The sequence below is a fragment of the Humulus lupulus genome, chromosome 9 (genome assembly GCF_963169125.1).
Source record: "Humulus lupulus chromosome 9, drHumLupu1.1, whole genome shotgun sequence".
Taxonomy (NCBI): Eukaryota; Viridiplantae; Streptophyta; class Magnoliopsida; order Rosales; family Cannabaceae; genus Humulus; species Humulus lupulus.
In genome coordinates, this window is record NC_084801.1 from 166,626,842 (window position 1) to 166,698,930 (window position 72,089).

The 72,089-nt window shown below is 44.1% G+C and overlaps 3 protein-coding genes across 3 annotated transcripts; all 3 read left to right on the top strand.

The window, feature by feature from the left end:
• Window positions 1–492: 492 nt before the first annotated feature.
• Window positions 493–2,208, top strand: LOC133800970 (2-alkenal reductase (NADP(+)-dependent)-like). Its single transcript, XM_062239091.1, has 5 exons — window positions 493–789; window positions 875–1,052; window positions 1,155–1,321; window positions 1,409–1,491; window positions 1,568–2,208. The coding sequence occupies exons 1-5, from the start codon at window positions 562–564 to the stop codon at window positions 1,944–1,946; spliced, it is 1,035 nt and encodes a 344-aa protein (XP_062095075.1). The 5' UTR covers window positions 493–561; the 3' UTR covers window positions 1,947–2,208.
• Window positions 2,209–21,327: 19,119 nt separating this feature from the next.
• LOC133800971 (uncharacterized) lies at window positions 21,328–22,234 on the top strand. Its single transcript, XM_062239092.1, has 2 exons — window positions 21,328–21,880; window positions 21,996–22,234. Exons 1-2 carry the CDS (start codon window positions 21,328–21,330, stop codon window positions 22,232–22,234), a joined length of 792 nt encoding a protein of 263 aa, XP_062095076.1.
• Window positions 22,235–22,582: 348 nt separating this feature from the next.
• On the top strand, window positions 22,583–23,508 carry LOC133800972 (uncharacterized). Its single transcript, XM_062239093.1, has 2 exons — window positions 22,583–22,708; window positions 22,821–23,508. The coding sequence occupies exons 1-2, from the start codon at window positions 22,583–22,585 to the stop codon at window positions 23,316–23,318; spliced, it is 624 nt and encodes a 207-aa protein (XP_062095077.1). The 3' UTR covers window positions 23,319–23,508.
• Window positions 23,509–72,089: the final 48,581 nt, after the last annotated feature.

Here is a 72,089-nt window from a genome sequence, read left to right on the forward strand (position 1 = left end):
AAATACTACCATGCCAGACAGACCCAGTTCACTTTCTCCTGTTATTTCACTTATAATTATACCATACTATACCTTACACAACCTATAATCTATAATACTTTACAGAATATACTTCCCTGTCAATTAGCAAGCACATTAGTATATATTTATATAATGACTTAAAAAAAAACAGAGATGATATGGTTAAAAATATTTGTATAGAAGAATGTATGTTTGGAAAGGGGAGAGAGAGTAATTCAATATTATAAATAAATAAATAATAAATCTCAAAATGGTATGAATGAATCTATGGCCAGTGGCCAGTTTTAGCTCCGAAGAAGCATGCTCTATCTAATTTCTTTGCATTCACAACGAAATCTCCTGCTGACGCGTGTTCCCACATGACAGTCCTATTTCCACTTCGAAATTTACGTCATTCATTGCGCCATCAACTATCACCATACGTGTCCGCCCATTGCACCCATACTATATATAGAGAGAGACACACATAGAGAGACCATCTTCGCCTTTGTCTTCTGATCAAAGCAAAACCCAAAAGAGAGAAGAAGAAGAAGAAATCTCATGGCGGAAGTTACGAATAAGCAGGTATTACTACGAGACTATGTGTCTGGTTACCCAAAAGAATCAGACATGTATGTAACCACTTCTACTCTGAAGCTCAAGCTTCCGGAAGGCTCCAATGGGGTTCTGCTAAAAAATCTCTACCTGTCCTGCGACCCTTACATGCGAAACCGTATGAGGAAGCACCTCAGCCCCACTTATTATGCAGAGTCTTTCAAGCCCCATTCGGTGAGTTACCCATTCTCTTCCTTATTTTGTTCATTTCTTCATTTGTTTGATATTGGTATTAATATTAAGCCATTTTTGTTTGCAGCCTATCAGTGGGTATGGAGTGGCTGAAGTATTAGAATCTGGGGATTCAAAATTCAAACAAGGTGATTTGGTTTGGGGAATAACTGGGTGGGAGCAATATAGTATTATAAATGCAACACAGTCTCTTTTCAAAATTCAGGACACTGATGTCCCCCTTTCTTACTATGTTGGTATTCTTGGTAAGCTCTCTATGTGTTTGTTATTATTTCAAAGAAAGTGATTTGGTTTGGGGAATAACTCTGTCTCTGTGACACAATTTCATTGTATAATTATGTATGTAGGTATGCCTGGTATGACTGCCTATGCTGGTTTCTATCAGCTTTGCTCTCCTAAGAAGGGAGAATACGTCTTTGTCTCAGCTGCATCGGGTGCAGTGGGTCAGCTTGTTGGGCAGTTTGCAAAGCTGTTGGGTTGCTATGTGGTGGGTAGCGCTGGAAGCAAAGAAAAAGTGAGTATTATTGTATAGTGTAGACTATAGTACTATATAACACAAGTAATTCTATCTAAGGTTTCTCTTTTCTTAAACTATTTGAAGGTTGATTTGTTGAAGAACAAGTTCGGATTTGATGAGGCTTTTAACTATAAAGAAGAGGCTGATTTGGATACAGCTTTAAAAAGGTTCATAAATAATTCAAGTAATACAAATGAATATATTCTTGAAATAAAACTTTAATAATGTCATTAACTGTGGCAGGTACTTTCCGGAAGGAATAGACATTTACTTTGAGAATGTTGGGGGAAAGATGCTTGACGCTGTGCTATTGAATTTGAGAGTCCATGCTCGAATTTCTGTGTGTGGAATGATCTCACAGTACAATCTTGAGCACCCAGAAGGTGTTCATAATTTGATGAACCTCATTATCAAACAAGCCCGGTTAGAAGGATTTGTAGTGACTAGCTACTATCATCTCTACCCCAAGTTTCTTGAGTTTATTCTACCGTCCATCAAACAAGGCAACATCGTTTATGTCGAAGATGTTGCTCAAGGCTTGGACAATGCCCCAGCTGCTCTTGTTGGCCTCTTCCTTGGTCGCAACGTTGGAAAACAAATTGTTGCCATTTCTCATGAATGATCACTGGCCTAGTTAGGTTGCTTCTCTTTTTTCCTTGTTTACCCCAAAAGAGAGAAAAAAAAAAAACCTTCAGGTGCTTCCTCCTTCTGCATTTGCAAATATGTGCAAACATTGGTCTTATAGTCTTTGGTGTATTGTTTTGTGATGTTTCTTTTCTACCTTCCACTTCTTATCACAGCTTGCTTAATAAGACTTTTCTTTCGTTATTTTAGAAAGAAAAGACAAATTATTTAAATAACTCAATTGTAGTAACGCAAGGTTTTTCTTGAGGTAGAAGACCCTATTGTACAAAAAAAAAAAAAAAACTAAAACGACATGAAAACTTGAAGAACGACAACGAATATGAATACGCAACTAGTTGGAAACATCAAATCAGGTAAAGGGTAAACGACAAGAAAATGTTCAAAAGTTTTTATTTTATTTTTTTTGACACGTATGATTAGTTAGTTGTTATAGTTCTTTAGGTAATAACTAATCCGTTAAGTTGTTGTGATTGGTTGTGTATCTTGAGTTAGTTAGTCTTGTTTTGGCTCTCTAATTCCTGCTTTAGTTCATTGTATTTCTGGCTCCATAAATAGCCTTTTGTAATCTCATCTACTTCACTCCTTGAGTTTAATACAATTCATTACAATTTATTTTCTCAAACACTTTGAGTTCTCTACTCTCTCGTTCTTTTCTTTTGTCCTATAACTTTGTCAAGTTGGTATCAGCATATATCGACCATGGTGACTGTAACGCCATACTATCCTAAAATCGTTAACATGTGGTTTTAAAATGTTTATTTGACTTGCTAATTGAGCCGTTAACATGTGGTTTTAAAATGTTTATTTGACTTGCTAATTGAGGTGTTAGACCAAAAAATGTGATTAAATTAAAGACTTATTCAATAAAATTTCTATATAAAGGCTTAAACATTCATTAAGATCATAGAAAAGTTACATTGGGATCCCAAAATGTTGTTTAAGACATATTTATAACTCAAAAGTCACTGTGCAGTCGACCTAGGCAACAAAATCGAACATTTATACTGCGTTCCTCAAAAGTACCCCAACCAAGGCAGCCAGGTAGGCCAAACATGTACGCACAACTCTATGTCCTCCAACTCATGCTTGGTCGGCCTTTCCTTGCCCTTACCTGCACCATAGAGCATCCTTGAGCCAATGCCCAAAAAGAAAACTTTACCAGCATAGCATATAACAATTCATTTCAATAAGTGCATAACTAAACAAACACAATAGACAATCCACATGCATCCATTGCAATTCACAATAGCAACCTAAGCCGGTCAAGGTACTTTACCAGGCACCAAGTTCACGGTCCTAACCGAGCAGGTGAGTACAACACCCTTGGATGGCCCTGCCATGGCGGTCTGCATTCAACATGCTTATTGCTGATCCCAGCCCTTGCCGCTCAGACACAAACACATATATGACATAATAGTTACAAACATTTACACATAACACTAAGCACAAATAGTCGGGCCATGCCCTGCTCTACGTGCACAAACAATTTTCTTACCTTGAGTCCTGAGCTAACAATATAAGGCGATCCCGAGTATGGTACTTAATCCCGAGCCTTAGCGGTATAACCTAGTCACAACACAATAATGGATAACCATCAAAACCTAAGGCAATTAAAAACTTCGTAATAACGTACTAGCCTCCGGGACCTCGAATTCTACTAAACCGAGTAGTAGAATCCCTCTCGAGCCCTAAAGTTTGAGTTCCCGAGCTAAGAAGTCTTATTTGGCCATTTTTGCCTATGCGCGCCTCAAGTTAGAGGCTCCCAGCCCCCTTTGTTCCCAAGGACACGCGCCGCGACTCAGCCCTGAAGGGCTGCGGCGCACCTAGGCAAAAACCGAAAAACCCCAGGCCCTGGGTTCACGCAGGTCACAGCGCGACCCTACGAACCTAGATTTTCCCCAACTTTTCTTGCGTTTTTCCCCGAACCAACGTCACCAAATCTCACCCCAAACATAAACTAAAACCGGAATTGAGTTTAGGACTCTTAAGAACACAGCCTAGGCATCACAATAACCCCATAAACTATTCCATACCCTCACCAAAACTCAAAATCAGAACTAAATTTTAAGCCTCAGAAATTAACACTTAAATTACAACAAAATCCACCAAAACCAAAGAAAAATCCTTACCTCAACTGAGAATTACGATCCCTTGAGCCGTTCCAATTAAATCCTAGCTTCAATCCCCAATTTCCAAGCTTCTTCCTTTCCAAAAATCAAAGCTCACCAAGGTACCAAGAGGATGTTAGGAGTGTGTCCTAAAAGCATGTAAGGACATTTGTTTTTCTGTGAATAAATAAATACAACAGTTTATTATTATTGTTATATTTAGATTGTTAAATTATTGTTTGAATAATTTTGTAAATATTAGAAAAATTCCATATTTATTATTGAGGATGTGATCTTGTATTAGTACGAGAGAATTAAGATCACATGAATGAATAAAAATAGTCAACAACAACAAATTAAAGTTATGGAATTCTTTAATTGGAGTTGTAAGTATGATTTACTGAGTATCATAATGATACAAATAATCTAGATTCAGATTATTGATGTGGAAAGACATCTCGGTAAATGTGCTTTATATAATATGATTATATATGACATGGACTGATATGAATTAAAGTCTTTATCCAAAAACCATTTAACAATAAAGACTTGTAATTCATATCATAACTGATGATCATTTATAGATCAACCTAAATCCTGAGTGTTCATGAACTCCTGTTCATGTTTATTAAATCTTTTGATTCATTCGTTAAGGCCTCTTCAAAGAATGAGGCTAGTGACTTTTGTTTTGGAGATTTAATATCATGGATGGCTGGGAACATGTATCAACAATACAGAATCTAATCTTTCCTAACGGATCGTATATTAGTTCCCTTAAGGGTTAATTCTGGAACCGAATGATTTTGAGCTCAAATCTATAATTATATTATAGATTAATTATTCACAAGTGAATTAATGGTACTTAAGGAATAAGAAGTAAATTAGAAAGTGTACGCCCTGATTTTCCCACAGGCTGTTAGTGAGCTGAGGTACGGCCCAATCATGTCTACCAGGTGGACATCCCCAATACCGGAGCTGCCATCGTAAGATCCTACCTCCTTAGCTCGAGGTAACCTAAGGGTTCGCCAAGATTACTTAAGGACCGAGTTTGGATTCTGAAGGCCACAGGTCGAGGGAAGCATCCAGCTCGTGGTACGAGCTAGAGTTGGAGGCCGTGACCTTTTATAAAGTCAACCACGCAAGGTAAACGTGCACATATCAGACATCACGTGTTTGATATATTCTTGACTTCTCAGACACGCAGCGTGAACGTGCGTATTCAGACACCCACGGCTGGGTTGGGCTGTGCGGCCCATTATCCCCCTTACCTATTGATTAGACCACACTTATGTGTCAGGATTTAGGAATTAATCATGAATGTCACAGAGTTGACATGATAGGTAGGAAGGTCACGAGATGACCTTCTTACCAACTCCCAGGTGCCCTCTCCTATAAATATGGAGACCCTGGGAGTTGCAAAATGTTGGATTCTATTGTGTAAGAAATACCCTGTAAAAGAATACCAAGCATATAGCAATAATATTGACTGGTGGAGTAGAAGGATTTTAACATTTGAACCACCTAAAAATGTATTTGTGTCACCATTCCATTAAAAAGATCATTCATCTATTTCGGTTCATACATAAGCACTAATCCCTTCCTCTTATTTTCTTAATTACCTGTTGGCGAAGAACCGCGTCAACAGATTGGTGCTTTCATTGAGAGCAAGTTAGATTGGTGCTGTCGCAAACATCCAACTATGGTGACCACTCGATCTAGACATGGTAACGAGACGGAACATCATGATGGGCAGGAGGCTCATCATATCGCCATCCCTGGTGAACAAATTCCTGAGGTCCAGCAGCGGCCGGGCAAACAGCCGGTGGGCCAAGATGACACTGGAAGTTCGGCGTCCTGGCCACCTAATCCAAATCCAGGTTTTTATACTGCGGTAGAGATGGAAAATGCTCAGCTGACGAGCCAACTAGCGATAGCTAATCAGCAGATCAAGGATGTGTTGGCCCGACTACCCCCTCTTACAACCGACGCTAACGTCGGAAAGAGGCAAGGCGAGACTCATAAGTCCCGCCGGGGTAATCGGTCTAGGCCCAGCCACTCGGACAGACCTCCGACAGCCAACTCTATTCCCTCATCGCACCGTCGAGAGGCAAACTTCGAAGAAATGCCTAGAGCCGAACAACAACAGTACAGCTGTTCGGTCCGAACTTCAACTCCTAGCTCCCAACCAGCCTCGAGCGCGCCCAGGAGAGCTCGAGGAAATTCCAGAAGGAGATCCGGGGAGGGCTCACAGCATCAGCCCGTCCCCCCCAGCCGTCCTGCGCCTTGTCCAGATCGCTCGGCGCGGGACCCGCAGGTTGGCAGGGCCGAAAGGCCCCCACCTAACTTGATCCGTCCTGACGGAACCAGGATCGCCTCTCCGGTCAGGCATCCTCCATCTCCAATAAGATATCCATCTCCTCCTCGGCCCATCCGAGATATTCCAGCCTACGAAAGCAGCAGGGGAAACTCGCCTTTCGCAAGATTTTCTCGACGTAGCAGGGCGCCGAGAGAAAGCTCGGATCCTCACCCCCAAAGGCAGACTCCGAGCCTCTCTAGCAGGAGCTACTGGACCGACAGTCGTCGGAGTAACCTTTCTGGCGGAGACTTGCGTCAGCGTTTAAGTTCGGCACAAAGTCCTCAAACCACCCAGGGGGGCGACCTGCGAGATCGCCTTAACTCTCATAGAGGGGAACCAGTAGGAGGTGGCAGCCATGCTCGCTCAGGGGGAGCCCTGTCCGAAGTACGTAACGGCAGGAATGCCATAGATAACCTATCTCAAGATAGGAGGGGCAATAACCCACCAAATATGTACAATGGATCCGGAGCTGTTGAACAGCCCCGGAATAACCAAGGAAATCAGGACAAAACCCTCGAGCGCCTGGCTCAGATGGAGGAGCTAATGAGGAAGCTCCTGTCGGAGAAAGAGAAAGATGAATACAACTCGGGGGACGAGATGGAGCTCTTCGCCCCCAACATAGCAGCAACGGCTTACCCACCCGGTTTCCGTATGCCGCACCTGTCCAAATTCAATGGGGACGGAGATCCGTTGGATCATCTGGGGATGTTCAACACCCTGATGATGGCCCACAACATTGGCCCTGAGCTGAGGTGTCTGATCTTTCCTTCCACACTGACTGGACCAGCCAGGCAGTGGTTCAAGCAGAGCAAAAGACAATCAATCAGCTCCTGGAAAACTTTCTCGGCTGACTTCAAAAGAGCATTCCGAGCCTCCCAGGCTGCCCACGTCAAGGTCGACTCTCTGGCTAACGTGAGGCAGCAGCCCGACGAGCCTCTGAAGGCTTACCTGAGCAGGTTCGCGAACGTCGCTGCTCGGGCCAGAGACGCAGATGACAGCTCCAAGCTCATGGCCTTAAGAACTGGAATCCTCATCGGAGGGGAACTCTGGAAAGATATACAAAGGAAGGGAGTTAGCTCAGTGAATGAATTCCTAAATAGGGCCCAGGAATGGGTCCAATTGGAGGAGGCCGAAGCCTCGGCTACAGGGACCAGCCAGGCCCCTGAGCAGCCCGCTGGAGTGGGGACGAAGGTCATGACAGCGACCCAAAACGTCACACAGAATAACCAGCTCGGTGGAGGCAAAAGAAAGGGGAACGGCGAGGGCAGCCAGCACGGCCCAAAGAAGAATAAGTCCGTAGACAAGTTTAAGCCCGTCTATGCGACCTATACAGAGCTCACCCACTCTAGGGAGAACATCTTCCTAGCTAACTCTACTCACCTCCCCTGGAAGAGGCCGGAGCCATTGAAGCACCAAAAGGGGAAGAGAGACACCTCCAAGTTTTGCCGTTTTCACAATGATGTTGGCCACAATACTGATGATTGTAGGCATTTGAAAGATGAGATTGAGACTCTCATCCGAGCCGGCCCCTTGGCTCAGTATGCACGGAACAGGGTTCTAGCAAGTCGACCTGCTCCAGAAGCCTCGGTCAGTCAGCCCGGGTCTCGGGTAGATCAGGACGTCCCTCCTCCCGTGATAGGAGGAGAGATATCCACCATCTTTGGAGGTCCGCATTTAGCCGGCGCGAGCAGGGGTGCCCAGAAGAGGTACGTAAACGAACTCAAGATGCATAATGGAGTAGAGTTCATCCTGGAGCAGCATCTGCCAAAACAGCAGCGATTGGAGAGGCAACCGATCATTTTTATGGAAGAAGATGCGGGCCCTATCCAGTTCCCTCACAACGATCCTTCGGTCGTAGCAGTTTAGCTCGCTAATCGGAGGGTTAGGAGGGTGCTGATCGACAATGGGAGCTCGGTAAACCTCCTATTCTGGTCCACATTGGAGAAGATGGGTTTGACTGTCGCCGAGCTGAAGGCGACCTCCATGATGCTGTATGGTTTTTCGGGAGAAGGATCAGTGGAAATAGGGACGATCGAGCTGGTGATCACCCTAGGAGAAGGACCTCGGACAGTCTCCAAACTCCTCGAGTTCGTGGTCGTCGACTGTGGTCGTCGACTGCTCCGCTGCGTACAACGCAATTTTGGGACGACCCACACTTGTAGCTTTTGAGGCCGTCACTTCCATCCGCCACCTCGCGATGAAATTCCCTACTTCCACGGGTATATGCACTGTTCGTGGCGATCAGTTCGCTGCCAGGGAATGCTACAACATTTCCATGAAGGGAAAATCAAAACCCGGGCAGCTAGCAATGGCCATCCAAGGTGGTGGAGAGGAATCTCAGGAACCCTTAGCTGATCCTGAGATTGAAAAACCTCAGAGCGCCGAAGGGGAAAATGTCGTCTTAGGTGAGGATATTGACCCCCGAATAGGCGAGGACAGGTCCGAGCTCCAGGCTATTAAGGAACTCGAGGAAGCAAACATCGATCCGCAGAATCCTTCATGGATAGTCAAACTCGGGAAAAACCTCTGTAGCAAGAGGAAAGCGGAGCTGATCAGATTTCTGCGGCATAACCTGGATGTGTTTGCGTGGTCACACGAGGACATGGTGGGAATTAGCCTGAGTGTCATCATGCACACCCTTCATCTGGATAAAAATGTTCCTGCAAAGTCCCAAAAGCAAAGGCGCCTCGGAACAACCCGGGCTGAAGCCTTAGAGGAAGAAGTAGCCCGGCTCAAGAAATGTGGCTTTATCCGCGAAGCAAAGTTTCTGATTTGGGTCGCCAACCCCGTGCTGGTCCAATGGGAAGTGGAGGAACTGCATCGACTTCTCCAACCTGAATAAAGCCTGCCCCAAGGATTGTTTTCCCTTGCCAAGGATCGACCAATTGGTGGATGCCACGGCGGGGCACGAGCTTATGTCTTTTATGGACGCATACTCAGGATACAATCAGATTTCCATGAATCCGGTGGACCAGGAGCACACCAGCTTCATGACCCCGACTAACGTCTATTGTTACAAGGTCATGCTGTTCGGGCTGAAGAACGCCGGTGCTACCTACCAGAGGTTAGTAAATAGAATGTTCGCAAACCAGACCGGGAAGAACATGGAAGTGTACGTTGATGACATGCTAGTCAAGTCAAAAACTGTCGATAACCATGTTTTCGACCTGGAAGAATGCTTCAAGATACTACGGGAGTATGGCATGAGGCTTAATCCCAAAAGTGCACTTTTGGAGTCGCATCGGGAAAATTCCTGAGTTTCATCGTCAATACCCGAGGAATTGAGGCAAACCCGGACAAGATCAGATCATTGCTAGAGCTTCCCTCACCCAGGTCGCGCAAAGATGTCCAAGGCCTGACAGGAAGGGTGGCAGCCCTCAATCAGTTTATTTCAAAATCCACCGATAAGTGTTTGCCATTCTACAACCTGCTCCGAGGAAATAAGATGTTCGAATGGACGGAAGAGTGCGAAAGCGCTTTCCTCGACCTGAAGGCACATTTGGCTGAGCCACCCGTATTATCCAAACCAAAAGCAGGAGAGCCTCTTTTTCTCTACCTAGCTGTCACAGAGGATGCAACTAGTGCCGTGTTGGCCGAGAAGAAGACCGGGTTCAGAGACCTGTCTACTACATCAGCAAGAGACTTCTCAGAGCTGAATCCCGATACCCGTTGATGGAGAAATTGGTGTTCTGCCTTATCACGGCCTCACGAAAGCTCAGGCCGTACTTCACGTCCCACTCAATGCACGTCATGACCGATCAGCCTTTAAGGTAGGTTTTGCAAAAACCTGAAGCATCGGGACGCTTGTTAAAATGGGCTATCGAACTCAGTCAGTTCGAGATTTTGTACACCCCATGAACTGCTATAAAAAGTCAGGCCCTGGCCGATTTTGTAGCAGAGTGCACAGGATTCTGGGAGGATCCTGCAGAAGACTCACCCCAGCTCACCTCGGCCGAGGCGTCGTGGAGGATCTTCGTAGATGGTTAGTCCAACGAGAACGGCTCTGGGGCTGGAATCATTTTGATATCCCCTGAGGGACATAGATTCCACTCGGCGTTGAGATTCGGATTCAAGGCCTCCAACAACGAGGCCGAATACGAAGCTTTGCTGGCCGGACTGAGAATAGCCCATGAGTTGAAGGTGAGCTCCGTCCAATGCTTCAGTGATTCCCAGCTCATGGTAAATCAGGTTCTGGGCGAATATCAGGCACGAGGACCCAAGATGGCGGCCTACCTAGCGAAGGTAAAAGTTGAACTGTCCGCGTTTGGGCGAGGCTCAATCAAGCAGATACCTCGGGAACAGAACGTTAATGCAGACGCTCTTGCCAAGCTCGCCACCTCCGGGAAGACGGAGGCTCTGGGGTTAGTTCCGGTAGAGTTCTTGGAAAAACCAAGTATAGAAGAAGTCAGGATGGAGGTCGAGATGATCGATGCCAGGCCGACCTGGATGACCCCCATCCTCGAGTATCTCACTGAAGGGAAGCTACCTAAAGGGCGTAATGATGCGCGGCGAGTGCTGTATCAGGCTCCCCGGTATACGATGGTGGATGGGATACTGTACCGATGTGGGCACTCCCTATCTCTCCTACGATGTGTTCTTCCAGGCAAAGCAAAGGCCATCCTACAGGAAGTGCATGAGGGGTTTTGCGGAGATCACACCTGGGGGCAAAGCTTGGCCCTAAAGGTCTTAAGGCAAGGATATTACTGGCCCACTCTGTCCAAGGATTCGATCTCGTATGTCAAGAAGTGTGACAAGTGCCAGCGATTCGCCACTGTTGCTCGGGCTCCCCCAGTCGAGCTGAAGATGATCTCGTCCCCATGGCCATTTGCAGTTTGGGGGATTGCCTTGGTTGGCGCCCTCCCTACTGGAAAAGGCGGGGTCCATTACACCGTGGTGGCCGTCGACTACTTTACGAAATGGGCTGAGGCAGAACCTTTGGCAATGATAACTTCCAAAAAAGTCCTCGACTTCATGGTTAAGAGCATTATCTGCCGATTCGGGCTGCCCAAGAAAATCGTTTCTGACAATGGGACTCAGTTCGACAGCGACCTCTTCACCGAATTTTGCGAAAGGTAGGGAATTGTGAAAAGTTTCTCCTCCGTGGCCTATCCTTAGGCGAATGGTCAGGTCGAGGTTGTCAACAAGACGTTAAAGGCAAGCCTCAAGAAGAGACTAGATGAGGCGAAGGGGGTCTGGCCAGAACAGCTCCCCCAGGTTCTGTGGGCGTACCGGACCTCGCATCGGACTCCTACGGGTCATACTCCTTTCTCCCTGACCTTTGGGAGCGAGGCAGTCCTCCCTGTGGAGATTAAGGTACTTTCGCATAGGGTCCAGGCATATGACCAGGACCGCAACCATGAGCTACTTTGCACTTCTCTTGACTTGGCTGATGAAAGACGAGAAGATTCGCAGCTTCAGCTCGAGCATTACCAGCAAAAAATCACTCGTTACTTCAACTCAAAAGTCAAAAAGCGCACCTTTAGCATTGGCGACCTGGTCCTCAAGAGAGTTTTCTTAGCCGGTAAGGATCCCAAAGATGGAGTATTGGGACCAAACTGGGAAGGACCATATCAAATCATCGAGGTCATTAAAGAAGGAACTTACAAATTAGCTCGTATTAATGGAGGGGCAGTCCCACGGACTTGGAACGCAATCCATTTGAAGAGATATTATCAATGATTCCCTTGTAAGGCCTAAAAGGCCACTTTTTATGTATTAAGCAATGAGAATTAACTTTCCGTTTATGATTGTACATATTTACAAGTGTAATCTAAAGTAACCATGAAAGACCCTTTCCCAGTTACTTGGGGGGCATATGGTACCTGGATATAACCAGGTGGCCTTAAAGACTTAGAAGTTAATTCAAATCGATTGATCGTTGTCTTTCTTAAAAGACACGAGATATTGATAAAAATTAACGCGAACTAAGTTCTATCCTGGATTTAACCAGGTCATAAAACTTAGAAGTTTATTTAAATATGTTGATCGTTGTTTTTCTTAAAAAGCACGAGATATTGATAAGAATTAACGCGAACTAAGTTTTCAAATTAAGTTCCTGGACATAACCAGGTCATAAAACTTAGAAGTTAATTTAAATCAGTTGATCATTGTTTTTCTTAAAAAGCACGAGATATTGATAAAAATTAATGCGAACTAAGTTTTCAAATTAAGTTCCTGGACATAACCAGGTCATAAAACTTAGAAGTTAATTTAAATCGGTTGATCGTTGTTTTTCTTAAAAAGCACGAGATATTGATAACAATTAACGCGAACTAAGTTTTCAAATTAAGTTCCTGGGCATAACCAGGTCATAAAACTTAGAAGTTAATTTAAATCAGTTGATCATTGTTTTTCTTAAAAAGCACGAGATATTGATAAAAATTAACGCGAACTAAGTTTTCAAATTAAGTTCCTGGGCATAACCAGGTCATAAAACTTAGAAGTTAATTTAAATCGGTTGATCGTTGTTTTTCTTAAAAAGCATGAGATATTGATAAAAATTAACGCGAACTAAGTTTTCAAATTAAGTTCCTGGACATAACCAAGTCATAAAACTTAGAAGTTAATTTAAATTGATTGATAGTTGTTTTTTTTAAAAAGAGCACGAGATATTGATAAAAGTTAACGTGAACTAAGGTTTTTCAAAATAGTAACTAAAATGCGTAAAGGCAAAAGGAAGTAAACCAATTAAAAGTAAAAATTAATTATCTCGAGGTGGAAACACCTCATGCAAAAGTTACACAAACAATTGAGAATATTAAAGGAAAGGTTGCAAAATGGAAAGACCCTAGGCTCCACCAGTCGGCCCCATGGAGGTCGCCGTCTCGCCCTCCTACTCGGCTGTGATGGAGGCTTCCCCAGTCTCAGAAGGTGCTTCTTTCTGGAGGCGAGCTTTAAACCCCTCCAGCAAGGGCTCCCAGACGTCCGCTCCCAAGAAGGAGAAATCACCGTCCGGGTTGTAGACCCAGCAGTGGTAGAGCATGTCCTCCATGGCGGTGCTGGAGGCTGCCTTCTCGGTTTCCAGGGCGGCCTTGGCCTCCTCGGCCCCAGACTTCGCCGTGTCTAGCTCTGTCTGCGCAGCAGTGAGGGCGGCTTTGGTAGCCTCGACCTCTTGAAGCTTGGGATGGGCTTCTTCCAGCTCGGCCTGCGCAGCCGCCAGGGCATCCTTAGCCGTCTACAAGGAAGTCTGGTGGATGGCTACAACCGCCTGATGCTCGCCTCTCATATCCTCGAGCTGGGCCTTGGTCCTGGCTATGCTTCAGTGAAGGGCCAAGGTGCTCAGCAAAAACAAAGAGGCAACTGCCTTAGGAAAAAAAAAGAGAGAGGAAAAACAAGGCATGACAATCAGGAATAAGGGTAAAGTGAACTTACTGTTAGGGCCATGCCCAATGAGGATTCCAGTACGCCCACCGGTCTCCTTGTTTCGATGGCCCTGAGCTCCCTCTCGTTGAATCGGTAGAAGTGGCTGACGGCGTAGTTCGTCGTCTCATACACCGTCCCCCGAAAGACGTTTGGAATCTTCTCCAGGTCCTGGGGGTCCACTGGGATGCGCACCTCAGGAGGCGTAATCGCCGAAGCCCTGGGCTCCGCTCCTATGTCCCGGATGAAGGCCGGAGCTCACGGAGGGGGTGGGGGCATGCTTCCCCCAGCAATAGGAGGTGCAGTTTCCTCGACCTGGGCGGTTGGGGGCTGCTCTTTCTCCTTTGCAAGAGACTTGGTTGGGGTCCCAGCGGCTTTCCTCGCCAACCGGAGCTTTTTCTTTTTGGGCCCAGAAGCCCCAGCGGAGGATTTCCCTCCGGTGAACATAGCTCGCAGATTCTTTCCTCCGGGCTGAGACATATCTTCTGTCGAAACAAAGATATGGTGAGTACACATGTTAGCAGTCATGCAAACAGCAAAAACGAAAGCGAAATTCAAGTATATATTTATACTAAAGGGAATCCTACCCCCTGAGCTAGAAGAGGAATCTATGGTTACGACCATCGGCCCCGGAGCTCCTGCGGGGGAATCTAAGTCAATTACTTCTCGAGCTGGCGCAGGTTCTGAATCCGAGGCCGTCTCAGGACTAGACTCTTCTACGTATTGCCTAAGACCCAGAGCTACGGTGCCCTCCCGGAGTGATGGCCATGACCGAAGGTCGGTCCCGTACTCCTCAAATAGGACCGACCTAAAGGCTAGGGTGTTGTCTACAGCTATGGTACCCCTAGGACGACTACTTTCGTAATCCAACACGAGCTGGTCGACGCAGTGGAGCAGGGTTTCATCTAAGTCTGGGTCACTTCGATGGCGTTGGACGATCTGTTTGGGATTGAACCTAGCTAGCAGGGGGTCGGCAGTGGCCCTATCTAAGTTCCTAAACATGTATGGGTTACCTTGGCCAGAAGGACCTGCGGCTGCTCCGGACCGGATCCTCTCCTCATCTGTTCTTTGGGCGACCTCCAATGCCCGCTTCCTCGTCCTCACGAGGGGCACTTCATCCTCCTCATCTTCATCCCCCGCAATCTCCTCCACGATGATAGGCCTCATATCGCGAGCTGGGGGAAGCACCCGGGGCCTCCTCAGGTTCAGAGTCTGGCCTGGGGAGATCAACTTACAGGCCTGCATCGTCTCGTCTGTCACGAGCTGACGATAGTCCTTTTCACTGGGGGGCAAGCCCGCCAGTGTCTCGTACTGGCTGCCGAGGATCACAGACTTCCCTGTCCTCACAAAGATAGTTGCAGAATTATCCTGTTAGAAATGGATATAGGGGAAGCTAACCAATACTTAACTTACGAGCTAAGGTTGAAAGGCACTTACGAGGACGATTGAAGTAGTGCAGCTCGCAGTTTCAGAACCCCGTCGACATAAAGAATTGATCTTTGAAGTTGTTGGGGTGGCTGGGCAGCTCGATGATCGCAGCCGTGTTGGGGAACTGGGTTAAGTAATAGAACCCGTCACCTCGCCCCCGCTACTCCGGGCTGGCCTTGAGGCAGAAGAAATATAGAATGTCTGCAGGAGTGGGGACCTCCCACTCCTGTTTCAAGAACAAGTATCTTAACCTCGCCAACAAACGGTAAGAGTTGGGGGGGGGGGGGGGAGCTGGAATGGGGCCAACCTCACGTAGTTGAGGAAATCTGCGAAGTACTGGTCCAATGGGAGGAAGGCCCCCGCCTTGAATTGTTCGTCGCTCCAGGCCGAGAATGCCTCATCAAGCGGCGCGCAGCTCTGCTCGCCTTCTAAGGGAGGTCGGGAAATCACGGTTCCTCTCCCCAGCTCGATGTTATGGGAGAGGAATATTTTGTTTACCCTCGCCTGGTCGGTAATCTGTGAGACGATCTTCTCCGCCTCGAAGAACGCGTCGGGGGCCACCTCGAGCTCCCGTTCCACTGCTGGCCCGAAGTTGGGAATCAGGGATTCAGTCATCACCTCCTTTCCCTTGTCTTGTTGGGAGGACGAGCTACCTACGGACTTCTTGGGAGTGTTCTTCTTGGGTCCCATCTGATCGCCTAGCGAACAAAAAGAAGAAATTTTAGAAAAAGGCGACCTAAAAATGGAGAAGAATCTGAATGTGTTTCCTTGACACGAGCTGAGGTAAGCCCAGCCCATGGAGAGTGAGACCACGCGGTTCTATGAACACGCGCCTGTGATCCCAACAGATCCCTGATTACTCGGAATTCGTGTGTCAGGAGAGTCAGGATATAATTTGCCTTGGAAGGAAAGTTTCAGTAGGCAAGAAAGGCAAAACTGCCTGTGAAGCGTGTCCCCTAAGCTACCCGGTTTTGCACCCAAAATACCGAATACTATAAACCAGCATCCCAAAAATCCTACCCAGAAATTTTCCCCAGAAAACGCACCCTATAAACCATGCTCCTAAATGGTTTTCTACTGCAAAGATACCCTAACCTAAAAGGCTTTCACCCTTCATGCCCACAAAAAATCAGCGAAACCTTGCATGCAGCTACAGTAAATATTTACCTAAGCTACAGTGAAAAAAAAAATAATTTCGAAACATGCACAGTCAGGAGACTTACAGAGTGTTTTGGCTGAGAAGAGGATGAAGGGATCGCCTAGGTAGGGGCTTCGTCGGATCAGTTGGTTCCAAGCTTCAAGGGGGCCCTTGCACTTGAACTTCTTGAGCGCTAGGAATGGCGGTCGAAAAGAAGAAGGTTTTTCTTTTTGAAGATGAAGAAGAGAGAAGAAGAAGGAAAGTTTATGAAAAATTTCAAATGAACGGGTGGCCCATGCGTAAGGTGGCCACCCCTTTTATATACATGAAAGGCCGCGTGAGAGGGGCCATTGGATTGCCCTGATGTGGGATCCAAGGCTCCCCACTCAAAAGACAAAACGACGGCTGAGTATAGGCTAGGCCATTTAATGCGGTTCTCGGAAGACGTACCATCACCAACCATGATGTTCCACGTATTCAGCGCCTGCGTAGAATGTGGAGTATGAAGAGTTCATGGGGAAGCCTAAAAGCCCCTACTGTGGCCCTACACGACGTCGTGTACCACGAGCAGGGACTTGGGGGGCAGATGTACGCCCTGATTTTCCCACGAGCTGTTACCGAGCTGAGGTATGGCCCAATCATGTCTACCAGGTGGACATCCCCAATACCGGAGCTGCCATTGTAAGATCCTACCTCCTTAGCTCGAGGTAACCTAAGGGTTCGCCAAGATTACTTAAGGACTGAGTCTGGACTCTGAAGGCCACAAGTCGAGGGAAGCATCCAGCTCGTGGTACGAGCTAGAGTTGGAGGCTGTGACCTTTTATAAAGTCAACCACACAAGGTAAACGTGCATATATCAGACATCACGTGTCTGATATATCCCTGACTTCTCGGACACGCAGCGTGAACGTGCGTATTTAGACACCCATGGCTGGGTTGGGCCGTGCGGCCCATTATCCCCCTTACCTATTGATTAGACCACACTTATGTGTCAGGATTTAGGAATTAATCATGAATGTCACAGAGTTGACATGATAGGTAGGAAGGTCACGGGATGACCTTCTTACCAACTCCCAGGTGCCCTCTCCTATAAATATGGAGACCCTGGGAGTTGCAAAGGGTTGGATTCTATTGTGTAAGAAATACCCTGTAAAAGAATACCAAGCATATAGCAATAATATTGACTGGTGGAGTAGAAGGATTTTAACCTTTGAACCACCTAAAAACGTATTTGTGTCGCCATTCCATTAAAAAGATCATTCATCTATTTCGGTTCATACATAAGCACTAATCCCTTCCTCTTATTTTCTTAATTACTTGTTGGCGAAGAACCGCGTCAATAGAAAGGTTAAATGGTAATTCTTCCATTCTAATTTATGAACTAATTAATTAGAGGGTTGAACTATTGAAAGATGGTTATATCAATGGACGACTTAAGAAAATATTTCTGTAAAAGTATATCTATAACATAAAGAGTGCAATTCTGAATTTATAGTGGAGTAATATCAGAATTAATAAATTAACTATTATAATTAAAGAGTTTAATTATTTAGTTTCAATTTATTGGAGCTTAATGTTATAGGTCCATGGTCCCCGAAATGGCTCAAACAAACACTGACAAAGGTAAATACAAAAAATGGGCAAAAAGGACTTATGTGATAAGTAAAATATTTTTCTATGTATCAAACATAATTATTGCTTAATTATGTGTAATTAATTAATTAAGAATTAATTAATTATTTGATTTAACAAAAATATAATTAATTTTGAATTAATTTATTTTTGGGATTTTTGGTATTTAAATAATAATAAAATTTGGGAAAAATCACATGCCATCACAGGCATGTGGTACACGTGTGGCATAGTGCACATGCATTGTGCTACATGCATAAGAGAGTGTACTCAGTTTCTTGATTCCACAATTTTAGTTATTTAAATATTAAATAAATAATGAGATATTTTAATATGATTAAAATATTATTATTTAAACAAAAATCTGATAACTGATCAGTTATTTTGAATTTGTTTAAAATAACAAATATTTTAATATATAGGATATATTAAATATAGGATATCAGTTTTTCACAGAACGTAATTTTTCAGGGATAGAAAAATATCTAGGAATCTCTCTGAGAGAAAGAGAACAGTGACAAAAACAAAAGTCATTGTTCTTCACAAAACCTAGGTCCAAAACTTTATCAGATCTCATGTGTTGAGAACATCTGATAAATAGTTTATCGCCTATTATTTGTATAGCAAGCCCACACTCGTTCTTTGTGTGCCTGAGAACATTTTAGAAGATCTTGGTGTGAGATCTCGAGGATTTAGCCATATGAAAAGATAGCAGCAAGGAAGGACCTGAGGTAATTTTTCTATTCATGTCCTTGATTCAATATATATATATATATGCATGTGAAGAAGTAGATCTAGAAATCTTATGGGATTAAATCTAACAATTTGATTGTTGTTCCGCTGTGTATAATCTCTGATTTGATCAATAAAAACCAACAAAGGAGAGAGAGAGAGAGAGAGAGAGAGAGAGAGAGAGAGAGAGAGAGAGCAACTGAGTTTGTGATTAAGTGTATCCTTTGTGTTTCTAGTGGGTTCCTAAGTTATCCCTTGGCACCAAAATGATCCACGTAACGACCTGTGTTGACGGTGAGAACTCGTCAACTAAGTTAAGTTGGAAAAAATTATCAAGTCAGGATAGTCAATAAAAAAGCTGTAGAAATGTAAGTAATAACTCAAGAACAATGACAGAATAACAATGGAGAAATCAATTCTTCATTCACTCTCAAGCCTTTGCTACAGTAAATTTCCTAACCCCCTTTCAGGTGGGGTTAGAGTTCATTTTATAGTAGGCTCTAATGGCCCTGGGTACATGGTGGTCCACGAGACCAAGTGGTACATACGTACTATGCCAGGAGAGTGGCTTCAGAGGTTGTGGTCGTACATCCAGTACAGGGGCAGATGTCAGGAGGATGCCTCCACTACTTGTCCGTACCCATGTTTGATGAGTGGTGGCAGGCATAGTGGCGTAGGTGGTAGTGGTGTCGACTCTGACTCCGGGCTGTAGACGTACGGGCCACGCTCCTATTACAGTACTCCCATCCCCCCACTAGTACGGGCGTCCGTATTTCGACGTACAAGGTCTTAAGGGCCGTACCCAGTATGAGATCGTACAGGTACATTCCACTCAACTCGTACCCGAGCCCCTGAGAATCGGGGCCCCCAAGGCATAGGGAACGGGACGCTTGGCGTGCGTAAAGGTGAGGGCGTGAGGTGAGGCTCTCGGGTCCTTGACAGATGGGTGCGTGGTGTGATGACTTCCACGCGAGCCCTTTGGTGGCGAGGCTCCTTTGACGCGTGCCCCTATTCGCGAGGCCACCTGGTGTGCGGGCATGGTTGCGCGAGGCCGAGGGCCTGCTGGGGCGTGAGGCCGCCTGGCGTGCGGGCATGGCTGCGCGAGGCCGAGGGCCTGCTGGGGCGCGAGGCCCCCTGGTGTGCGGGCGTGGCCGAGCGAGGCCACCTGGTGTGCGGGTGTGGCCGAGCGAGGCCCCCTGGTGCGCGGGCATGGCCGAGCGAGGCAACCTGGTGTGCGGGCATGGCCGAGCGAGGCCACCTGGTGTGCGGGCGTGGTCGAGCGAGGGCAATGGTGTCCCCGCCTGACTGGCCGAGCGAGGCCGTTGGCGTCTCGCGTCGGGGTGGCCGAGCGTGGCCGAGCGAGGCCATGGCGTCTCGCGTCTGGGTGGCCGAGCGAGGTGATGGCGTCTTGGCATCTATGTCGTGTAAATGGGGGCTTCATGGCATTGATCTCATATTTTCCCTTTGTGAGATTTTGAGCATCAACACTTGCCCCCCAGTCTAGGAGAGTACCTTTAGGTGCTCTTGTAGACTATTCACCTTGGTTCTTATAAATAGGCCTTCATGCATGGCTTAATATTTCCACCTTACTTCCTTGGCTTAGTGGTTTGGAGAACCCTTCCTTTTTCAAGAGGTAAGGGGTTCAATCCCTCACAACCCCATTTTTGCCATAGTTTCATTTGTTTTATTTTTTCACTTCATTTCATTTTTTTTTTTACATATGAGCTAATTTTTTGGTGTGTCTATTTAGTGACTAACGCATCCTTTTTGCCTATTTTTGCAGACGTGCATTTTCGACCATTTGGTGCTTTTGGCCCTCGTCCTCCTTTTTTTTGGTCTCGACAGCCTCCAATTTCTACATCTTGAGGTATGTTCTCTTTTTCCCTGGTTTTTGTTAGGTTCACATAAGCATTACTCAGAATGGGGTACCTTGGCTTGAGCTTGTAGTGAGTTTGACCATATGCACGCCCCTCCTTTTTTTTTATACCCTGTAGTGGGCCATTTAGGGCGTTTGCATCTAGAGATATTAAGCCTATTCCTTTGTGTTTTGTAGCCTTTCCCTCGTTTATACGTGAACCCCTTTTTGCCGTTGGGACGAGGTCTCATGGCCAGTGACGGCCCGTCCGACATACCCCCAGGGGCTGAGTTTATTGACCTGTCCTCAGACTCAGAGTCCCCTGAGGGCAACCCTCACCAGGACTATGACTCCTTAAGGCAGGCCCGCATCCGCCACCTTGAGTACATGGCTGAACTTAGGCGTAAAATTTGGGTGGTGGAGAGCGAAATTGACTCGGTGTCGAGAGGAGACGGAGGACCTTCCCCCCCAGACCTTAGTGACCACGTAGCGAGCCTTAGGATGACCCTTTTTGAGTTGCAGTGGGAGTTAGAGTTTATGGAGGGACACCTTCCGCCTGAGCCTTCCAGCCCATCCTCGCTTGATGACTGTCAGGGGGCTGCTTCTGCTTCTCCTCAACCCCTAGTCTCAGTTTGTCCTAGCTTAGCACTTCCGTAGTTACTCCCTCGATGGAAGACTCTTGCTAGGAAGAAAACATGGAGGGTCAAGTGTTCTGTCTCTTCCTCACATTTTTCTTTTGATTTTGCAGATATGCCGAAGGCACGCCGACAGGTATCTACCCAAGAGCAGGACGACGCCCCTTTACTAGCGTCCGAGCTGGTGTCGCGCGTGTCCGACAACAAACTGATGGACATCGTGAATCATTATCGCGTCCCTCTAGATTATGCTCTATACGCCCCTTTGGAGGCATGCCGGGCTGACCGTCCTAGGCTCGACTTCGTGGCCCTCAGCGAGCAAATTCTAAAAGCGGATGGTACCATTCCGCTGCACCCGTTCTTTGTTGCAGTCCTCAACTACTTCGATCTTGCCCCGCTTCAGCTGGCACCCAATGGCTGGCTGACTTTGAGCTGCCTTTTCATTGCATATATGAAACTGTTGAAACGCGCCCCTACGGCCACCGAGGTACATTTCCTCTACAACCTCATGCCCCTCCCCAATTCAAAAGGTTTTTACTACTTACAAAAAGCCAACAACGGGGCCTCTTTGATAGAGGGTTCGGTGTCTAACCTGGGGGCTTGGAAGCGGGACTTTTTCTTCGTGGAAGGTCCACTCTCTGTCCATGAGGATTTCTGGACCACTCCCAGTAAGTACTCTGAGCATCACTTTCTCTTTTTTTTTTTTGTATGTTGTTTTTTTTGTTTTTGCAACTTATGGTTTCGTGCCTTATGCTCACACCGACTATGGCTCATATTGTGCAGAGCGATTCGCCGAACCCTCCGTCGTCAGGTTGGAAGCGAAAGACATGAGACAGTTCCTCAACGCTGAAGCTGCCAAGAAAGATGCGGTGCGCCTTTTCACCGTAAAGAATCTGAACCGCCACAAGCTATCTCCCGTCTCTGACCCCAAGTTGCTGTGGACCATCTCTGGGTCCACGAAGATGAAGGAGACCTTGGCTGAGCCTTTCCCGGATGATGATGAGGATGAGGAGGGGCCATAGGAAGCCCCCCTTGACCGCGGGGGATTCCACCAGCTGCCTCCATCTCTTGGGGGGTGCCCTCCACATGCTCCATATGATCCGAACATAGCCCCTCACTCACAAGACTAGCAGGACATTCCGGGGTGTAGTACTTACCTTGACCCTGAGGGCCACGACGCCTTCACTCAGGCTCATCTCAACCCTGAATCACCGGGGGCTGATTACGTCGGCCTTGCGGACCCTCCCTTTGATCTAACAGAGCCTCGGCTTTCTACTTTCATCGCGCCCCCTCCCGCATCGGCAAGCGGGTCGTCTGTCCCCATCCAGCCAGGTGCCCCTGGTACGGATGGGGAGCCCTGGGTGACTCAGATGGCAACGTCGTTCGGACAGCGATACATCCAGCTTGCCTCGAGCCTCCCTGTATCTGACTGGAATGGCCTTGGGAACGTGACCCAGGTGGACCTTGGGTTGAACCTAAGGCGCTCCATGGCTTGGGTGAGTCCTTGCTCCTCGCGTCGGCCCTATTATGTATAGGTGTTTTATGCATATATTATTTTTTTTTGTCATTCATTGCTGTTGTTGCTAACTTTTTTTTTTTATTGTACAGGCCTATACGTTGGCTATGTGGTTTGCTGACTCGTCTAACAACCTCTCCGTGTCTGCTGCTAAGAGGAACTGCCTTACAGCCCGAGTGCAGGAGCTTGAGAAAGAGCTTAATGAAACCAATGCTAAGTTTTCGGAGGTCCAGACCAAATTTTCCAACTTGTCATCGAAGAGGAAGGAAGTAAAGGCCAAGACCAAGAGGCTAGAGGACAAGGTTACTTGCTTGGAGCGTGAACTCCAGGAAGCCAAGGCCATCGCGGTCTCCTCGCAGCAGAGAGTTACTCAGTTGGAGGCCGAAGTCGAGGCCCTCGGGGCCGAAATTCAGTCGGCACAGGAGAGGAATGCTTCCTTGGAGGCGGAGAGGGCTACCACCGAGCGCAGGTCCATAGACCGTGCCCTCTATAATGTGTGGAGGCAGGATCCTAACTTTGACTTCTCTTCTTTTGGTGAACATGCCATTGCTCGAGCGGCCCGGTGGAGCGCCCATGGTAGGAGGCCCTGAAGCAGTCGTGTCCTAACTTTTGTTAGCTAGCATACCATGGGTGTATGCTCTTTTTTTTTTGTACTTCGGGCCTTTGTAATAAGACTGTCATTACTATTTTCCTTTGACAACTCTTGTACTGTTTTCAAGACCTTCTTTTTCATTGTATATATACATGAGTTGCTATTTATCTTTTATTCTACTGCATATGAGGTCCTTTTGAGCCTGTATGATGGGGTTTGGTTGGTCCCCCCTCTTATTTACCAGGCTGGAGGTCCTTTGGAGCCCCTGTGAAAGGGTTCACTGGGACCTCTTTTGGTGCCTCTTGGTTACTGTTATAAGGATATTTTGACCCCTTGGGTCCTAGCTATCCTTTTATATATTCTTGTGCGCGCTTATTATTTCTTTGCGAGAAGCGTCCTTCTCGTCGTTATTCATAGTACTGTTTTTGCAAGTGTCTCTTTTGGGACCCTTTTTGGCTAGGTGGCTTGGTGGCCGCTCTAGACTTATTATTGTCGTTACCATACATTTTAAGTCCCTATGGCCTCCCTTGGTGTTCACAAGGGTAGCTAATCCTTGCGATCCCAAGGGATGCCTTGCAAGGACTTTGTTTGAGGCCCTGGTATAGGGGGTCCCTCTGGGATCCCCCATTAAAGGGTCCTTTTTTAGAGTCACTTCCTCCTGATGGAGAGCTCATTTTAGGATCCTCCTAGTGCATAGGGTCCTTTTCAGGGTCCTCCTGACAGGGGGTCATTTTTAGGGTCCTCTTGGTAGAGGGTCCCTTTTGGGGCCTCCTTTTTAGGAGGGCAAGGGGTCCTCTTGGTAGAGGGTCCCTTTTTAGGGGCCTCCTTTTTAGGAGGGCAAGGGGTCATTTTTAGGATCCTCCGTTAGAGGGCCCTTTTTAGGTTCCCCTTGCTAGCCGCATGCTGTTGCCTCCTATCCTGCCCCCCAAGTGTCTGGTGAAATTTATTTTGGCAGGCACTTTGGCTGACGCCCACGTAGCGAAGGAAAATAACACATGAAGTTGCGAACAGTTTCACCCATAACATGCAATTTCATTTATCACGTTTATAACAAACAGTTTCATGCAAACAGTTGCAACGATACATATGAGATTTTCATAGATCATAAAATAAAAGACTCACACCTACTCAGGAGGTTATCTAAGTAACCCCTTTGATTCTTCTCTATCATACTAAGATAGCGTGCAACACTTGTCCTTCTAACACCGGGCGTGGGCGCCTTACTGGTAGTACTTCCTAAGGTGCTCCGCGTTCCATGCTCGGGGTATGATGGTGTCGTCCATGGACGCCAGCTTATAAGTGTTCGGGGGGTATGCACTGAGCAACCTGGTAGGGCCCCTCCCAGTTCGCCCCCAGCACTCCTGCTCCTGGGTCTCGCGTGTTAGGGAGTACCTTCCTCAGCACCAAGTCGCCAACTTTGAAAGTCCTCTCTCGCACCCTCGAATTGTAGTACCTTGCGGCGCGCTGTTGATATACTGCCACCCTCATTTGTGCTTTTTCTCTCTTTTCTTCAAGCATATCCAAGCTCTCGGCCAGAGCTGCGCGGTTGGCCTCGTCTTCATACGCCTGTACCCTGAGGGACTCAACCTGCATCTCAACCGGGAGTACGACCTCGAACCCATAGGCCAAGGAGAATGGGGACTCCCCAGTAGTCGTGCGTGGGGTGGTTCTGTAAGCCCACAACACATTTGGTAGCTCCTCTACCCAGGCTCCCTTCATCTTTTCTAGCTTTGCCTTCAAGTTCTTCTTAAGGACCCTGTTTATGGCCTCCACCTGTCCATTGGCCTGTGGGTGTACCACCGCGGAGAAACTTCTCCTTATGCCCCTTCCCCTACAATATTCCTCGAAAGCTCCTCCCTCGAACTGGGTACCATTGTCAGATATAATTTTGTAGGGTACTCCATATCTACAAACAATGAATTTGTTGACCAAAGAGGTGATGTGCTTGGCTGTTATCTTCACGAGGGGTTCTGCTTCTACCCACTTAGTGAAGTAGTCCACTGCCACCACCGCGTATTTCGCTCCACCCCTGCCTGCAGGAAGAGCGCCGATCAAGTCTATCCCCCAGATAGCGAAAGGCCAGGGGCTGGTCATGCTGGTCAGTTCACTTGGGGGTTTCCGAGGGTAGTTAGCGTGCCTCTGGCATTTGTCGCATTTCGTGGCAAAGTCATGCGCATATCTTTCCATGGAGGGCCAGTAGTATCCTTGCCTCATGGCCTTCCTAGCTGTGGAGGGTCCGCTCTCGTGGTTGCCACACTCTCCCTCGTGTATCTCGTGCAACACTTTCAATGCCTCCTCCTCGTCTACACACCGCAAGAGTGGCATTGAGAATCCTCTTTTGTAAAGGACCCCATTTACCAGGGTGTATCTTGCGGCCCTGTACACCAACCTCCGGGACTCGTTTTTGTCTGCAGGCAAGGTTCCTCCCTCCAGGTACCTTTTGATCGGCTCATTCCACGACTCCCTTGGGACACTAATCATATGCACGTCCGCACCTTCGATGCTGGGTTTGGGTAAGTACTCCACGGGTATTGACTCCAAGATATCACCGTCCTTGGTGGACGCCAGCTTCGCGAGCGCATCAGCATGGGTATTCCTTTCTCTGGGGATTTGCTCTATGCTATATGCCACTAACCGTCCCAGATAACCCTTCACCCTTTCCAAGTAGGCTGCCATCTTGGGTCCCCTCGCCTGGTACTCCCCCTTTACTTGGTACACCACCAACTGAGAGTCGCTGAAGATACGTAGGCGCGTCACTCTCAGCTCCTGGGCTAAATGCAGGCCAGCCAGGAGCGCCTCGTACTCTGCCTCGTTATTGGAGGCCTCGAACCTGAACCGAATCACACAATACATCTTGTGTCCCTCGGGCCCGGTCATCATGATGCCTGCTCCAGATCCTCCTTCATTAGACGCCCCATCAACATGCAAACTCCATTCCTCTAGATCCCCTCTCTCTTCCTCTATAACAGACTGCTCCATTCGGTTGATGGGTGAACTCTACTATAAAGTCCGTCAGCACCTGTCCGTTGATGGACGTTCTTGGGGTATACACAATGTCAAATTGACTCAACTCGATCGACCATTTCATCAGCCTCCCTGAGGTCTTAGGTTTATGTAAGACCTGCGTCAAAGGACTATCCGTCAGGACTTCAATCGTGTGCGCGTGGAAGTAAGGCCTCAACTTCCTCGAAGCCACAACTAATGCATAAGCCAATTTTTTGATCTTTGGGTATCGGTTCTCCGCGTCCACCAAACGCTTGCTGATATAGTACACAGGTTGTTGCTGCTTCTTCTCCCCTTTAACCAGGGCTGCACTGATGGCTTGCTCAGACACTGCCAAGTACAGGTACAGCTTCTCGCCTTTCTCAGGCTTTGCCAACAGGGGTGGCTTCCCCAAGTGCTCCTTCAGCTTGACAAATGCTTCTTCGCATTTTTCATCCCAAGCGAACTTTTTGCTCCCTTTGAGGATGTCAAAGAAGGGTAGGCACTTATCGACGGACCTTGAGATAAATCTATTTAGGGCCGCCACCCTCCCCGTTAGGCACTGCACTTCCTTCTTGTTCTTTGGCGGGCTCACCTCTATTAGGGCCTTTATCTTATCAGGGTTGGCCTCGATGCCTCTGGAATTGACCATGAAGCCCAAGAATTTTCTTGAGGATACACCGAAGGTGCACTTGACGGGATTCAACTTCATTCGGTATTCCCTAAGTGTGTCGAACATCTCACCAAGGTCCTTGTTGAGCTCTGTGGCATTCTTGGTTATCACTAACATATCATCCACATACACCTCCATGTTCCTCCCTATCTGGTTAGCGAACATCTTATTTACCAACCTCTGATAGGTGGCACCCGCATTCTTCAACCCGAAGGGCATTACCTTGTAGCAGTAGAGCCCTTTGTTTGTAATGAATGACGTGTGCTCTTCATCTACTGGGTTCATTGGGATCTGGTTGTACCCCGAGTAGGCGTCCATGAAACTCAGTAATTCATGTCCTGCCGTTGCATCTACTGGCTGATCTATCCTTGGGAGTGGGAAGCTGTCCTTAGGACAAGCTTTATTTAGGTTCAAAAAATCGACATAGGTCCTTCATTTCCCATTTGGCTTCGGAACGAGTACTGGGTTCGACACCCACACAGGGTAAAAAGACTCACGGATGAACCCGTTGGCCTTCAGCTTGTCAACTTCCTCTTTCAACGCTGCGTACCTTTCTGGGTCTAGCGCCAGCCTCTTCTGCCTGACGGGCCTCGCTTTTGGGGAGATATTCAAATGGTGGCACATCACATCGGGGTCTATACCCACCATATCCTCATGAAATCATGCGAACATGTCCAGATTATCCTTCAAAAATCTTATCAACTCCTCCTTCACGTCACTTTGCAGGCTTTTCCCTATCTTCAATTTCCTTAGCGGTTCCTCCATCACCGTAACCTCCTCTACTTCTTCCACTGGTTCTGTTCTTGACTCATCCATGACCCGAGGGTCCAGCTCCTGCGGACCCCTCGTGGGCATACGTAGCACCTCATGTATCACCATGGCCATTGGTTCCCGCGGTTTCACAGGCGCGCGGAGTGAGGTGTTGTAGCACTCCCTTGCCTCCTTCTGTTCTCCCTTCATACTAACGACTCCTCCTGGTGTTGGGAACTTGACAACCAAGTGATATATTGAAGTTATGGCTTTCAATTCTCTTAGGGATGGTATCCTTAATACCGCATTGAAAGCTGATGTACAATCTACTACGACAAAGTTAGCCATGACTGTAGTTTGTCGGGGTTGTTCCCCCATGGTGAGTGCCAATTCGATCATTCCTAGGGGTTGCACTGAGTCCCCCATGAATCAGATGACGAATGCCCAGTCCCATCATTTCCAAGGCAGGGCGATATAGGATGTCCACCGAGCTCCCGTTGTCTACTAGGACTCGATGCACGCGCATATTTGCCAATTGAACTGTCAACACCAGCGGATCATTGTGGGGAAAGTGTACCCCCCACGCATCCTCCTCAGTGAATGTTATCGAGTTGTTTTCCCCCTTGAAACTTTTCGGGGGTCGCTGTTCTAAACTCATGACGCAGGGGGGCGGACTTCGCCGAGCCTTTCTTGCATATCTATCTCGCCCCTTCCGAGAGTCCCCCCCAAATCCTGGACCTCCAAAAATGGTTCGGACCTCCCCCTGTATTTCTGGGGCTCGCTCTTGTGCCTGGGGTGCCGCAGGCTCGTCCTCTGGCCTTGGCCTTTCTCTCCTGACATAACGGCCCAGGTGTCCCCGACGGATGAGCTCCTCAATTTCTTCCTTCAAATGGATACACTCTGCCGTGGTGTGACCAATGTCCTTGTGGTACTGGTAGTATCTACTGGGGTCCCTTTTGGACCGATCCTTCCTCATTGGTGGGGGCTTTTTGAAGGGAACTCGATCTTCATTGGTGAGGTAAATATGTTCCCTTGTATCTGTGAGGTTCGTAAAGTAAGTATAAGCCGCTTGCCTATGATCATTCCCTCGCTTGGTTTTCCTCTGCTGGTTATCTCTCGACCCATCGTACGCCCTTTTCTTCTTCGTTACATTCGACCCGTCGTTAGCTGGGGGATTCGCGTGGGGCTCCTCCTTCCCCGCCTTTAAGTTCTCATGGCCATCCTCCACACAGATGTATTTCTGCACTCTCTCGTAGAAGTCGTCTAAGTCGGTGACTTCCCTCTTCAACATGTTGTCCCACAACTTGCTTCCTGGGAGCACTTCGGCGGTAATGGCCATTTTTAATTCTCGGCGAGTTAGGCTCCCTACTTTCGCGGCCTCCATATTGAACCGGTGGATGTAGCTCTCCAGGCTTTCATTCTCCCCCTGTTTCACGTTGGCCAGGCTGGTACCTGGCATCGTGTAGTCCTGCACGACATGGTGCTGTTGGAGGAATTCGTCAGAAAACTGCTGCCAGGACCTGATGGACCCCGGCCTTAATCTTTTGAACCATTTGTAGGCGGATCCTTTCAAAGTGACAGCGAAGCAGTGGCATCTGGCACCACTTCCAATCCCTCTCAGTTTCATCAGATCATTAAACGCATCCAGGTGGTATTTTGGATCCGTGCTTCCTTCGTAGGGGGTCATATTGGGCTCCTTAAAGTTGGCAGGGAGCCGGATCGCCTGAATTTCCCTCACAAAGGGCGACTCATGGTCGAATTCTTCCTCAAAGGCCTGGCCACCTGATGCGGTGACGATCTTGCTTTGCAGGCTCCTCATCTCTGTGTCCAGGTCCTGCCTCCTCTTGCTTAGAGTGTCCCTCAAAGCGGATGGGCTAAGATCCGCCTTTCCCTTGCCCTCCCGGGGCGCCATAGGGGGCGTGGTCCCTTTGCCCGCCCTTTTTTTATTAAGCTCCTCCCGTAAATCCGAAGGTGCTCTTTTAGAGGTGACCTCGTCATCATTGCGAGGGGCAGCGTTGGTCCTTGGCACTGGTTTTTGGGCTTGCTTAGGTGGTTCAGGGTGCTCGCGTTGCTTCGCTCGAGGGGTGTTACTGGTAGAGTGTCGGGTTCTCCCATCATCTACTGGTACGGTGGTTTCCACCCCATCCTTGCCTTTCTCCTTCCTCTTAGGCAAGGTCACGCTCGATTTACCCTGAAGCAGGCCATTCAGGACCTCTTGCATGTTCTCCAAGGTGGTTTCCAACCTTTGGTTTTGACGGTGGAGCTCACGTATTTCCTCTTCATAAAATCGAGATTTCGAACTCGAGCTCACGGAATGGACCCGGGGGTGCTTATCATGCCTACGGGTAGAAGGGCCCGGGTCATGCCGGCCGGAGTTCGGTACCTGCGGTGGTTTTGGGAGAGGGAACTCATTAGCATTTCCCGGTGGTGCTCTTGGAGGAATTTCTCCAGGTGGAGCGGCCAGTGACGAGGCCACTCTATCACCTCCATGAACCTTAGGGTCCTTCAGGGGCACCACGTCTCTGGGCGGAGGAGCGTCCTTCATGGAGGCCTTCAGCTGGACTCCGTTTAGGTGAACCTCTACCTCTCGTGGCTCCCTGAGTCGCTTTGAACGTCTTGGCATTTTCTTCTTGCCTGAAACAATGGTGGAACAGTAGCTTGAAACTAACGTTCCCACAGACGGCGCCAAACTGTTGACGGTGAGAACTCGTCAACTAAGTTAAGTTGGAAAAAATTATCAAGTCAGGATAGTCAATAAAAAAGCTGTAGAAATGTAAGTAATAACTCAAGAACAATGACAGAATAACAATGGAGAAATCAATCCTTCATTCACTCTCAAGCCTTTGCTACAGTAAATTTCCCAACCCCCTTTCAGGTGGGGTTAGAGTTCATTTTATAGTAGGCTCTAATGGCCCTGGGTTCATGGTGGTCCACGAGACCAAGTGGTACATACGTACTATGCTAGGAGAGTGGCTTCAGAGGTTGTGGTTGTACATCCAGTACAGGGGCAGATGTCAGGAGGATGCCTCCACTACTTGTCCGTACCCATGTCTGATGAGTGGTGGCAGGCATAGTGGCGCAGGTGGTAGTGGTGTCGACTCTGACTCCGGGCCGTAGACGTACGAGCCACGCTCTTATTACAGTACTCCCATCCCCCCACTAGTATGGGCGTCCGTAGTTCGACGTACAAGGTCTTAAGGGCCGTACCCAGTATGAGATCGTACAGGTACATTCCACTCAACTTGCACCCGGGCCCCTGAGCATCGGGGCCCCCAAGGCATAGGGAACGGGACGCTTGGCGTGCGTAAAGGTGAGGGCGTGAGGTGAGGCTCTCGGGTCCTTGACAGATGGGTGCATGGTGTGATGACTTCCATGCGAGCCCCTTGGTGGCGAGGCTCCTCTGACGCGTGCCCCTATTCGCGAGGCCACCTGGTGTGCGGGCGTGGTTGCGTGAGGCCGAGGGCCTGCTAGGGCGCGAGGCCACCTGGCGTGCGGGCGTGGCTGCGCGAGGCCGAGGGCCTGCTGGGGCGCGAGGCCCCCTGGTGTGCGGGCGTGGCCGAGCGAGGCCATCTGGTGCGCGGGCGTGGCCGAGCGAGGCCACCTGGTGTGTGGGCGTGGCCGAGCGAGGCCACCTGGTGCGCGGGCGTGGCCGAGCGAGGCCACCTGGTGTGTGGGCGTGGCCGAGCGAGGCCACCTGGTGTGCGGGCATGGCTGAGCGAGGCCACCTGGTGTGTAGGCGTGGCCGAGCGAGGCCAATGGTGTCCCCGCCTGACTGGTCGAGCGAGGCCTAGCGAGGCCGTTGGCGTCTCGCGTCAGGGTGGCCAAGCGTGGCCGAGCGAGGCCATGGCGTCTTGGCATCTATGTCGTGCAAATGGGGGCTTCATGGCATTGATCTCATATTTTCCCTTGGTGAGATTTTGAGCATTAACACTTTTGAGCATCAACACCCTGGATAACCAAGATCGTTACATTGTGTGTTTAAAATAGTGCTTAACTTGCTAAGAATGGCGTTTGAACTTAAATGTGTAATTAAAGACTAAGTTAAGGTCAAGTATTAAAAGATTTGGTCAACAAAATGGTTCTTTTTCATTAAAACATCAAGTGTATACATGGGATCCCAAAATCAGTATACAAACTTGTATAAGGCAAATAGAATGCAACTTAGTCGTCCTAAGTGGCAAAACAAGGTTTAACCCTAGTTCCTCCCAAGATATCTCGACCGTGGCAATCGAGCAGGCTACATATGTACACACCGCCCCTGAAGCTCTCCAACTCATGGTTAGTCCCGCTATCTTTTTCCTTTACCTGCACCACGTAGCACCCGTGAGCCAAGGCTCAGCAAGAAAACTTAAAGCAGCATGCACAACTAGGCAACAATATAAAGGCAGTAAACATAAATCATTAGATTCAATTAATAATAGGATATACGCAACAAACTCAATAGAAAATATTCAGCTCAATCAAATGTATAAATCATTCTCATCAACCAATACAAATAGTTAAGGGCGAACCACACTTCTGTTTATTGTATAATGTCCAGGCCCGGCGCCCTTAGGTTGAGTTCACTAGTCTTATAGCTGACCCCGACACCCTTAGACCGGGCTGCATTCCTCACGCTTGCTATCGGCCCCTGACACCCTTAGGCCGACCTGTAAACATGTATAATCACAGATGTACAATGCATAGCAAGTAGTCAATGGTGGCGTATACAAGCATGCCCATCCAGATATTCTTAGCTACAAATATGTTCATATTCATAATATATTCATTAACAGGAGTTTAAGCCCCATTCACAACTCGGGTGCAGTTTTCTTACCTCAAATCCCGAGCAGCTAGAGGGGCAGTCCCTAGCACAATCCCTAATCTTGAGCCCTTGCGGTATAATCTAGTCACAATGCAATAATGGATAACCATTAAAATCCTAAACCAATTAAAAGCTTTGAAATCAAATACTAGCTTCCAGGACCGCGAATTCTACTAAACTGGGTAGTAGAATTCGTCCCGAGCGCTTAAGTCCCCAAGTCTAAAGACCAAACTTGGTTATGGCTGCCTAGGCTGGCCGCGACCTGGCCTTGAGGGTTGCGGTGCGCCTATGAGATAGAAAGCCCCCCAGGCTTTTGGGGCCACGCGGGTCGCGACGCCCATGAACAGGGTCGCGGCACGCCCCTGCAAACCCAGAAAACCCAGCTTCTTTCTGTGTTTTCTCCGAGCTAAACCCTCCAAAATTCATCCTAGACCTAACCTAAAACCAGAATTAAGCCTCTCAAACATTCCCAAACATCCTAAACAACATAACCACACTAATAGCTAAGGCAAAACTCCATCACAACCCAAAATCAAAACCCAAAGTTAGAACTTAAGAACACCAAAACCAAGCTTAGAATTCAATCAAGTGCAGAGAAATTCACTTACCCCTACTGCAGATTATGCCCCTGAGTTAATCCTTCAGTGATCCTAGCTTCAATTCTCCAGTCCCCAAGCTTCAATTCTTCAGCCTTTTCCTCAACAATTCTCCTAAGCCTTCAAGTCACCTAAAGGTGGAAAGAGAGAGACAAGAACGTGAGAGAGAGGGAGAGGGACTTTTGTTACATTCCAACACACTCCAGAGGTTTAATCAATCCATATCCTATACCACAAAGGCCAAAATGCCCCTATAATAAATCAGTCCCTTTTGTTGCCCATAAGGGCAAAGTGGTCATTTGCCCCGTTTCCCGCTAATTCCTTGAGTCATCTTACAAATTCTCAATTAATCTCGTCATGCACAACAAACTACCAGATACTTACCCATTACTCGATAAATCCCAAATATACATTAAACTTCCTAAAATACCCCTAGGCTCACCCCGAGCTAAGTATTAAACCCCGTTGTGACTATTCCGCTAATCCGCTCACTAGGATCGCCTCGAGCCATATACAGCGAATATATCCACATAATAATGTGGTCTAAGTCAATTAACACATATAATAACATTTATGCCCGCAATGGGCCAATATTACAAATATGCCCTTATTATCAAGAATGGACTCACATGCATATTTAATACAGATAAACTTGCATTTAAATCCATATTATCATATAAATTATGTATGCCACATAGTCACACATTTACCCAATTAATCACACATACATCCAATTATGCCCTCCAGGCACTGTAATCCAGACACTTAGCCTTAATAGTAAATTCAGGTCGCTACAACACAAGTGCCCCTAGGTCAACTCTTGCTCTTTAACGCCCACAAGGGAAAAATGGCCATTAGCCACGTTTCCCGAAAATTCCTCAAGTAGTCCTATAAATCCCCAATTAATCCCGACATACCCAAATAATGTCTAAATAACTACCCGTTACCCGATAAATCCCGAATACACACTACGTTCCCAAAATACCCCTAGGCTCGCCCCGAGCCGGGTATTTAACCTCGTTGTGACTTTTTCGCTAATCCGCTCACTAGGATCTCCTCGAGCCAAATATTGTAAATATATCCACATAATAACGTGGTCTCAATTATTTCACACACATAATTATATTTATACCATCAACGAGTCAAAATTACAAATATGCCATTGTTAACAAGAACGAGCCCACATGCATATTTAGTACACATAAACATGCAAATCTATTCATATCACCATATAAATAATGTATACCACATAATTACACATATGTTTAATTAATTTCACATATAGGTCCAATTATGCCTTCTTGGCACATTAATCAAGGCACTAAGCCTTATTAGCAAATTTGGGATGTTACAACGACTGTGACTACTGGCAGCGAATCCTCCAATGAATCTTCTTCTCTTTTGACAACTGTTCCGACCTTGATGCTCTTGCCACCTTTGAAGCTAAATCAAACAAACTATTTTTTTTGGCGATCGCAAGTGCTTCCCACCATTAGAGCTCATGACATGGAAGATATTCTTCTCAGTCGAATTCCAAGACCACTGCCACGAGTTCCTCAAGCAATAGGATCGACCACCATGGTACGTAATCCTGAATTCGCTCGTTGGATGCGCCTTGATCAATTTCTTTTATCTTGGCTCATGTCTACAATTTCTGATTCAATGATTGGCCATGTTGTCAACTGTGAAACTTCGACGAAGATCTGGACTACTTTGGAGTAATTATTCCACACTCATTCAAAGGCCAGAATGATCCATATCATGTCACTTCTGCAAAGCACCAGGAAGGGCTCACTCACCATTGATGAATATATGTTGAATATGAAGAGCTTTGTCGATGGATTACGGGCTGCGGGGAATCCAATCTCTGAAGATTAGTTGATTCTTTACATTCTTGCTGGGGTTGAGAGCGATTATGAATTGGTTGTTGTTAATCTCACCTCCAAAGATAAAGTTACACTTTAAGAAGTTCAGTATATGCTCCGAACCCATGAGATGCATTTGGAGCTGAACCAATATGCTTTTCTCTTGGATCTTAGTGGTTCAGTTGCACACTTTGCTCAAGCCAAGAGATCCTATGCTACCACTCAAAACAACACCAATTGATCTAATCCTTCAAACAATTCCAATCGTGGACGTGGAAGAGGTTCTAATGTTGGTTGAGGTCGAGGTTGCAATGGAGGTAAGTGTGTTGTGTGTCAACTATGTGGCAAAGCTGGACATACGGTTCAGAAATGTTATAGACGATTTGATGTAAGTTATCTTGGACCAGAAGAATCTGTGTCCACTCTGAATGATAACCCCCAGGCATATGTAGCCTTGCCATCCACTATCAATGATGAAGCTTGGTACTTGGACAGTGGTGCCTCACGTCATGTGACTTCAGATCCTGCGAACCTGCAATAGAAAAGCTCCTACAAAGGTAAAGAACAATTCATTGTGGGTAATGGGTCTCAACTCCCAATTCATCATATTGGTTCTAGTGTTCTTACTGCTAACAAATCTTTCAAGTTAAAGAATATTCTTCATGTTCCATCCATTACTAAAAATCTCATCAGCATTTCTAAATTTACCAAAGATAATGATGTGAACATTGAATTCACTTCTCATTTTTGTTTGTCAAGGACAAGAATTCAAACCTTCCACTCCTTCGAGGACCACTTAAAGATGGTCTCTACCATCTAGTCTCCTCCTTGAACACAACCAATTCCTCTTCAGTTCCATCTTCTTTTCAATCCAATTCCAAATTTGCTTTTGTTTCTCATTCTGTAAAAGAACCCAACTCAATTTCTTGTAATAAAAGAGCTGATCTTGTAAAACTATGGTACAATAGACTTGGCCACCCCAATAAAGATGTTTTGAATAAAATTATTCATTCTTTTAATCTTTCAAGTATCGATTTATCTATTTGTCATGCTTGTCAATATGGAAAGTTACATCAGTTCACTTTTCCTTCTTCCTAAAATAGTTCCACTAAACCATTTGAAATTGTTCATACTAATCTTTGGGGCCCATCTCCTTATATTTCAGATGAAGGTTTTAGATATTACATTCATTTTGTTGATGATTTCACCAAGTTTACTTGGATTTCCCCCCTTAAACTCAAATCTAAAACAACCATCACTTTTCTATAGTTTAATGCATTTGTTGAAAGACAATTTGGAACTAAGATCAAAACTTTACAAGTTGACTTGGGGTAGGGAGTATAGACCTCTTAAGTCTTTTCTTGCCAATCTTGGGATTGTATTTAGACATCCTTGTCTTCATACACATCAGCAACAAGGTAGAGCTGAAAGAAAGCATAGACATATCACTGAGATGGGTCTTACCTTGCTTGCTCAAGCTCATTTACCACTCAAATTTTGGTGGAATTCCTTTGTCTCAGCCACCTATCTAATCAATAGATTACCTATTAAAAAACACAAATTTGTATCACCCTTTGAGATGCTTTTTCAAGCACAACAATATTACTCATTTTTAAAAGTCTTTTGCTGTGCTTATTTCCCATTACTCAAACCATATAACTCTCATAAGTTTGATTTTAAAACTTCAACTTGTATCTTTTTGGGTTATAGTCCTTCTCATAAAAGGTATAGGTGTTTGCATCCCCCTGGCAGAATTTACATAGCTCGAAGTGTTAAGTTTGATGAGCTTTGTTTTCCATATTCTCAACTGTTTACCCCTGCTAGTTCTGCATCTTTATCCCCTTCTCCTCCTTACACATGTCACACTTCCTCAGTTTTCCTCAACTCCTCCCACTGCTCAGCACTCAACACTCCAAACTCCAGCTACTCCAATTTCTTCACACTCTGATATATCACCTTCAAATGACACTGAGAGAGTCTAATTATTCATTCTTTTTGAATATCACGTATATCAGATTTATAAAGATATTTAATCTAATTAAATAATTTTTATTTAATTAAAATATAATTCAAATTAAAAATGATTAGATATTTTCATTTAATTATCTATTTAAATCATATTTAAAAAGAATAATTAAATAATTGATTAATTTTTTTTATATGAAATTCAAAATTCAAATCTCAGGGATGAAAATCCCTGATGCTAGGCATCACACACTGTACTGTACAATGTGTGTCACCCAACCCTATTAGGGTTGCCCTATTTTTCTCATTTGTTTATTTAATCAACTTTTAAGACAAGATATTTATTCCAATATAAATATCAGTTATTTCAAAATTAAATTTATCATAAAATATCAGTTTTAAATTAAATAAATATATCATATTATAAATAATATATTTATTATTATCTCTCTTTATATTAATCCAAACAAGATTAATATTAATTTTAATATATAGCTTTTCAAAATAAAAACTATATAGTTAATTAATTAATTAATTCACAATTAATCAATTACCCATAATTATTTCATTGCCCTGGAAAATTAATTCATTTGCAATTTAGTCTTTTATCTTAACAAATCTTTCTTTTGACATCCTTACCCTTGACAGTGTAGGACAGATGTGATCTGGGGACCATGGACCTATAATACGAAGCTCCAATAAACCAGATTATTAATTAAACTCTTTAATCTAATAATCTTATTTATTAATTCCACGATTACTCCACTATAAATATGGAATTGCACTCTAAGTATTTATATAATTATATTTACAGAGTTTTCTCTAGTAGTCCATTGATATAATCAATATATGTAGTTCTGTCCTTCATTATTGGTTCGTTAATTAGAGTTGGTCAAAATTACCGTTTTACCCTTATAATTTCCTCTTGATCCTTAAGTACCATTCATTCACTAGCAAATAATTAATCTATAATCTAATTATAGATTTGAGCTCAATAACTATTCAGTTCCAGAATCAACCCTTAAGGGAACCAATATTCGATCCGTTAGGAAAGCATGGATTCCAATATTGTAATTCATGTTCCCAACCATCCATGATATTGAATCTCTAAAACAAAAGTCATTAGCCTCATTATTCTAAGAGACCTTAACGAGTGAATCAAAAGATCCAATAAACATAAACAGGAGTTCATGAATACTCAGGATTTAGACTGATCTACAAATGATCATCTATTATGACAAGAATTAAATCTTTATGTCAAACAACAAGTTTATAAAGATAATTAATTCTCATCATCCTGTCATATATAATCTCTATTATATACAATGCCTTTACTAAGATGTCTATCCACATCAATAATTCCAATCAAGATTACTTGCTTATCGTATGCGTAGCAAACCGTACTAGTAATTATTCATTAAAGATTCCTTACTTTAATATGGTACTGACTATTTTATTCATTATATATGATCTTAATTCTCTCGTACTAATACAAGATCATATTCTCATGAATGAATATGGAATTTTCTTGATATTATTATATAATTAATTCAAATAATAATTATAACATTCAAATATAATAAAATTGTACTTTTACTTAAAACCAATAAAATGTCTTTAAATGCTTTAGGGCATTAATCCTAATAGCCTTCTCCTCCAATTCCAGCAATTCAGTCCTCTCACTCTCAGCTAGAAACCATTCCTCATGATCTGTCTCTTGTCTTACCAAATATCTCTACTCACCCTATGCAAACTCGATCCAAATCTGGAATTCATAAACCAAAAGTATTGGCAGCAGAACTAACTAACAATCATGATGTTTTGTGTGAGCCTACTACTGTGCAGAAAGCTCTAGAAGATCCAAGAAGGAGGAAAGCTATGGAATTGGAGTATCAAGCCTTAATGCAGAAAAAGACATGGTCGGTTGTACCTTGCTCTCATGATATGAATATAGTGTAGAACAAGTGGGTTTTCAAAACTAAAGTGAAAGAAGATGGTACGTTGGATAAATTCAAAGCTAGGCGTGTTGCTAAGGGCTTCCAACAAACGACCGGTATATATTATTTTGATACCTTTAGTCCCGTTGTTAAGTCTACTACAATTCGGCTTGTATTTGCTATTGTTATCACTAATGGCTGGCCTATTCAACAAATTGATGTGAATAATGCTTTTTAATGGGGATCTCAAACAAACTGTGTATATGCAACAACCAAGGGGTTTTGAAGAAGCCAATTTTCCCAACCATATATGTAAATTTCATAAAGCTATCTATGGTTTGAAGCAAGCACCAAGGGCTTGGTATGACAAGCTTAGATGTGCTTTGATATCTTGGGGTTTTTCTAACTCTGTCTCTGACAGTTCTCTATTTTTCTGCACTAAACATGGTCACTATTGTTGGTACTTGTGTATGTCGATGACATACTTATTACTGGTGCAAATTCTTCTCAAGTACGGGAAGTTATCACTGTCCTGCATACTCAATTTTCCTTGAAAGCTCTTGGTGAGGTCAATTACTTTCTTGGTCTTGAGGCTCACAGGGAAGGGTCTCAATTATATCTCACTCAGACCAAATATGCTTTGGATATACTCAAAAGGACTAACATGATGGACTCTAAGGCTTGTACTACTCCAATGTGTCCAGGGTACAAACTTTATGTGACGGATAGTGACTCTATGGCAGACCTTACTATGTATCAGAGTGTTGTGGGGGCTTTACAATACCTCACTCTCACTAGGTCATATCTCTCTTATGTTGTTAATAAGCTAAGTCAATTTATGCACTCTCCTACTAAAGCTCACTGGTGTGCTTGCAAAAGGGTGTTGACATACATTAGAGGCACTACAACTCGTGGACTTGTTTTTAAGTCTGCACAACAAATGACTCTTAAAGCCTTTTTTGATGCAGATTGGGCTTGTAATTCGGATTACAAAAATTCTATCACTGGGTTCTATGTCAAGTTAGGAGACAACCTGGTTTCCTGGGGTTTACACAAACAAAAGGCTGTATCACGATCGAGTAATAAATTAGAGTATCAATCTCTCTCTACCACAACAACTGAACTGGTTTGGATCAATTTTTTACTTCATGAAATTGGTGTCAAGCTACCTACTACTCCCGTGCTTTGGTGTGATAATCAAGGGGCTCAACAACTTGCCTCTAATCCAGTGTTTCATTCACAGACCAAACACATTGACATGGATGTCCATTTTGTTCGAGAGTTAGTTCTGCATAACAAGCTTCAAGTCTCCTATATTCCTACAGAAGAGCAGCTTGTTGACATGTTTACAAAGGCCCTCACTTTGCCAAAGTTCAATTTTTTATGTCAGAAGTTATCTCTGGAATACTTCCCAAGTAGCTTGAGGGGGCATATTGACCATAATGATGACACATATGATTTGTTAGTTGTTATAGTTGTTTATGTAATAACTAATCAGTTAAATTGTTGTGATTAGTTGTGTATATTGAATTAGTTAGAGTCTTGTTTTGGTTATCTAACTCTTGCTTTAGTTCATTGTATTTCTGGCTCTATAAATAACTTTTTGTAATCTCATCTACTTCACTACTTGAGCTTAATACAATTCATTTTCTCAAACACTCAAAGTTCTCTACTCTCTCATTCTTTTCTTCTGTGTTGTAACTGTTATCCATATTTTCCACCTTGGACACATGGCATGGCCAAATAGGTTCCATGGGCTCTTAGGAGAGGCCCGGCCCAACCAGGGCCAGTGAACAATGAAAAAGGAAACCCTGTCGGCCCAGACCATACCGAGCCCAATAACTGGCGAGTAGCACGAGCATAGTGAATGGGCTAGAATTGAGATGCAGGCCCGAATCACCTTCCTGGGCACACCCAATCTCTATCCTCTGGGATGTAAATTATGGCGGCGGATGATCCATTCCAGGGGACGGATCCCATCGAGTGGGATCTAGGTGAGGTATCCAAGTCCATTGTTAATGCTCAAACCCGCCATCAAGATTTCCGCCCTGGTAAATGAACCTGGACATCGGAAAATGAACCCGGACCGCATATCCGGGTAGAACAAGCCCAGTCTTTCCTACAACTGACATGTCCCCGAGAAATCCAGCAGTTGGTCTCCCTGACTAACTTGCAGAATGGGTACGCACGAAACGTACAATGTTCCTAGGAAACGGTACCGCCACTACTCTGAAAAATTATTTCCCCAGGATCCCCTTGGTAGCCCACGTGGATTAGTTCGTGCCAATGTAAAAAGGGAAACTGTAAGACTTTACCTTGCCTAAACTGGCCCAATGGGTCTGGATTAACAATCTTTAATCATGTTACATTCTTGTATTATGGCTCTATTAGTGAGCATTTATAATTATATTCTTATTCGGTCCAGATTAGTCTAGCGCAAGTCACATGACTGCCTATAGGGTCATTCGTGCACTGTAGTGAGGATCCCCAATTTTCTCTTGTAAACAAAATGCTGCTGAACTTGCGAAAAACCTCCGTTGTTAAACTCTCTAAAGCCTAATACTAGTGACTCGTGGACTAAGGCTCATTAACGCCCCAACCACGTAAAAACTGTGATCTTGTTCATTTCTTAGACTTTCTTTCTAGCTCTTATTTTTCAATATATTTATAGTTTCCGAAAAACTCAGTAAACATTTTGTGCTTTCATTGAGAGCCTGAAGAAAGCTTGAATCAATCTTTGTCATCTACCAAGATGGTGAACACTAGACATACCGTGTTTGATCTCGTTCACTACCAGCAACAAGACAATTTAGAACCATTACAAAACCAACCACTTCCTCAAGACCAACCAGAGGATGTGCCTTATCATGGGCCTTTGCCTAACGACTCTAGAACTTTGGAGAAGGGGGTGAATATGATGAAGACTATTACGAGGAAGATGAAGAGGGGTATGAAGACCATGAGGCCAAAAATCCCGTTGATCTTGGCGAGAATGATGTGGAACCTGAGCAGGAGGATCCAGAAGTGGTCTGTCTGAGGTAACAGGTTCTCGACCAAGAAGCAAGGATGGCAGAACAGCAAAAGACCACCTGCCAGATGCAAGAGTCCCTCCTGGCTCTTCTAGCTTTTATTGTTGCTCAAGGATTTACAGTCAATCCCTCAGTCGTTCCTACCCCAGGAACACAACTGCCTGTCCCACCTACAGGGACTGGCGTACCCAACAACACTACAACCCCTATTCCACCTCCGGGACGATCCCTTTATCCCGGAGTCGGTCCATCGAACCCAGCTCAAGACAAAAGTGAAAGCCAAAGTGGTCGATCCCATCGAAAAGCAAACCCCCATAAGAAAGCTTCTCCCGCTCCAAAAACATGGGCAGACCCATGGCATTTCCCTATGAAAGAACGAATGAATCCTATCCCAGGAAGAAATCGTCTGAATAATCCGCAGGGGAAACACTCGCAGAGTACTAAGCCCCAGAACCTCCCCAGACAAGACGATCAGGGAAGACATTTTTATCCCACTACTTTTGTGAACAAGGATCACGGAGGGCGTAAACGCGGAGAGGAGTCGAAAATGGTCAGTTCAGGAGGCGACACATCCTTGTGGATTTGTGAGACGGCCTCAATGCTCGAAAGGAGCAGACCCAAAAAGAAAAGATTCGCCCTCAGAGGTGAGGAATAACCTTAATGACAAGAGGAACGAAGGAGTTCCCCTTGATGATGGAATGGCCAGGCAATTCATGGAACAGCTGATCGCTCTCAAAAAGGTCAAGGCGGAGGTTTCAATTATGAAGACAAAGAAAAGGAACCATGCGCCAAGCACATCATGGACATTGTGTTACCAGAAGGGTTCAAGATGCCAGACATACTCGTCTGTACCGGAAGCACTGACCCTAGAGACCATCTATCTCGCTACAATCGCCTGATGAATGTAGCTCATGTCTGTGACAACGACAAATGACTGTGCTTCTCGATCACTTTGGCTAGACTCACCGAAGAATGGTGGAAAAGGCTCAAGACAGGATCAATCTAGTCTTGGTCTGGATTGCAGTTAACTTTCCGTAAACAATTCATGGCCGCCCAAAAACTGGACATGGAAGTTAGTGCGTTGGCCAACATTAAGCAATATCCCACTAAAACCCTTAGGGATTACATCCAATGCTTCACGGAAGAAGCTTCAAAGACTAAGGTGGATGATGAACAAGGCCTAGTATCCCTCCTGTCTGGAATCAGAGCTGGATCCCCTCTCTGGGATGACATGCAGCGCAACAAGGCGGCCACTCTTGAAGAATTTATAAGGAAGGCACAAGGCTTCATCAATTGGGAAGAGGCTCGAATCCAAGCCTTTGGATGGCATCCAGCACCCCAATCAATAGCACAAACCTTTCCTGGGTACGGAGCAGAGTACCCAAAAAATCTCTATCCGGTGCCTCCAACGGTGTCCGGACCCGCTGGAACCCTTGGGATGCCATTCATGACCCCGAATGTCTATGGGCCCACTTCATCGGGATATGATCCAACTCATCCAACCCCTTTATCTGAGTATGGAGTGGCACCAATTGGATACAATGCCACTCCAGGAGGTGCCCAACCATCCCAGACCGAAACGGCTGAGGTGAGCATAAACCCTTCCTGGGGAAAAAGATATGGCAAAATTTAGAGCCAGTCCAAGCCCAAAAATAATGGAAGGAGGGGGTACGAGCTCCAATACACAGAGTATACAAACTTGGTGGATACCCGGGAGAATATCTACCTTGCAACGAGAAACGTAGTCCATTACTAGAAACTAAGCCCCATGTTTAAAGGGGGAAAGAACCCGAGGGACACGAGCGAAAGGTGTGCCTATTTCAAGGACGTAGGCCACACAACTAAAGAATGTCATCAGCTGAAAAATGAGATCGAGAATTTGATCAAGCTGGGACACCTCCACCAATGGGTCAGGATGCCAACTGGAGTTCCGGGACTGCCCACGGCTCCTAGACAATCTTTGGCCTAGGGAGTGCAAGTACTGTACTGAAATCCTCAGGGAGGGAACTGTAATGCCCCGAATTCTCTGATGTGGTTTAATGGCGGGATTAGTAGGCCGGGAGGGCCATACTTGTTTAAATATGCCATTAAATGATAATATGCAAGTATATGTGAATTATATTATAATATGATGTTAAATGTATGCATGTGAGTCCACATTTTAATTACAGGGGTGTGGTGGAAATTTGGCCTGTTGAGGGTCTAATTGTATATTTGTATGCGTGTCAGTGATATGTTGTTGAGACCACATTATAATGTGGGTTTTTTCGAGCTATTCGGCATGAGACGATCTTGGAATATTGATTAGCGGTCTAGCCACAACAGGTTTAAGTTCAGGGCTCGGGATGAGTCTTGGGGTGATTTTAAGGATTAGAACATTACCGGGAATTAAAGGGTAACATGATATGAATTATTGGTGTTTGACATTATTGAGAATAGCGGGAATTGGATAGCGTTAATTATGATTAACGAGAAAGGTGGAAAATACCAATTTTGCCCTTGAGAGCCTTTAAAAACTTTAAATTGACCTAGGGGTATTTTGGTCATTTCACCCCTAGGATAGATATAACCATTTTGGCTGTGAAAGAAGAGAGAAAACAGAGTACATTCAAGAGCCTTCCCGTACCATCCTTTCTTCAGCTTTCTTTGGGATTTTTGAACCATTCTTGAGGATTCAAGCTTGGGAAGTAAACCCTGGGAGTTTGGGAGTGTTTTCCTCCATTGAAGAGCATCATAAGCTGAGCTTTGGGTAAGTTTCTAACCATTGAACTCCCTGGTTTGCCCTGTTTTAGTTATGTTTTGCATTTGTGAATTCTAGGTTGAGATCTTGGTTTTTTTGGGAGTTTTGGGTAGGGTTCTTATGGTTGTGATGTTTAGGATATGTTGGGATGGTTTTTGGGTTCATTTGGCACCAAAAATGGGATTTGGAAGCATTGGAAACAGGTTAGAATCGAAGGAGATGAAGAAGGAGGTTTCAGGGGGTTTCTGATATGGAGGTAGCGCTATAACGCCCACCTTATGGTGCTACAATGCTACTCAGGGGGCATTTGGGCATGTTGGGGGTTCTGAGTATAGCGCTGGGGCACTAGGGGTCAGCGCTGTAGCGCTAGTCTGTTCCTTCAAAGTCGCGTTTTGGGTGTTTTTAAGGGTTTTTGACTTGGGGTTCAATCCTTAAGGCTCGGGATCGAATCTACTCACCGTGTGGGCATGTTTTGAGGTCCCGAGAGTGGTACTTAGGTTAAGAACCTATCTATGTTGATTCTCATTAATGGAGGTTATAATTGGTTGTGATTAGGTAACCGCTAAGGAACCAAAAGATCGATCGTTCTTAGGGATCATCCTTATTATATTTCTCGCTCGAACCTGAGGTAAGAAAACTGCACCCTGTGTATGTGACATGCATAATTGTTATTGAGGCATGTTGGTGGATAAATGTGGACATGGATTGCATATTAAATGCTAGCGAATATTGTTTACTTGTATATGGCACTGACTAGTCAGGGACATTGACCTAAGAGTCAGAACCGGCATAAGCGTCCTGAACGCAGGGCCGAATGAAGATTAGATATAATTGATATCAGCATTGAATGGCTCTAAGGCATTAATGCTGGACCGACCCTAAGGTCGATGAAACTTATAAGCGCTTGGCTAGTCTAAGACTAGTTACTCAGAGCCAGGGCCCAAGGCCCAAGTGACCGCTTGTCACATGGCTAGGGAACAATGTTCCAAGGTTATGAATCTATGGTCATGAGGAAGGTTATGTTGGTGACTAGTCACCATGCACCTATCCTGGTTAAGCTAATGAAAGGTTTATTTACTTGATAAGCCCCGGTGACCCTATTGTCATAAGGCTGAAGGGAGCTATTCCCAATTTAGTGACTTTTGCGACTGTCACCTATCTGTTTTGGACTGATAAGTCTTGAATGATTATTATGATCATTGTTGATATTATATCATGCTATATTGTGTTTTCTTGCTGGGCCTCGGCTCATGGGTGCTATGTGGTGCAGGTAAAGGGAAAGAAAAGCTCACCCAGCCTTGAGTGGAGAGCTTAGGTTGTGATGTGTACATATGCGGCCACTTGACCACCACGGCCAAGGAGTTCTCAGAGGAACTAGGGGGTTTACCCTATTTTTTCCGCTTAGGTCGGTGGGGTTGTAAATTTGAAACAGTAGTGGCCATTTTGTATTATGAATGACTTGTAAATGTTTTGATACGCTCATGAGTAGTTTATGTATTTAATAAAATATATCCTTTCCTTTTTATTGGTTTTCCACCTTAGCTTGTTAATAACACTTAGAACATGTTTTTCACCAAAGGACTCGGGTAGCGGGTCAAATTTTTGGTTCACCGATCACCGTAACTGTTCTGGGGTAACCAGGGCGTTACAACTTGGTATCAGAGCGTGCCAAGGTTAGAGTTCCTGTGGACTTGCTGGGCATGTACACACATCACTGAAGTCAAGCTCGACTCATGGTTTGGTAACTATTTATGTAGTTATATGTATAACTGCTTAAATGTGGTATATATGCTTTACCTGTATGCATGAGACACCATGTTAAACCTGTGCCCTGAAATATTATATCTTCAGTAAGAGTATGCTAATTAGTACTGAGATTGCTGGAACATACTCATAAGTATGATTGATTGTGAACTATTATGTGATACATGCTAAGTGCTAAATGCTATAAACATGTATCTGATTGTATAATTGTATGACTGTGGAATGTGATAATTGTCTGTTTGTTCTTGGACCGTAAGGCGGCAAGAGGTTTAGTTATTACTACCCGACTGGCCGTATTGATCATTTTTTCAGCAAGGTGTCAGATAAGAATGAATCCAGGGCAGACAGATACTTCAGCTGGTCAGAGTGATCAGGGCCAGAATAATAATAACAGTCAGGGTCAGGAGAATGACCAGTCACAGATTCCACAGCCAGCTCCTATAAACTGGCAGCAGATAGTGAGTGATATGCAGGCTATAATATTAAGACAGGGAGAAGAGCTTCATCTCTTGAAACAGCAGCAAGTGTCTGCAGTGGCCAGTGTATCAGAGGCACCTCCTGTGTCGATGTCAACAGCTGGGCAGCTGCCTGAGGTTGGAAATAAATGGGAGCCTCTCTATGAAATGTTCAGGAAGCAGCAACCTCCAGTTTTTGAGGGCAGTGCAGATCCTGCCAAGGCTGAACAATGGATGAGTATGATTACCACTATCCTTGATTTCATGAGGGTAACTGGTAATGAGAGGGTGGCCTATGCCACTTATATGTTTTGGGAGGATGCCCGGATTTGGTGGGAAGTGATTACCCAGACCAAGAATGTAAATTCCATGAGTTAGGAAGAGTTTCAAACTCTGTTTAACGAGAAATATTATAATGATGCTATCAGGGCAGCTAAAGCTGAGGAATTCATTAGGCTACTTCAGGGGAACTTATCAATCACTGAGTATGCCTTTAAATTTGATCGCTTGGCAAAGTTTGCCATGGAGCTGGTGCCCACTGATGGGACCAGGAGAGAGAGATTTCTGCAGGGGCTACAACCCAGATTAGCCCGTGATGTACGTATCACCACTGTGGTAGGGGTTACTACCTATGCACAGGTGGTTGAGAAGGCACTCACAGCTGAGAGTGCAGAGAACAGGATCTGGCATGACAGTGCAGCCATAAAGGATTTCAGGAGGACAGGTCCTCCATTTGTGGGTTCTGGTAGGGGTGTAGGCCTTAGTGATCAGAAGAGGAAGGTTCCTGACACCTTCCCAGTTCCAGGTCCTGATAGGTGGCCCCGTTGTATTTCTATGGGTCGTCTAGGTGGTAGTGAAGCCTGGAAGTCTTATCCTGAGTACCCAAGATGCAAGAGGCATCACTTGGGAGAGTGTAGGGCAAGGGCCTGCTTCTCATGTGGAGCAGTGGGTCATCTTAAAAAGGATTGTCCTAAGGCAAGAAAGGAAGAACCCAGAAAAGCGGACAGCTCAGCCCCAACTCGAGTGTTCGCATTGACTCAAGCAGAAGCTGAGGCTTCTCCCTCAGTTGTTACAGGTTAGCTTCTTAGTGCCGGAACCCCTTATAATGTATTGATTGATTCTGGTGCTACACATTCTTTTGTTGCTAGTAGTGTTATTGATAGATTGTGTAGACCCTGTGATTTTTATGATGTGGGGTTTGGTACTTTGTTACCCACTGGAGAATTAGTGGTATCCAAGAGATGGGTTAGATCTTTGCCAGTGATAGTGGAGGGCAGAGAGTTGTCAGTGGATTTAATAGAGTTGCTTATGACTAATTTCGATATGATAATGGGTATGGATTGGTTAGCAAAGTATGGGGCCATTGATTGCAGAAGGAAGATGGTCACCTTTGAGCCTGAAGGTGAGGATCCTTTTGTGTTTGTTGGTGCTGTGCATGGACCTCGTATTCCTATGATTTCTGTATTGAGGGCTAGGGATTTATTGCAAGGAGGTTGCATTGGATTCTTGGCCAGTGTATTTGATACGACTCAGGTCGTGCCAGTGAGACCAGAAGAGACTAGACTTGTTTGTGAATTTCTGGAAGTGTTTCTAGAAGATTTACCAGGGTTGCCACCACATAGAGAAATTGAGTACGTGATAGAACTGGCACCAGGGACAGAGCCAGTGTCTAGAGCACCTTACAGAATGGCCCCAGCTGAGTTGAAAGAGTTAAAAGTGCAGTTGTAAGAACTGCTAGATTTGGGTTTTATCAGACCTAGTTTTTCACCTTGGGGTGCGCCAGTTCTGTTTGTAAAGAAGAAGGATGGTTCTCTGAGAATGTGTATTGATTACAGAGAACTGAATAAGTTGACAATTAAGAATAAGTATCCTTTGCCAATAATAGATGATCTGTTCGATCAGTTGCAAGGTAAGAAGGTATTCTCAAAGATCGACCTTCGTTCTGATTATCATCATCAGTTGAGGGTCAAGGAAGGAGATATACTGAAGACTGCTTTTCGTACCAGGTATGGACATTATGAGTTCCTAGTTATGTCATTTGGATTGACTAATGCCCCAGCCGCTTTTATGGATCTGATGAACAGAGTGTTCAAGGATTATTTGGACCAGTTTGTGATCATCTTCATCGATGATATACTGGTGTATTCTCAGTCTGAGTCAGAGCATGAGCAGCATCTGAGGTTGGTTCTACAGAGACTGAGGGAACACAGACTATTTGCTAAATTCAAGAAATGTGAGTTCTAGTTGTCTCAGGTATCCTTTCTTGGGCACATTGTCAGTAAGGAGGGGATTAAGGTAGATCCAGTGAAGATCGAAGCGGTCAGAGATTGGCCAAGGCCAAAGAATGCTTCTGAGGTTAGAAGTTTCCTTGGATTGGCAGGTTATTATAGGCGTTTTGTGGAAGGGTTCTCAAAGATAGCCAGTGCATTGATTGAGCTGACATGCAAGAGCCAGAAATATGTGAGAACAGCTTCCAGGAACTGAAGAAGGGATTGATTACAGCTCCGATTCTGAGTCTTTCGGCAGATCATGAGAAGTTTGTGATTTATTGCGATGCTTCTCATCAGGGTTTGGGCTATGTTTTGATGCAATCAGAGAAGGTAATTGCTTATGCTTCTCGTCAGTTGAAGAAGTATGAAAAGAGATATCCTACTCATGATTTAGAGTTGGCGGCTGTGGTTTTTGCTTTAAAGATATGGAGGCATTATCTCTATGGAGAAAAGTGTGAGATCTATACAGACCACAAGAGCCTGAAATACTTCTTCACCCAGAAAGATCTTAATATGAGGCAAAGGCGTTGGCTGGAGTTAGTAAAATATTATGACTGTGAGATTTTGTATCATCCAGGAAAGGCCAACATGGTAGCTGATGCTTTAAGTCGGAAGGGTCCGGGACAGATTCATGGTATGAGGCTGATAGCCAGAGAGTTAGATGATGATATGACCAGAGCTGGTATAGAGTTGCTGGTGGGACAGTTGGCTAATATTATGCTACAGTCTACGCTGTTGGAGATAATTAAGGAGGGTCAGCTGAGTGATCCACAGCTGATCAAGACCAGAGAGGATGTTCTGGCTGGAGCGTCCAGAGATTATTCAGTGTCTGAGTTAGGCTTGTTGAGATACAAAGGGCGGATATGTGTTCTGTTAGACACTGCATTGAGGCGAGAGATTCTGGATGAATCTCATACTACACCTTATTCTTTGCATCCAGGCACCACAAAGATGTATCAGGATGTGAGATCGTTGTATTGGTGGCCAGGGATGAAGAGAGATGTAGTAGAGTATGTAGCTAAGTGCTTGACATGTCAGCAGGTCAAGGTTGAGCATCAGAGGCCGGCAGGGTTATTGCAGCCTCTGGATATCCTAGAATGGAAGTGGGAAGACATCACGATGGATTTCGTGGTGGGCTTACCCAGGACTGTTGGTCAGCATGATTCTATTTGGGTGATAGTGGATCGCTACACCAAGTCAGCTCACTTTTTGCCAGTGAGGACTACATATACAGTTGACCAGTATGCAGATCTCTATGTGAGAGAGATCGTGCGCCTCCATGGAGCGCCTAGGTCGATCGTGTCAGATCGGGACCCTACTTTTACTTCCAAGTTCCGGGGGAGTTTGCAGAAGGCCATGGGGACACAGTTGAAGTTCAGTACTACTTATCAGCCTTAGACAGATGGGCAATCTGAGAGGACGATCCAGATATCGGAAGACATGCCGCGAGCATGTGTGCTGGACTTTGGTGGATCTTGGAGTAAGTATCTGCCTTTGATAGAGTTCTCCTACAATAACAGTTATCAGTCTACCATTGGAGTTGCACCTTATGAGATGTTGTATGGTAGGAAGTGCAGATCTCCCATTCATTGGGATGAGACAGGTGAAAGGAGATACTTAGGTCCTGAGGCAGTTCAGAGGACAAGTGAGGCCATTGAGAAGATTAGAGCTCATATGCTTACTTCTCAGAGTAGACAGAAGAGCTATGCAGATCCCAAGCGCAGGAACGTGGAGTTCCAAGTAGGAGACTATGTCTTCCTTAGATTCTAGCCATGGAAAGGGGTGAGAAGGTTTGTGAAGAAAGGCAAGCTGAGTCCTAGATTTGTAGGTCCATTTGAGATCCTGGAGAGGGTTGGTCAAGTGGCTTACAGATTAGCTTTGCCTCCAGCTTTGTTAGCTGTGCATAATGTATTTCATGTTTCAGCTCTTCGGAGGTATGTATCTGATGTGAATAATATTTTGAGCTATGAAGATCTGGAGCTCGAGCTAGATCTCTCCTTTGAGGAGCAGCCAGTTCAGATTCTTGACATAAAAGATAAGGTCCTCAGGAATAAGACGATACCTTTGGTTAAGGTATTGTGGAGGAACAACAAGGTCGAGGAAGCGACCTGGGAGCTGGAGTCAGTATCCCAAGCTGTTCAGGTAAAATTTGAGGACAAAATTTCTGTAAGGAGGGGATAGTTGTAATGCCTCGAATTCTCCGATGTGGTTTAATGGCGGGATTAGTAGGTCGGGAGGGCCATACTTGTTTAAATATGCCATTAAATGATAATATGCATGTATATGTGAATTATATTATAATATGATGTTAGATGTATGCATGTATGCATGTGAGTCCACATTTTAATTACAGGGGTGTGATGGTAATTTGGCCCGTTGAGGGTATAATTATATATTTGTATGCGTGTCGGTGATATGTTGTTGAGACCACATTATAATGTGGGTTTGTTCGAGCTATTCGGCATGAGAAGATCTTGGAATATTGATTAGCGGTCTAGTCACAACAGGTTTAAGTTCGGGGCTCGGGATGAGTCTCGGGGTGATTTTAAGGATTAGAACGTTATTGAGAATTAAAGGGTAACGTGATATGAATTATTGGTGTTTGACATTATTGAGAATAGCGGGAATTGGATAGCTTTAATTATGATTAACGAGATAGGTGGAAAATACCAATTTTTCCCTTGGGAGCCTTTAGAAACTTTAAATTGACCTAGGGGTCTTTTGGTCATTTCACCCCTAGGATAGATATAACCATTTTTGGCTGTGAAAGAAGAGAGAAAACAGAGTACATTCAAGAGCCTTCCCGTACCATCCTTTCTTCAGCTTTCTTTGGGATTTTTGAACCATTCTTGAGGATTCAAGCTTGGGAAGTAAACCCAGGGAGTTTGGGAGTGTGTTCCTCTATTGAAGAGCATCATAAGCTGAGCTTTGGGTAAGTTTCTAACCATTGAACTCCCTGGTTTGCCCTGTTTTAGTTCTGTTTTGCAGTTGTGAATTCTAGGTTTAGATCTTGGTTTTGTTGGGAGTTTTGGCTAGGGTTCTTATGGTTGTGATGTTTAGGATATGTTGGGATGGTTTTTGGGTTCATTTGGCACCAAAAATGGGATTCGGAAGCATTGGAAACAGGTTAGAATCGAAGGAGATGAAGAAGGAGGTTTCGGGGGGTTTCTGATCTGGAGGTAGCGCTATAGCGCCCACCTTAGGGTGCTACAACGCTACTCAGGGGGCATTTGGGCGTGTTGGGGGTTCTGAGTATAGCACTGGGGCGCTAGGGGTCAGCGCTGTAGTGCTAGTCTGTTCCTTCAAAGTCCCGTTTTGGGTGTTTTTAAGGGTTTTTGACATGGGGTTTCAATCCTTAAGGCTCGGGATCGAATCTACTCACTGTGTGGGCATGTTTCGAGGTCCCAAGAGTGGTGCTTAGGTTAAGACCCTATCTATGTTGATTCTCATTAATGGAGGTTATAATTGGTTGTGATTAGGTAACCGCTAAGGAACCAAAAGATCGATCGTTCTCAGGGGTCGTCCTTATTATATTTCTCGCTCGAACCTGAGGTAAGAAAACTGCACCCAGTGTATGTGACATGCATGATTGTTATTGAGGCATGTTGGTGGATAAATGTGGACATGGATTGCATATTAAATGCTAGCGAATATTGTTTACTTGTATATGGCACTGACTAGTCAGGGACACTGACCTAAGAGTCAAAACCGGCATAAGCGTCCTGAACGCAGGGCCAAATGAAGATTAGATCTAATCGATATCAGCATTGAATGGCTCTAAGGCATTAATGCTGGACCGACCCTAAGGTCGATGAAACTTATAAGCGCTTGGCTAGTCTAAGACTAGTTACTCAGAGCCAGGGCCTAAGGCCCAGGTGACCGCTTGTCACATGGCTAGGGAACGATGTTCTAGGGTTTTGACTCTATGGTCACGAGGAAGGCTATGTTGGTGACCAGTCACCATGCACCTATCCTGGTTAAGCTAATGAAAGGTTTATTTACTTGATAAGCCCCGGTGACCCTATCGTCACAAGGCTGAAGGGAGCTATTCCCAATTTAGTGACTTTTGCGACTGTCACCTATCTGTTTTGGACTGATAAGTCTTGAATGATTATTATGATCATTGTTGATATTATATCATGCTATATTGTGTTTTCTTGTTGGGCCTCGGATCATGGGTACTATGTGGTTCAGGTAAAGGGGGAGAAAAGCTCACCCAGCCTTGAGTGGAGAGCTTAGGTGGTGATGTGTACATATGCGGCCGCTTGACCACCACGGCCAAGGAGTTCTCAGAGGAACTAGGGGGTTTACCCTATTTTTGCCGCTTAGGTTGGCGGGGTTGTAAATTTGAAACAGTAGTGGCCATTTTGTATTATGAATGACTTTTAAATGTTTTGATACGCTCATGAGTAGTTTATGTATTTAATAAAATATATCCTTTCCTTTTTATTGGTTTTCCACCTTAGCCTGTTAATAACACTTAGAGCACGTTTTTAACCAAAGGACTCGGGTAGTGGGTCAAATTTTCGGTTCACCGATCACCGTAACTGTTCTGGGGTAACCAGGGCGTTATAGGTACGCTCAAGGATCGGGAGCACAGGCCTCTTAGGGGGCCCTAATAGTGCAATCATCTGGAGGTCGTATGGCTCCTGGTCCCGGGATGCCATAACTCCCTGGAACCGCACCTCCTCGAGTAGATTGTCGCGCAACCACCATATCAGGAGGCCCACACCTGGGAAGACTATCGTGGAATGACCAGAAGAGAAACCTCAGTGAAATCGATCACAACCATGAAGTGTGTGCGTTGGTCCAGACTCCAACCCAGCACCCAAAGCTGATGAATCTACCCATAACGTTCACATAGGAAGATACCCGAAATGTTCATTAACCGCATCACGATCCCTTGGTTATTGACGCCCAAATCGCCAACAAAAGAGTATCCTGAGTGTTGGTGGACAGTGGGAGTTCTGTCAATGTCCAATTTAAGTCAGCCTTCATGGAAATTGGCCTAACAGAGGCAGACCTTGCCTCATGTCCAACGCAGATCTACAACTTCAATGGGGATTCATTGATCCCATTGGGCAAGATTCAACTCCTCGTGACACTCGGGAACGAGGTTCAAAACTTGTTCAAATACTGCACCTTCATAGTGGTGGATTTCCCCACTGCGTACAGCATGATTTTTGGGCACCCCGCTCTAGTCGACTTCAGCACCATCACCTCCATTCGCCATCTATGCATGAAGTTCCCATGTGATAACAGTGGAGTGGAGACAATACGGGGAGATCAGAAGAGCACCCAAAAGTGTTATCACATCTTCGCCCGACCAATCTTCATGATCCGCAAAGAACCTCTCGAAGAGGAAAACGCTGATCCAATCCCACCACCACAGCTAGCACGGAGGGTGGTCCGGGAATATGATGAATTGGATCCATGGATAGAGGCCGATAGGGCATTAGAACCCATGTAGGAGGTTGATGAGGTGTGCATTAGTGACATCGGCCCGAACAAAGCAATTCGGGTAGGAAGAAATTTGAATCCGGAGGTCAGGACTGCCATAATTTCCTGGGTAAAAGAAAACTAGGACGTCCTAGCTTGGTCCCACTCGGATATGACCGGGATTGACTGTAATGTCATATGTCATGCCCTGAACATCGACGAGAATGCAACTCCCTTCTGGCAGAAGCGAAGGACATTGGGTGCGGAAAGGGCAGAGGACATCAAGCTAGAAATCGAGAAGTTGTCCTCGATCAACTTCATCTGGGAGGCCTTGTATCCCATTTGGCTGGTGAATCCAGTGTTGGTGCCAAAGCCAAACATAACGTGGAGGACTTGCATCGACTCCACGGACCTCTACAAGGCATGCCCAAAGGATTGCTTCCCTCTGCCCCGAGTAGACCAGATGGTGGATGCTACATTTGGGTACAAATTGCTAAGCTTCATGGATGCTAACTCTTGCAAATACCAGATCTCGCTGCATGTAGCAGACCAGGAATAAACCAGCTTCCAGATGGACAAGAGCGTATACTACTACATTGTCACGCCCTTTGAGCTCAAGAATGTTGGGGCCACATATCAAAGAATGGTCAACAGAATGTTCCGAAACCTACTCGGGAAGAACATGGAGGTCTACATAGACGACATGTTGGTCAAGTCCAAGACATCATCCCAACACGCGGATGACCTGGCAAAAGCATTCCCCATTATCCGGAAATACGGGATGAAGCTGAATTCCAAGAAGTGCACTTTTGGCGTGTGATAGACCCAAAACGGGTATGTTTTAAAATTTATACTCGCAAGCGCACGAATCGTATATGGAATATAGTGTTCGTGTAAGCACGAGATCGAACCCAAAGGAGTTGTCTAAAATCGAAAAGGAAACTATTTTAAACCAAAATTAACAAATTCTAACCTAGCTCCAAAGATTGAAGAGATTTTTGAATAATGAAAATAAAATAAAAGAAAATAATATAGAAATTAAAGACAATATATATTACTAAATTAATAATTGTAAACAAGATGGTAAAATAAGATTATTAAGGATTAGAATCCACAAAATATAAGTTCAATAATATTTATAAGTACATTGATTCCCAAGTTTTAGTGATAGTTAAAATAAATTAAACTATCATTTTCCAAATAGATTTATAATTTTAAGCACAAATTACTTCTAAAAAGATAAGATTTTTCTTCACTTTTCAAAATTATAATTTCAAAGCATTTAGTGTAAATTAATCTAATGAAATAACAAATAAATCAATGAACATTATTTATAAGGCAAAACATAATATTTTTGTTCTAAGCATGGATGTGTACAATTTAATGGCACATCTTACACAAAGAATATTATGTTTTTGCACTAATGAAGAACAAAGTGTAAATATGTGCTAACAATCCAAAATACATGATATTTAAGATGAAAGAAGATATTTGAAGAAGAAAATTCCATAAACTTTGTTGCACAAAATTCGAAATCAACATACAAAATAAATACTATCTAGTTACATATTGTTTCATCATTACCTTAATAATCTTAAAAAGATTAGAAACTCATAACTAGAATAGAAAATACAAACAAAAAAATTACAAACATAAATAGGAAAATTTGGAGGATGAACCCCCAAATTGTTCCTCTAAAAATACATAGAAAAATAACTAAAAGGAAGAAGAAGATGAAGAGAATAGAGAGGTTTTGAAATGTGTAGAACTTGTGGTATGGTAACCTCCTCTCAAAATGACACCCCTAAATGGTCTTCAAAACTCCCTATTTATAGCCAAAATGAGTATATTAAAATAATCAATTTAAATTAATTAAGTTAATAATAATATGGCAAATATGGGTAAATTTTAGGGTATAATGATGATGTTTTGGGGTAAAACGTGTAGAAAAGTTTGGGTAAAAAATTAGTATTTTTAAACATTGTGGGACAAGGGGACAATTTGATTTGTTGGGCTCAAAAATGGGGAAAATGCAACTACTTTGCTACTGGTGGCAGGCGCTGTTGGGATGGCTGGATGCATGTTAGGCTGAATGGGTGGGCTTCTGTTGGTGTCAGGCGTGAGCTCAAGGGAAGCTGCTGGCTGGAACTGCATGTGAAGGGCAGGCAAGAGGCTTGCTGTGGGGTGACTTGGGGAGATTCAGTCTTGGGCCAAGGAGATGGGCTTTGGGCTTGGCTGAATTTTATTTCAAAAATACCACTTTTCTTCCTTCTTTTCCTTACTTTTCAAAGAGCAAAAATACTATAAATTCCCTACAAAATAAATATAAAATAAATCATAATAAAATGTTTTCAATTATAAAATAAATCAATTTAATTCTTTGAAAATATTAATTATAACATAATTTAATTTAACATTTAGTTTCAATAAAACACACATTTTTTTACTTCTAACTAAACACAAATAATTCAAATAATTAACTACAACATTTTACAACAAAATAACTATAAAAACACACAAAAATTTATAAAATAAAAATAAACCCAATAAATTCAAAATTACTTAAAAACTTAACAAATCAATTAAAAATTCAAGAATTAAGCAACAATTAACACATAAAAAGTGGTAAAATAACTCTATTTTGTAGAGTTATCAGCGTGGCATCCGGAAGTTTCTGGGCATCATAGTAAGCTCAAGAGGGATAGAAGCCAACCCAGATAAGATCAGAGCATTGATCGACATGCCATCACCATGGAGACACTAATATGTTCAGAGTTTGACGGGAAGAACAACAGGTTTGAGCCGCTTTATGTCAAAGTCCACGGACAAGTGCATCCCATTCTTCAACATACTTCGCAGAAACCAGAGGTTCGAGTGGACGACCGAATGCGAAGAGGCCTTCCAAAAATTGAATGAGCTTCTGTTCCAAGCGCCATTCTTTTCGAAATCGATGGATGGGGAACCACTGTACCTATATTAGACACTGTTAGAACATGTTGGGAATTGTGTCCTGAAAGCATATGTAGTAGACATTGTTTTATGAAATAAATAAATAAATTGAATTTGTTATGCATATATTTTATGGACTATATTATTCTATGATAATATTATGTAAATATCAGAAAAATTCCTAAGTTCATATATGTGATCTCAAACACGTATTGGTACGAGAGGATTGTGTTTGAGATAAATGAACTTGAATAGTTTGCAGTAAAATAAACTTATGGAATCTTTAGATTAATTACTGCAAGTATGGTCCACTAGTATTATGAATACATGTGATTTAGATCTGGATCACTAGTGTCGTAGGACACTTTAGTGGAGGTACTTTATATATTATAGAATATATAGAATTGGACCATATATGTTTATTAATACTTAGTTAAATACCGTTTCAAAGTATTAATTAAATATAGCAACTGATGATCATATACAAATAGATCTTAATCCTGATATTACTATGAACTCCTGTTTATGTTATATGAGTTCTTCAATTCACTCGTTAGGGTCTGTCAGAATGATCTGGCTATAAAATTTTGTTTTGGGAACTCATTAATGTAAATGGCTGGGGACGTAGTATACATATATGGAATCTATGCCTTCTCGTAAGAGATTGAATAATGGTTCTCTTAAAGGTTGACTTTTGGGACTGAAAGCTCAAATTCATAATTTAGTTATGAATTAAACTTCACTAGTAAAGTCGATGGTACTTAAGGAAACAATAGATAATTAAAATGATATAACGGTAATTTTATTCCCGATTAATTATGAACCATTATTAAAGGGTCAATTTGTATGCAATGATTATATCAATAGACGCTTTATAATTATAAAGTACTCAGTAAATGAAATATCTATAATTATAAGAGTGCAATCTCATATTTATACTGGAATAATCATAAGATTAATAATTTAAGATTATTTAATTAAAGAGTTTAATTAATAATCTCAAATTTATTGGAGCTTGGAATTATAGGTCCATAGGTCCCCACAGCGGCTCTATCAACACTATTCAAGGCAAGAGTTGATATGAATGGGAAAAATAGTTGAAAGAGTTATTTGAGAAGAAGTTTGTTCTTCGGGCCAAATATGCAATTATACGATAATAGTGATTAATTAATTAATTACAAAATAGTTGTGATTAACAAAATTAATTAATATTTAATTATTGTATAATTTTGGAAATTGTATTAAATAATTAATTATAATTTTTGAAATTATAATAAATTAAATATCTAATTTTTGAAATTATATTGGATTTAATTAATTGGTAGAATTAATTAAATATCTTTATTTGAGTGGTAGATAATAATCTGATAAGTTCAAATTAGATTTGAATTTAAATGATAGATATTTATTCAAATAATTAATTATATTTGATAATTAGTTAAAAAGATATTTAATTTAAATTTGAATTCAAATTTGAATTAATTATCAGGTTGTTAGATTTTTATCTCACAAAGTAGTTTGAATAAATTATTAAATAAAAATAGAAAAATCAAATATCCCTAGAAATTAGGGTGGTACACGACCACACACAGTCCATGGACTGTGTGTGGCATGTACTGCATATTTCAGGGACAAATTTTTCAATTTTATTTATTTTATTAATTAATTAATGGATAATTCAAAAAAATCAGTTTTTGGATATTTTCATTAATAAGATAATTAATTAATTAAAAAGATAAATTGTAAGTTAGTTATAGATTTAATTTTAAAATTTGAATAATTTCTTTTAAGTATGACTAATTAGAAAATATATAGATAACTCAGACAACTCAGTCTTTTGCTCTGTGAAAAATAGAACGATACTTTTCTCTCCCTGAAAAGATAAAGAACCAATTCTTAGGCCTATTCTCTTGATCTCATGTGTTGAGTACATCAAGTACAATCACAAATAAATTATCCTTTATTCTCTAAGTGCCCACACACTTCTTGAGGTGTAGAGAACGCTGTGGAAGATCTTGGTGTGAGTACCCGGGAGCAACTTGGATAGGAAGATCGTTCTTATTACGAATAGATAGCAAGGACACTTGATAGACTTCAAGATGTATGATTTCTATTCCTAACTTGCTTATGATTAATGTATGTATATTAATGGATCCGCATATTTAAAGATAGTTTAAATATATTACAAAATTTTTGTTGTACACTGGGCCAACCCCACCACCATTCCGCTGCGTATTAGGAAACTCGTTCCTAACAGAACATGCCATCAGCGCTGCATTAGTGCAAGAAGAGAGAAAGGTACAACTCCCAGTCTATTACGTAAGCAAAAGGTTGCTGGGCGCGGAGTCCAGATATCCATTGATCGAGAAGTTGACATTTTGCTTACTAAACGCTTCCAGGAAGCTAAGACCTTACTTTCAGGCCCATGCCATCAAGGTACTAACGAACCATCCTCTACGACAAGTGTTACAAAAACCCAAATCATCGGAAAGGCTTTTGAAGTGGGCCATGGAGCTAAGCTAGTTTGATATCGCCTATGTACCTAGAATCTCCATCAAAGGACATGCCCTGGCCGTCTTAATCCTAGAATGCACTGGGATAACTGAGCACAAAGAACCTGTTGACCTAGTAGTGCCATTTTGGAAGATCTTTGTGGACGAAGCCTCCAATGAGAATGGGGTCGGGGTTGAGATCATTCTAATATCCCCTCAAGGTCACCAGTTTCAAAGCACCCTACGCTTTCAATTTGAAGCGTCGAATAATGAAGCTGAGCACGAGGCCATGCTGGTTGGATTACGCTTGGCTCGGGAAGTAGGGGCAGAAAACATCGAAGTCCACAGCGACTCCCAGCTAGTGGTTAGACAGATTTCGAGAGAATACCAAATGAAGGGGGAGAAGATGGCCGCCTACGTTGCGTGAAACCGAGAGTTACTCCAATCTTTCAAAAGATACTTCATCCGCCAGATCCCCAGGGAACAAAATGTGTTTGCAGACATGTTGGCAAAATTGGCCATGAATGTTGAATTAGAACTCTCCGGGGAGTCCAATCAACCATCTACACGCGCCCAGTATTCAAGCTTCCGTAATCATCAACGCCATCGATTACACTACGTCTGGGATGGGCCTCTCATCCAGCATCTAACCACTAGGGAATTTCCCACGGACAAGGCCGCCGCCAGGAAGCTTCAGTACTAGACTCCCAGATACGTCATGATGGATGACAAACTTTATCACAAGGGGTTGTCCATGCCCTACCTTCGATGCGTATCCGAGATCGAAATGAGCGCAATCATGCACAAAATGCACGAAGGCTTTTGAGGAGATCATACAGTCAGACTGAGCTTGTCCAAGAAGATCATAAGGCAAGGATATTTCTAGACAATAATGAAGAAGGACTGTGTAGATTATGTTCGCAAGTGCGAAAAATGCCAATGGTACATGAAGATCCTGCGAGCCTCTCCCACGAAGATAACCCTAATGACTAGTCCCTGGCCTCTTGCAGTTTGGGGAATTGATCTGGTAGGATCCCTCCCGATTGGGAAGGGCAGAGTAAAATATGCCATTGTAGCTGTCAACTATTACACCAAGTGGGTCGAAGCAGAACCAATGAGCACCATCACCTCTAAAAAGGCCCTTGACTTCATCATTAACAATATTGTGTGCCGATACGACCTCCCTCGCAAAATCGTGTCCAATAACTGGAACCAATTTGATATAATCTAATTCACTGACTTTTGTGAAAGACATGGAATCATCAAAATCTTCTCTGCAGTTACAAGGCCTCAACCAAACGAGAAAATACAGGTCGTGAACAAGATTTTGAAGGGGAAATCAAAGAAAAAACTACAAGCTTGCAAGAGCAAGTGGCCAGAAGAGTTGCCCCGCGTCCTATGGGCCTACCAGACCACAGAAAGAACATCGACTAGACATACTCCCTATTCAATGGTGTACGGATGCGAAGCAGTCATCCCAGTAGAAACTGCGGTCCTATCTCACAGACGAGATACGTACGATCCCGTCCAGAATCACACCTTACTCCAAGAATCCCTAGATCTCATAAAAGAGATTCGGGAAGAATCACAAGTGCAGCTGAAGATGTATCAGAGAAAGATCGTAAGGAACTTTAACTCGAAAGATATGAGCTGAAGGTTCAGAACCAGTGATCTAGTCCTGAGAAGAGTCTTCCCTGCATTTCAAGATCCGGGAGTGGGGGTTCTTGGACTAAACTGGGAAGGACCTTATGAGATCCAAAACAAAGTATGTTTGGGAACATATCGCCTAAAATAGCTAGATGGAATAGAGGTCCCAAGGGCCTGGAAAGTAGAACACCTCTGCTAGCACTATCAGTAGTTGGGAGGATTTAACTCTACTCTTTCTAACATTTTTACTTTCGAATAATGTATGCCCCAGGGCCAATTCTTATTTAATGAAAATGGTGTGAACAAAATACCATAAGTGTTTTAAGAAAAGAAAAAGTTTATGTCCGTCTTTAATTTTTACACGAACAAGTGACCTAAGACTACACTCTTTGGTCACTTGGGGGGTAGGAACATCTATACAAATCCAAGATTAAAAACAAAAAAAGGATGCAAAGCTCAGAGCTTAGTCCTGATCAAAATTTGTATAGACTTAGGGTCCAAGACCCAACTCCCAAAAAATGAAGCAAGACTGAAAGCCCAGTCCTAATCCGGATCCGTATGGTCAGGGGGGTTCGAAACCCAACTCTGAAAAGATTGATCTAGACCTAACTTGGTCCAGGATAGACTAATCCCTATTCATGGTTTCCCTACAACGGTCCAGGACCATTGGAACTTGAATCTTAGGTTTAAATTGATTAAATATAGTTGTGTAAACGGTCTAAGCCATTGGAACCTGAACCTTGGGTTCGAGAAAAGTTAATCAACTAATTTCTACCTAAGTCATATCTTTAATGGTCTAGGCCATTAAAACTAAGTCATATCTAAAAAGTCCACAACGGTCCAAGCCGCTGGAACCTGAACATTAGAGTTAGGACAGACTAAGCAGATGACATTTGATAATTCCTTAACAGTCTAAGCTGTTGGAACCTGAACCTCAGGTTTAGGATAAGTTAAATTAACAAAGTCATATTTGACAATTCCTTAACGGTCCAGGCCATTGGAACCTAAACCTCGGGTTCAAGATAAGTTAATTAACTAAGTCATATTTGAGAAATCCATAACAGTCCAGGCCGTTGGAACCTGAACCATAGAGTCAGGATAAACCAGTTAAGTTATATTTGGTAAGTCCAAAATGATCTAGGCCGTTGAGACTTGAACTTTGGTTTCAGGACAATGTAATTACCTTCTACAATTTTTCCCCTAATGGTCCTGGCCATTGGTACTAGGATTCCACATTTAATCCTAATTCACGCACTGTGAGAAAACACTTAGTGAATTTTTTAGGAAAAATAAATGAATATAAAGCAAGAATCATTGTGCAAAGACAAAAACCAATATAATAATAGCACAGTAAGATAAGCAATTCTTTTAGGCGCATCTGCGCCCATAAAAAATATTTTTACAAAAAAAAAAAGAAAAGGAGGGAGGAAGCCCCAAATAAAAGTACAAAGGCTCAGGTCTGATCCCCAACAAGGAGCACCACGTCCTCTTTTTCCTTAGCCTCAAACTCGGCCCTCTTTGCAGCCAAATTCTGATAGAGGAGGAGATTCATATTCTTATCTTGGAGCCAGGCCATGTAAATGGCCTCGTCAAAAGTGGCCGCCAACAATTCGTCAACCTCCTCCTTCTCCTTGCGAGCCTCCTCACTCCACTTCATATCCAGCTAGACCATGGCCTCAAAAGCCTGGACTTGTGCCCCGAAAGATGCCACCTTTTCTTACTCTTGGAAAAGTTGGGCCTCAATTGCCTCTAAGATTGCCTTGGTTGAAGCCTCCAAGCCGCGAGTACGGGATGGCTCCGCCTCCAGGTTATCCACCAACTTCTTGTGTTCGACATCTTTCTTGGACAGAGCTTCCTTATGCTAAGCCTGAACCTGGACAACCTCCTTGGAGAGGGCCTCCTTGGTAGATTCTCGCTGGTTGACGGCCTACTCCAGCTCCATCTGGGTCGTCTACAATTTCATTGCCATCTTGGCCACCATCTTCGCGTTCCTGTGAGCCAGCAAGGCATCCTAGAACAAATCAGAGTTAGAAACAACACACAGAAGATAATGATAATAAAGAAACGAGACAGGAAAATGGCTTACCGTAGTGGCTTAATGATGGATGGCCTGAGAGGCGAAGAGTGCATCTTTGCTAGCCAAGGTGGTGTAGCGTTTGAGCAGAAGGGTTGACATGGTAGTCCCCACCAGGGCCAGCAAGTCTGCACTAAGCGCGGCCATGTCCTGCCCCAACTTAGGCCGAAACCCAATCTTGGCTCCCAGTCGATCCACGATCTGCTGGGGGGGGGGGGTTGAAAGCCTCTAGACGTTCAGAAAACTTAGCCTTTCGATGAATGATTAAGTCCTGGCTACATCGTCCCATTTATCACGCCCCTCATCCCTAGCCTGGGATACCATCTTCATTCTCTCCTCCTAGATGACTGAGTCCTATTCCCTAGGAAGGGCCGGGTTGATGGGAAGCTCGGGAGCCTCCGAGAGCTCCGACTTAACAATCAAGCTTTCACCAGAGGAATGTTCCTCGGTCAGGGTGAAGTCCTTTGTCTTGGCTTTCTTGGCCCATTTCGCGGACTCCGTTGCGACAGAGTCTGTCTTCCTTTTATTCGTCCCACCTTCTTCCGAAGGCTCTTGCTCTAAGTTAATAATCTAGAGATGAGCAGAGTGGGACAGATGCTGCTCAACCAGTGCCGCTGGGACCGAGGCTGTGATTTGAACTCCCTCGGAAGCCCCCAGGTCTGGTTCAGAGTCCCCGAGTATTAATTCAATGATCTTCTTCTTGGTCGGGCCCCTGTCGACTTTCGTTGCTGAGGCCTTGGCCGCAACAGCCTTGACCTCAATCATTTCCTTCATCTTATCCACAGGATTAAACATGTCCGGTTCATCTAAGATAGGAAATAAAAATGGATTAGAAACGTAAGAAAATGGGAATGACAAACAAATACAAAGGAAACATGCAATTCTAAGTCCTCCGGGACAAACCCTTATCCATGGAATGGGCCTGACTTAACTTTCGTAGTACAAAAGTATCCCCCATGTCATCCAGGTCCATAAAGCTACCATACTGAAGGAACCAGGACGATTGCATGAGGGTCAGTGTGTCTACGACAATGGGGCAAGGAAGTTCCATGTTGCTAACAGTCCCGGTACTTTTGCCTATTCCTAACAAAGCCCTCAGTATGAGGGGCGTAAGTTAAAATTGGAGGCATTTTACCTTGCCCTGAGATGCTAGCCCAGGGAGCTCCAGTGTTGGGCTGCCTCCCCTCGAGGAAGGCATCCATCTCTTCAGATTCAGCCTGCTCCACACGGTGCTCCTCCTCTATTTTCAATTTCTCCGCTTACGCCTTGACCGTGAGCTCCACCGCCTTGATATGAATGAGGGCAACTCCTCTCTCAGAGCAGGATTCCTCTTACATTGTAGTCCCCAGTGGCTAGGGGCGTCTATCGATTGATGGACGAAAATCAGCCTGACCAATCAAAGGTTCTTCATAGTCACAAACCCCCCCACGTCCAACTGCTCGACACTGAGTGTGGCATAAAAATTTTTATGGTCTAAGATTGACTTAGTGAGCTAGGTTTGAGTGTACAGACTTGTTCACAGGAATGCGAGTTTCCAATAAACAAAACAAAGGACTAGACAAAGGATGAAGAAGGATAACTTACCCACATGCTGAAAGTCCAGCACCGGAGTGGGATTCTTCTATAGAAGGAACTCAGATGTCATGAACCAGTAGTGTCTGACATCTGGAAGATGTTTCCAGGACCTGTACGGAGCCAGACTGATGCCAGTGTTCTTCAACTGATAAAATCCATCAGCGTCTTATCTTTGGAGTGTAGCCGCGACTCCAACCGATAATAGTACAACACCTCCATGGGGGTGGGTCCTGCGATCTCCTGTGAGGCACAAAATATACACCATCTCGCAAGCAACTTGTGCGCTTGGGGCAGGAGCTGGAAAGGTGCGATCCCCACAAACCTGAGGAAACTCACGAAGTAGTCATGGAGCGGGAAAATGGCTCCTGCACTGATATAGCCTACACTCTAGGTCCCGAATGTGCCCACTCCAGTGTGAGCCTTCTCTTCTTTCCGAGCCAGCCTATTGTAGAAGAGCTCTAGAGTCGACTCTATCCTGAAGGCTTTTTCCAGCACATTTAGCATCCGGTTCTAAAACTCGTTTGCTTCCGCGTCCATTTCCCACGTCTTGCCAGCGGGAAGCTTATGCCCTTCCAGGACAACGGGGCCCGCATGCACTACATCTTATGTGTAGAGGTTGACACCACGACCCATGATCGAATATCTGGGGACGATAAGAAAAGCGAGAACCAAGTAGTTAGCACCAAAAACCAAAGAAAACTGGTTAAGGTAAGGGGATTCTCCAAAAACTGCTTAGAGAGGTCCCCTCTGGACCCAAATCCGAGAGCAATTAAGGTCCAAGGAACATAAGTCGGGAACTAAAGGACAAGGGTATTTACAAATAAAATAACTCACCCAAACAGTTTTGAGACGTTCAGAATCAATGATTCAGAGCATTCCAATCTGCTCCATCAATCAAGTTATCTACATAATGGAGTATCACCTAGAAAGCTCCCTACTATTCATCTCTACCACTACCACTACCTAGTGCCACCCTACATGGTGGTCGCGGCCTTAATGGATACATGGTCACATAAACAACATGGTAACAAAAATGACGAAAATAAATAAAGAAATGACCAGAAAACTTACTGAGTAAACGTGGATCTGGAATTAGTTGAGGTACAGGCGATAACGCCAGCATAAATTCAAACTTGAACCTGAGGAGGAGATACAACAGGTCATCAATGCTCTCAGATGAATCATCTGGGACAAAGTTGTCTTCTTGATGAGTGAAAGAGGGCTTCGTTGGAAACAGATGGGCATGAAAATGCACTAACCGTTGGAAAAGTTCATTGGAAACTTCAGACAATTAGAGTTTTAGCTCTCTGCTCTCTAGTTTGAAAATTTGGGATTAGTAAAAGTGTGAAAGAGAGCCTACTGAGGTATTTATAGGAAGAAAAGTTCTTGTTTAATCCAACAGTCCATAGTGAGAATCCCAAGGCAATCCTCATCTGACGATCCCGGATGGCGCAGAGGCATTAGCTAGCCTAATCAAGTGCTAAATCATGGATTCATCAATCCACGATCCGTGCCTCCCTCATCTAATGGTCCACATTGAAAATCCAAAGACAATCCCCATCTGACATCTGAAGATAATGCAGAAGCATTAAATAACCCACTCGAGTGCTCAAAGCACCTTTTCATATAGACGGGACACTTCGGGAAATGCGCTGACATCCATCACTCCCCTAGTTCATCAAAAGATTTTCCCCATATTTTTTGGGCGCGAGCGGCACAAACGTACCATCTACCTAGAGACACGTGCCTAGGATAGTGGGAATTTGAAAGGACAAGGATTGACCAGTTGGTCCCAAAGTAAACGAATCGAGATAAAGGTGATTGATCTGGGATGAAGAAGGCAAGTATCCACCGCGCGAACACGGATGAAGACTTGGGGGGTAAATGTTATCCATATTTTCCACCTTGGACACGTGGCATGGCGAAACGGGTTCCATGGGCTCTCAGGAGAGGCCTGGGCCCAACTAGGGCCCAGTGAACAATGAGAAAGGAAACCCTGTCGGCCCAGACCATACCGAGCCCAATAATTGGTGAGTAGCACGAGCATAGTGAAGGGGTAAGAATTGAGATGCAAGCCTGAATTACCTTCCCAGGCACACCCAACCTCTATCCTACAGGATATAAATTATGGTGGCGGATGATCCATTCCAGGGGACGAATCCCATCGAGTGGGATCCAGGTGAGGTCTTCGGGTCCATTGCCAATGCTCAATCTCGCCATCAATATTTTTTCCCTGGTAAATGAACTTGGGGCTTGGTAAACAAACCTGGACATCGGTAAATGATCCAGGACCACATAACCAGGTAGAACAAGACCAGTCTTTCCTATAGCTGACGTGTCCTCAAGAAATCCGGCAGTTGGTCTCCCTGACTAACCTATAGAATGGGGTAGCACAGAACATACAATGTTCCTAGGAAACGATACTACCACTACTCTGACAGATCCTGTCCCCAGGATCCCCTTGGTAGCCCACGCAGATCAGTTCGTGCCAACGTACAAAGGGCAGCTAAAAGGCTCTACCACGCCTAAAGCGACCCAATGGGTTTGGATTAACAACCTTTAATCATGTTACATTCTTGTATTATGGCTTTGTTAGCGAGCATTTATAATTATATCTTTATTGGGCCCTGATTAGTCCGACCCAAGTCACATGACTGCCTATAGATAGGGTCATTCGTGCACTGTAATGACTCGTGGACTAAGGCTCATTAACTCGTGGACTGGCTCTCTTGTAAACAAAATGTTGTTGAACTTGCAAAAATCCTCCATTTTTAAACTATCTAAAGCCTAATACTAGTGACTTGTGGACTAAGGCTCATTAACTCCCCAACCACGTAAAAACTGTGATCTTGTTTATTTCTTAGTCTTTCTTTCTAGCTCTTATTTTTCAATATATTTATAGAGTCCAAAAAAATTAGTAAACAATAACTTTTTCAAGTCATTGGTGTTAGGAATGAGTTTCCTAATACGCAGCGTAATGGTGGTGGGGTTGGCCCAGTGTACAACAAAAATTTTGTAACATATTTAAACTACCTTTAAAAATGCGGATATATTAATATACATACATTAATCATAAGCAAGTAAGGAATATAAATCATACCTCTTGAATCCTATTAAATGTCCTTGCTATCTTTTCGTAATAAGAACGATCTTCCTATCCAAGCTGCTCCCAAGTACTCACACCAAGATATTTGTAATGCCTCGAAATCCCTAATGTGGTTTAATGGTTGGATTTGGAGGCCAGAGAGGGCCATAATTGATTTATTATGCCATTAAATGATTATGTGCATGTTTATGTGAATTATATTATAATATGATGTTAAATGCATGCATATGGGTCCACATTTAATTATAGGGGTATTTTGGTAATTTGCCCGTTGAGGGCGTAATTGTGTATTTTCATGCATGTTGGCGAATTATTGATAAGGCCACATTATAATGTGGATTTTTTTGGGCCATTCGGCATGAGACAATCTTTGAGTGCAAGATAACGGTTTGGTCATAACGGGATTAAGTTCGGGGCTCGGGGTGAGTCTCAGGGTAATTTGGTGATTAGACCGTTGTCAGGAACTAAAGGATAACGGTTTATGAATTATTAGTATTTGAGAATTTTGGGAATAAAGTGAATTGGAGGGTGTTAATTATGATTAACGAAATAGGTGGAAAAGGACAGTTTTACCCTTGGGAGCCTTTAAAGGATTTTAAATAGCCTAGGGGCAATTTAGTCTTTTCACCCTAAGATATACTTAAGCCATTGAAGGCTATAGAAGCTTGCCAAAAAATGAGTATCAAAAACTTATCTCCCGTACATCATTTCTCTTCATTTTCTCTTTGGATTTTTGAGCTCCTTTTGAGGATTCAAGCTAGGGAAGTGAATCTTGAGGGTTGAGGATTGTGTTCCACCATTGAAAAGGGTTCTAAATTGAGCTTGAGGTAAGTTTCTAGCCAATACAAACTCTGTTTGCTCTGTTTTTGTTTTAGATTTCAACTTGGTTTTCTAGAGTTGATATTGGGAATTGATGGGAGTTTTTGGCTAGGGTTACTTGGGTTATGATGCCTAGGAAATGTGTAGATGGTTTTTGGGTTCATTTGGGACTTAAAATGAGGTTTGGAAGCTTGTTATTCAGGTTGGAAATGGTGGTGTCGAAGGAGGGAAAAACCATGGTTGAAAACCCTGGTTGTAGCGCTACAGCGCCCATCAGTGGGCGCTACAACGCTATCTAGGGGGCATTCAGCTCTGCCAAGGGTACCATAGTGCTAGGCACTTTTGAGGGTTTTTGGCTCGGGGTTTCAATTCCTAAGGCTTGGGATCGAATCTACTCACCGTTTGGGTATAATTCGGGGTCCTGGGAGTGAGGTTTAGGTTAAGACCCTTTTATTGTTGATTTTCATTAATGGAGGTTATAATTGGTTATGACTAGGTAACCGCTAAGGAATCAAAAGGTCGATCATTCTCAAGGGTCATTCTTTTACTATTTCTCGCTTGAACCAGAGGTAAGAAAACTGCACCCCATATGTGACATGCATGGTTATTATTAAGGCATGTTGAGTGTTTAAATGTGGACATGGATTGCATATCAAATGCTTAGCAAATGTTGCTTACTTGTGAATGGTACTGAATTATTAGTCAAAATCAGCAATGGTGTTAGAATTGACTGTGAAGTTGTGACTTACTAGTCAAGTTCGACAGTAGTACTGAGCACTGGTCGTATGTTTTTGAACTATGAGTCAGGAACAACACAAGTTTCATGAACGCAAAGCTGAAAAGATTAGATCTAATCGACATCAGCATTGAATGACTCACCATGAGCCTTAATGCCGGACTAACCCGAAGTTCGATGAATACTAAAAGTGTTTGCCTAGTTCCATGACTAGTCACTCAGAGCCAGGGCCAGAAGGCCAAGGTGAGCGCATTATCACATGGCTAAGGGTACATAACCCACACTAGTGACTCCATGGTCACTCATTTGGTTTACATTAGTGACTCGCTCATCAGTCACTCAACTGGTTTAAGCTAGTGAGTCGGTCACTCATTTGTGAAGGGTGCGGAACCCACATTAGTGACTTACACATCTGCCACTAATCTGTTTAAGGCTATAAGTTCTGGATGATTATCATTTGATATTATATATGTTAAGTAATGAGTTTTCTTGCTGGGCTTTGGCTCATGGGTGCTATTTAGTGCAGGTAAAGGGAAATAAAAGCTCACCCAGCCTTGAGTGGAAAGCTTAGGTGGTGATGTGTACATATGTGGCCACTTGACCACCACGACCAAGGAGTTTCTCAGAGGAGCTAGGGGGTTGTAACTTTTGCACTGTGATGACCATTTTGTATTGTAAATAACTTGTAAATGTTTTTATGGGCCCACGAACAGTTTTATGTTTTAAATAAGATATATCCTTTCCTTTTTGATTGGGTTTTCACTTTAACCTATTAATAACACCTAGACACATGTTTATAACCAAAGAACTCGATTAACGAGTTAAGCATAGTTCAAAGTTCACAGTAACGGTCTTGGAGTAACTAGGGCGTTACAACTTGGTATTAGAGCGTGCCAAGGTTTAGGGTTCCTGTAGATTGGCTGGGCATGTACACTCACCACTGAAGACACGCTTGACTCATGGTTTGGTAACTATTTATGTAGTTATATATTTAACTGGTTAAATATAGTATAAATGCTTTACCTGTCTACATGAGATACCTTGATAGTTGTCTGCTTGTTCTTGGACCGTGAGGCGACAAGAGGTTTAGTTATCACTGCCTAACTGGTTGTATTGACTATTGCAGTAAGGTTTAAGTTGATAAGAATGATTCCAAGGCAAACAGATTCATCAGCTGGCCAGGGAGATTGAGGCCAGAATAACAATCAGGGTTAAGAGAATGACCAGAGTCAGATTCCCCAGCCAACTCCTAAGAACTGGTAGCAATTATTTAATGATCTGCAGGCCACAGTATTGAGACAGGAAGAAGAACTCCACCTCCTGAGACAACAGCAGGTTCCTGCAACAACCAGTGTACCTGAGGCACCACCTGTATTGGTGCTAGTAGTTGAGCAGCTGCCTGAGGTTGGAAACAAATGGGAGCCTCTTTATGAAAGGTTCAGGAAACAACAACCTCCAGTGTTTGAAGGCAGTGCAAATCCTGCTAAAGCTGAACAGTGGATGAGCATGATTACCACCATCCTTGACTTTATGAGGGTGACTGGTAATGAAAGGGTGGCCTATGCCACATATATGTTTAGGGAGGATTCCCTAGTTTGGTGGGAGGTTATATCCCAGACCGGAAACATCAATGCCCTTAGTTGGGAAGAGTTCCAGACTCTGTTTAATGAGAAGTACTATAATGATGCCATCAGGGCGGAAAAAGCTGAAGAGTTTATCAGATTACTTTAGGGGAGTTTATCAGTGACTGAGTATGCCCTGAAGTTTGATCGATTAGTAAAGTTTGCCATGGAGCTGGTGCCCACTGACGGGACCAGAAGGGAGAGGTTTCTCCAAGGGTTACAACCTAGATTAGCCCAGGATGTTCGTATCACCACTGTGGCAGAAGTTACTACTTATGCACAGGTGGTGGAGAAGGCGCTCACAGCTGAGAGCGCATAGAACAAGATCTGGCGGGACAATGTAGCCAGAAGAGAGTTTAGGAGGATAGGTCCTCCATTTGTGGGTTCAGGTAGGGGTGGAGGCCCCAGTGATCAGAAGAGGAAGGTTCCTGACACCTTCCTAGCTCTAGATACTGATAGGTGACCCTGTGGTGTGGCAAT

Coding starts and splice junctions, on each gene's coding strand:
- LOC133800970 (XM_062239091.1), top strand. CDS start 562: ATGGCGGAAGTTACGAATAAGCAGGTATTACTACGAGACTATGTGTCT. Junction 1,053..1,154: donor TTACTATGTTGGTATTCTTG/GTAAGCTCTCTA, acceptor TTATGTATGTAG/GTATGCCTGGTATGACTGCC. Junction 1,492..1,567: donor TTGGATACAGCTTTAAAAAG/GTTCATAAATAA, acceptor TAACTGTGGCAG/GTACTTTCCGGAAGGAATAG.
- LOC133800971 (XM_062239092.1), top strand. CDS start 21,328: ATGCCGAAGGCACGCCGACAGGTATCTACCCAAGAGCAGGACGACGCC. Junction 21,881..21,995: donor GGATTTCTGGACCACTCCCA/GTAAGTACTCTG, acceptor CATATTGTGCAG/AGCGATTCGCCGAACCCTCC.
- LOC133800972 (XM_062239093.1), top strand. CDS start 22,583: ATGGCAACGTCGTTCGGACAGCGATACATCCAGCTTGCCTCGAGCCTC. Junction 22,709..22,820: donor TAAGGCGCTCCATGGCTTGG/GTGAGTCCTTGC, acceptor TTTATTGTACAG/GCCTATACGTTGGCTATGTG.